The sequence below is a fragment of the Scylla paramamosain genome, chromosome 26 (assembly GCF_035594125.1).
Source record: "Scylla paramamosain isolate STU-SP2022 chromosome 26, ASM3559412v1, whole genome shotgun sequence".
NCBI lineage: Eukaryota > Metazoa > Arthropoda > Malacostraca > Decapoda > Portunidae > Scylla > Scylla paramamosain.
The window spans coordinates 15,284,091-15,346,590 of NC_087176.1; the positions used below are offsets into that span (position 1 = coordinate 15,284,091).

The 62,500-nt window shown below is 43.3% G+C and overlaps 3 protein-coding genes and 1 long non-coding RNA gene across 5 annotated transcripts in view; 3 read left to right on the forward strand and 1 right to left on the reverse strand.

Moving 5' to 3' along the window:
- The first annotated feature begins 25,880 nt into the window (after positions 1 to 25,880).
- On the forward strand, positions 25,881 to 44,336 carry LOC135113915 (uncharacterized). 2 transcript variants are annotated; one of them, XM_064029533.1, is made up of 6 exons: positions 25,881 to 26,043; positions 27,499 to 27,850; positions 41,918 to 42,031; positions 42,294 to 42,471; positions 43,630 to 43,697; positions 43,845 to 44,336. In XM_064029533.1, the coding sequence occupies exons 2-6, from the start codon at positions 27,521 to 27,523 to the stop codon at positions 43,935 to 43,937; spliced, it is 783 nt and encodes a 260-aa protein (XP_063885603.1). In that variant the 5' UTR covers positions 25,881 to 26,043; positions 27,499 to 27,520; the 3' UTR covers positions 43,938 to 44,336. The 2 variants fall into 2 exon arrangements, 1 of the variants encoding a protein (XP_063885603.1); XR_010275114.1 differs by lacking the exon at positions 41,918 to 42,031 and having other exon boundaries at positions 25,886 to 26,043.
- LOC135113770 (uncharacterized) lies at positions 40,470 to 41,239 on the reverse strand. The gene is made up of 2 exons (XR_010274984.1): positions 40,675 to 41,239; positions 40,470 to 40,506 (listed from the first exon to the last, which is right to left on the reverse strand). It is a non-coding gene; the product is annotated as an uncharacterized LOC135113770 (long non-coding RNA).
- A 6,517-nt stretch (positions 44,337 to 50,853) lies between the features above and the next one.
- LOC135113842 (protein NYNRIN-like) lies at positions 50,854 to 51,975 on the forward strand. Its single transcript, XM_064029461.1, has one exon. It carries the CDS (start codon positions 50,854 to 50,856, stop codon positions 51,973 to 51,975), a length of 1,122 nt encoding a protein of 373 aa, XP_063885531.1.
- A 6,714-nt stretch (positions 51,976 to 58,689) lies between these two features.
- LOC135113843 (uncharacterized) overlaps positions 58,690 to 62,500 on the forward strand; it is a 4,815-nt gene continuing 1,004 nt past the window's right edge. The window contains exon 1 of the mRNA XM_064029462.1: positions 58,690 to 62,500. This exon is cut by the window's right edge and continues 383 nt beyond it. Within this exon, the coding sequence (XP_063885532.1) occupies positions 58,690 to 62,500 (3,811 nt within the window).

Below are 62,500 nucleotides of genomic sequence, written 5' to 3' on the forward strand. Positions count from 1 at the left end.
GTCCAGTTTAGATTATAAGAAAAGGACAGACCATGGATGTTCATTGAAGAAGAATGGGGACAGATGAGTGTGACACTTTCCCGACAGTTACACCCGCAGGACTTCCACCTCTCTATTTTACTTTGCGCTTTGTACAAATAAAGCTTGACCGGTCATTGAAAAGAGGGTATAGTTATTTCGAAGGTTGTGTCGAGTTGATGAGTGGAGGAATTGAGTTTTGAGAAAAATTGTGCAACACTAGTTTTAGAGATCTGTAGTCAGGCGTTCTATGGCTTCCTTGTGTGAGCCATATAATTCCTGAAGGGTTGGGCGTCTTTGAAAAGACGTGAAAAATGTGCATGGTGGAATCATGAACGTAGGAGTGGATAGGACAAAAAAAAAATCAGCTTAGAAGATCATTGATGAATAACAGGAAGAGAGTCGTCTTGAGAGAGCTCTCTCCTTCTGGTGTGTAGTTGGTAATAAGGGCGATGGAATCACAACTTGTAGCTTTGCCGTTTCTTTGACGAATAAATGAGACAGATAATACTGAGTATGCTCGCTTCAGTGTCTAGTCTTGCAATCCTTCCAGCTGGCTCTATGATCCTTAATCTATTTTGCCCGGCTGACAGGTGCCTACCAATGACGCACAAATACATTTGTTATGTGGTCTATGAAAAAAGAGCGTGTAATAATTGGTGAAAAATATGAGTCCTGTTGTTTCCTCAGGGGAGTAACACCTCTAGGTAGCAGGTAGGTGCAGTCAGGTATGTTTGGTAGGAAATTTTAATTTTAGGAATATCGATTGGAAACTGATGATGGGTAACAGTGAAGCAGAGGAATTTCTTATGGTAATTCAGGATTTTTTTTTAAACAGATAATCTTAGAGCCCACAAAGGGGAATGATATTCTAGACTTAATTCTAACTAACAAGGATGAACTAATTTCACAGGTGGAGGTTGGAGGACAGCTAGGTAACAGTGACCATTATGAAATTAGGTAGAAATTAAAATGGGAGGAAACTTTTAGAAGCAAAAACACTAGTAAAACACTTTAAAAGAGCAGATTTTGAGGAAATAGAAAGGTACCTCCAAGTAGTTGACTGGCAACGGAGGCAAGGGGAGGTAAGGTCCAGAACGGAGTTGAGAGAGATAAGTCAGGGTGAGGAAGGTGAGGTGAGGTGTGAGGATGAAGGGCAAGAGGAAGGGAGAAGTGTCCGGAAGGATCGGAGGAGTGAGAGAAGAGGGGATTTGTTTGAGTATGTTGGAGGTTCAGGTAATGCTGAGATGGGTGAGGTAAGGTCGAACCGAGTGGATTTTTTTTTTTTTTTTCGTAAATCCAGCAGATAATCAATGTATCTGCATCAGATATCTTTAGCGTTAATATTTTGTTTATTTTGAACAGTTAAACACTGGTTTTTACTTAGAAATATGGCGAAATAGAACAAAAAAATATTCCCCCCTATCCCCCTATTCCCCCCCTATCGAAATTTTTGTTTGGAGATGATTTAAATTTTTGACAAATATTTGAAAGTCAATATATTTTTTTTTTGACATTTCATCGAACAAAGAAAAAATATTATTGTACAAGAAAAAAAAAAAAACGATAGCAGACAATGTTCTCCTATCCTTCCTGATTACTATTTTTTTTTTTTTATTAAAGAAATTGGTTAATAAATAAAGGAGGAGATACGAGTTGAACATAGTCAATTTAACATGGGCTTAGGGATTTTACAAACCTCCCCTTGAGTCAGGTGAGTTACCGATAATATGGAGGCAGGCAAATGCAGTACCTGTTTCTCATAAAGGATATAAATTTTTTACGTTTAATTCCTGTCAGCTTAACTTCTGTTGTAGGTAAAATACTGGAGTCAGTAATAGCGAAAAAAAAAAAAAAAATTAGGGAGCATTTTAGACAAACACAACTCGATAAATCAGTCACAGCATGGCTTCACAAAAGGGACGTCTTGCCTGACGAACTTGTTAAGTTTTTACAGTAAGGTTTATGAGGCGGCAGATAATGATGATAGTTATGGCATCCTATATCTGGAATTTAGTAAAGCGTTTGACAAGGTACTTCATCAGTGGCTCCTGATAAAAGTTAGGGCGCATGGAATAGATGAGAATACCTTAGATTGGATAGGGTCGTGGCTAAGCGACAGGCGGCAGAGAGTTGTAATAAACGGCTCTAAATCCGAGTGGGGTCAAGTAATTAGTGGGGTGCCACAGGGATCAGTATTAGGGCCATTGTTGTTTGCAATATACATCAATGACTTGGATAGTGGAATTAGTAGTGATGCTAGTAAATTTGCGGATGACAAGAAGACAGGTAGATTAATTAGGTCAGAATTGGATGTCATCGCCTTGCAAGCAGATTTGGATAGGATGAACAAATAGAAAAAAAAAAAAAAACAGATGGCAAATCCAGTTTAATATCAACAAATGCAAAGTACTTAGCGTAGGTAGAGGAAACCCACACAGTAGGAACACAGTAAACAACGAAGCTCTGGTAGGTTCAAGGTACGAAAAAGATTTAGGAGATAGTTAGCTCTGAACTCCGTCTAAGAAAGCAAAGCATAGAGGCCAGAAACAAGGTAAATAAGGTATTATGATTCATTTTTAGAAGTGTTAAAAGCAGAAGTCCCGAAGTAATATTAAAGTTCTATTTGACGCTGGTCAGACCTCATCTAGACTACGCTGCGCAGTTCTGGTCCCATATTACCGAAAGTATATAGACCTATTAGAATCAATTCAAAGGAAAATGACTAAAAGGATACAGGGGATGAGGAGTACTCCTTACGGAGCGAGATTGAAGCTGTTAAATTTACATTCTTTTAAGAAACGTAGGTTAAGGGGGGACTTGATAGAAGTCTTCAATTGGTATAAGGATTATAACAAGGGGGACGTAAGTAAAATTCTTAGGATCAGTAACCAGGATAGAACAAGAAATAACGGGTTCAGGCTTGAAAAAAAAATAGATAAAAAAATAAAAAGAGATAGGAAGGAATTGGTTCTCAAAAAGAGTAGTAGATGAATGGACCAGATTCAGTAATCATATTGTTTGTGATCAATCATTAAGGAGCTTTAATGGGACTTGCAGGTGTGCTCTGCGTGTAGCTATGAGATGACAGACATACAGTTGCAGTGTCGCAACTTCGGGGATGCCACTTGGTAAAATTACGAATGGTTTATTATATATATATATATATATATATATATATATATATATATATATATATATATATATATATATATATATATATATATATATATATATATATATATATATATATATATATATATATATATATATATATATATATATATATATATATATATATATATATATATATATATATATATATATATATATATATATATAACATATTTTTATGACCCAGGTCTAGCCCTTCTCATATTTAGCACTAACTCTAACTTTCATAAGCTACTCCTAAGTAGCTCAGTGCAGGGCACAAATACTTGTATACAGGGTCTTTCTGGTTTTCTGTAATGATTAAACAAATTAAGTCAACACTGTTTCACCCACCAACAGGGAAGAGAGTATTACAACTGCCAAATAACTTCAAGTTGATGAGAAAGAGTCGCAAACCACGCTCTAAGGGGAACAACTACAACGAAGAACACACACATATTAAGTTTATAATAATCTGTGAGCTGCCTTCCTCAAAATACGGGGTCTCCCACGCCCACAGACTATTATATCCTCCTGTCGGCAGGCAGTATATTTACAGTCTCCCAGAGGATAGACAAATACCACCAATACACGGTAAAGCCCGGGGAGAAAGGTATCAGCAACTGTTCAACAGATAATCTCTATATCCTCTGGCTCCAAAGCTTTCAGTAGAGCTCTGAACCTCGGTAACATTTAACGTCACAATGACTCAAATAGAATGACTCAAATAGAAGATAACAGACGCAACCCAAGAAGGTCAGGAAATCACACTTGGCTCCCCAACACCACACAATTATAATAGACGCATGGGCGGGCAAGGGGAGCACTCGTCACCCACGAGTCTAACCGGCACAAAATATTCAGTCAATCCAGTAACTGTCGCTTATCCTAGTTAATCGGCAGACCCTTACTGCCGCTAGCTCATATGCGATACTGCCTAATAGGAGCCTCTAATATATATATATATATATATATATATATATATATATATATATATATATATATATATATATATATATATATATATATATATATATATATATATATATATATATCCCCAAACCACGTGCCAACACTCCGTCCCTCGCAACAACCTAAGGACGTCAGTCCCATACGACAGCAGAGGCCTAACTGCTGAAGAAAGAGATACCCCACGAGGCTTAAGGGGGAACACGCGAGCAGGCGAGATCATTTGATGGGGGAGTAGGAAGAAAGTGGGAGTGGGGGAAACGGGGTTGTGAGAGGCCCGCCTTCCGCTCCACTGGACACTGCACTCACTGTTTTCCCTCCCTGCAAAACATTTAAGTTTCAAAATTTCTTTCGGCTTTATTTAGGAAGCTGCGTCTAAGCAAATCACACAGTGTGACAAAGACTTTCTTCCTCTACATACCTCTGCAGTCTCAACTCTCATAAAAAAAATAAAAAAAAATAAAATATAATAAAATAAAAAAAAGGGGAGGATGTAAATTGAATGATGAAGGTTAACTTTAGATTTACACAAATATTACCGTAACTTACACCACGCTCGTATACACGTGTCAAGGTCCTGCGCTCCCCCTCCCCCCCTTCTCTCTCTCTCTCTCTCTCTCTCTCTCTCTCTCTCTCTCTCTCTCTCTCTCTCTCTCTCTCTGTTCTTTACTATATATATATATATATATATATATATATATATATATATATATATATATATATATATATATATATATATATATATATATGAAAACTGAAGGACAGTTACAGAGGCGGAGCATAATGACGATGGACACAAGAGCGCGTGAAGTATGGAATGTGACGGGAAGAAGAAGGGTGACGAAGAGGAGAGGGAGGCTGCAAAGGAGATGGGGTTGGAAGATGAGGTGAAGGGAGAAACAGGAGGGTGCGCCGAATGTGGCTGGCGTGAACGCATCTCTCCTCGTTTGTTTCGTGCACTCCTTTAGGGAACTCAGACGAGGTGTGAATGGTTGAAAAGTAGGGTGAGACAGGTGAGATGTGAAGGGGCGCGATCCACATGTCGGTGTGCGCCCATATGGTTCTGAGCATAAAGACGTGCAAAAAAATAATATATGGTACAGTAGTAATAATATAATCATAATAATAATTATATTATTAATATTATTAATTATAATTTATTATTACTATGATGATAATAAAAAATAATAATAATGATAAGAATAATATTAATAATAATAATAATAATAATAATAATAATAACAATAATAATAATAATAATAATAATGATAATAATAATAATAATAATAATAATAATAATAATAATATTAATAATAATAATGATAATTATTTTCATTATTATTATTATTATTATTATTATTATTATTATTAACGACAACAACAATGATAATTAAAAGAAAATGGAACATAGACATGCTTATATCGAATTATGTATTTATGCATATATAATATACGCAAAATACATGGAAGGAAGTTATTTATATTTTTCAAGGTGCATATATTTTACTTTTGTCTTCAAACTGGTTCGTGAAGTAATACTGGCTTCATAAATAATGTTGCGCTCTAAATGATATACCCCGTTGTGTAAAAGATATTTTGTAAAACGGTATTCTTAGGATGTTATGTTTGCTGATATCACTGCGTGTCATTATCTGGATGTTGCTGTCTCTGGGGAAGGAATGAAACGTTCAAAATACATTTTTTATTTATTTATTTATTTATTTATTTATTTTTATATATATATTTTTTTTTCTTTTTTTTGTGTAGAAGGGACACCGGCATTGAGATGTCGGTCCACGAATAGGGTCCAAAGCAATAGATAAAATTTTTCTTGAAACCTCCCTCTTGAAGAAGCTGAAGTCATAGGAAAGTGGAAATACAGAAGCAGGCAGGGAGCTCCACAGCTTACCAGAGAAAGGGATGAATGATTGAGATTTTTTTTTTTTTTTTATGTAGAAAGGACACTGGCCAAGGTCAACAAAAATCTAATAAAAAAAAATGCCCACTGAAATGCCAGTCCCATAAAAGGGTCAAAGCAGTAGTCAAAAATTGGTGGATAAGTGTCTTGAAACCTCCCTCTTGAAGGAATTCAAGTCATAGGAAGGTGGAAATACAGAGGCAGGCAGGGAGTTCCAGAGTTTACCAGAGAAAGGGATGAATGAATGAGAATACTGGTTAACTCTTGCGTTAGAGAGGTGGACAGAATAGGGGTGAGAGAAAGAAGAAAGTCTTGTGCAGCGAGGCCGCGGAAGGAGGGGAGGCATGCAGTTAGCAAGATCAGAAGAGCAGTTAGCATGAAAATAACGGTAGAAAACAGCTAGATATGCAACATTGAGGCGGTGAGAGAGAGGCTGAAGACAGTCAGTTAGAGGAGAGGAGTTGATGAGACGAAAAGCTTTTGATTCCACCCTGTCTAGAAGAGCAGTATGAGTGGAACCCCCCAGACATGTGAAGCATACTCCATACATGAACGGATAAGGCCCTTGTACAGAGTTAGCAGCTGGGGGGGGTGAGAAAAACTGGCGGAGACGTCTCAGAACACCTAACTTCATAGAAGCTGTTTTAGCTAGAGATGAGATGTAAAGTTTCCAGTTCAGATTACAAGTAAAGGACAGACCGACGATATTCAGTGTAGAAGAGGGGGACAGTTGAGTGTCATTGAAGAAGAGGGGATAGTTGTCTGGAAGGTTGTGTCGAGTTGATAGATGGAGGAATTGAGTTTTTGAGGCATTGAACAATACTAAGTTTCCTATGCCCCAATCAGAAATTTTAGAAAGATCAGAAGTCAGGCGTTCTGTGGCTTCCCTGCGTGATATGTTTACCTCCTGAAGGGTTGGACGTCTATGAAAAGACGTGGAAAAGTACAGGGTGGTATCATCAGTGTAGGAGTGGATAGGACAAGAAGTTTTGTTTAGAAGATCATTAATGAATAATAAGAAGAGAGTGGGTGACAGGACAGAACCCTTTGGAACACCACTGTTAATAGATTTAGGAGAAGAACAGTGACCGTCCACCACAGCAGCAATATAACGGTCAAAAAGGAAACTTGAGATGAAGTTACAGAGAAAAGGATAGAAACCGTAGGAGTTTAGTTTGGAAATCAAAGCTTTGTGCCAGACTCTATGAAAAGCTTTTGATATGTCCAAGGCAACAGCAAAAGTTTCACCAAAATCTCTAAAAGAGGATGACCAAGACTCAGTAAGGAAAGCAAGAAGATCATCAGTAGAGCGGCCTTGACGGAACCCATACTGGCGATTAGATAGAAGGTTGTGAAGTGATAGATGTTTAAGAATCTTCCTGTTGAGGATAGATTCAAAAACTTTAGATAGGCATGATATTAAAGCAATAGGACGGTAGTTTGAGGGATTAGAACGGTCACCCTTTTTAGGAACAGGTTGAATGTAGGCAAACTTCCAGCAAGAAGGAAAGGTAGATGTTGACAGACAGAGCTGAAAGAGTTTAACTAGGCAAGGTGCAAGCACGGAGGCACAGTTTCGGAGAACAATAGGAGGGACCCCATCAGGTCCATAAGCCTTCCGAGGGTTTAGGCCAGGGAGGGCATGGAAAACATCATTACGAAGAATTTTAATAGGTGGCATGAAGTAGTCAGAGGGTGGAGGAGAGGGAGGAACAAGCCCAGAATCGTCCAAGGTAGAGTTTCTAGCAAAGGTTTGAGCAAAGAGTTCAGCTTTAGAAATAGACTGGTTAACTCTTGCATTAGAGATGTGGATAGAATAGGGATGAGAGAAAGAAAAAATTCTTGTGCAGTGGGGTTGTGAGAGGGGGAAAAACATGCAGTTAGCAAGATCAAAAGAGTAGTTAGCATTAAAATAGCGGTAAATGAGATCAGGTGATGCAACAGTACGGCGATGAGAAAGAGGAAGAGGCTGAGGACAGTCAGCTAAAAGAGAAGAGTTGATGAGACAAAAAGCATTTGATTCCACCCTGTCTAAAACAGCGGTGTGAGTGAAATCCCCCCAGACATGTTACACACACTCCATACATGGATGGATGACGCCTCGGTACAAAATTAGCAGCTGAAAGGCTGTGAATAACTGGCGGTGATGTCTTAGAACGCCTAACTTCATAGAACCTGTTTCACCTAGAAATTAAATGTGAAGTTTCCAGTTTAGATTATAAGTAAAGGACACGCCGATGATGTTCAGTGTAGAAGAGGGGGACAGCTGAGTGTCATTGAAGAAGAGGGGATAGTTGTCTAGAAGGATGTGTCGAGCTGATATATGGAGGAAGTGAGTTTTTGAGGCATTGAAGAATACTAGGTTTGCTCTGCAACAATCATAAATTTTAAAGAGAATAGAAGTCAGCCGTTCTGTGGCTTCTCTGCGTGAAATGTTTACTTCCGGAAGGGTTGGACGTCTACGAAAAGACGTGCAAATGTGCAGGGTGGTATCATCAGCGTAGGAGTGGATAGGACAAAGAGTTTGGTTTAAAAGATCATTGATGAATAATGCAAAGAGAGTGGGTGACAGGACAGAACCCTAAGGAACACCACTGCTAATAGATTTAGGAGAAGAACAGTGACCGTCCACCACAGCAGCAATAGAACGGTCAGAAACGAAACTTACGATGAAGTTACAGAGAAAAGGATAGAAGCCGTACGAGGGTAATTTGCAAATAATAAGAAAATTGTGCCATATTCTATCTGAAGCTTTTGATATCTCTAAGGTAACAGCAAAAGTTTCACCAAAATCTCTAAAAGAGGATGAGCAAGACTCAATAAAGAAAGCCAGATCACCAGTAGAGCGGCCTTAACGGAACCCATACTGTCGATCAGATAGAAGGTTGTGAAGTGATAGATGTTTAAGAATATTCCTGTTAAGGAAAAATTCAAAACTTTAGATAGGCATGAAATTAAATGAATAAGATGGGAGTCTGATGGCTTAAAACGGTCACCCTTTTTAGGAACAGGTTGAATGTAGGCAAACTTCCAGCAAGAAGGAAAGGTAGATGTTGACAGACAGAGGTGAAAGAGTTTAACTAGGCAAGGTGCAAGCACGGAGGCACAGTTTCGGAGAACAATAGGAGGGACCCCATCAGGTCCATAAGCCTTCCGAGGGTTTAGGCCAGCGAGGGCATGGAAAACATCATTACGAAGAATTTTAATAGGTGGCATGAAGTAGTCAGAGGGTGGAGGAGAGGGAGGAACAAGCCCAGAATCGTCCAAGGTAGAGTTTTTAGCAAAGATTTGAGCAAAGACTTCAGCTTTAGAAATAGACTGGTTAACTCTTGCATTAGAGATGTGGATAGAATAGGGATGAGAGAAAGAAAAAATTCTTGTGCAGTGGGGTTGTGAGAGGGGGAAAAACATGCAGTTAGCAAGATCAAAAGAGTAGTTAGCATTAAAATAGCGGTAAATGAGATCAGGTGATGCAACAGTACGGCCTATCTAAAGTTCAAAACTTTAGATAGGCATGAAATTAAATGAATAAGATGGGAGTCTGATGGCTTAAAACGGTCACCCTTTTTAGGAACAGGCTGAATATATCCAAATTACTAGCAAGAAGGAAAGGTAGATTTTGACAGACAGAGTTGAAAGAATTTGACAAGGCCAGATGCAAGCAAGGATGCGCAGTTTCGAAGAACAATAGGATCTGATTGACTGATTGATTTAATTTATGGCGTTGCAACATCGCGGTCACATGGCGGCGATAGAAACCTTTTAAACGCGACAAAGATTGCAGTTCTTAAAATATCGGTATTAAAAACAAAATTATAGGTATGGTAAACATGTATAAAAACACTTTATAAGAAAACATAAAAAGGAGATGGGAATAGTCATAAAAGAAAATGAGAGGGTTTGTGTTACTTAATTTAATTTGATTTAATTAAAGTGAGTGGGTACTGAACCCAATGACCTAGACCATTTTTTCTGGGGTTGTTCATTCCATACTCAAGACACTGACCTCACTGACCAAGGTATATGGCGTTGTTCGTTATGCGCCCAAAACACTGACCTCACTGATCCAGATATCTGGCGTTGTTTGTTACGTGTCCAAGACACTGACCCCACTGACCCAGGCTCCAAGACCCAGCGTTTTTCGTTATGTGTTTTCCTCACTTGCCCTAATGTTCTCCCAGTGCAAAAATAAGGTTCTGCCCAACATTATATTACTTATAAAATAAATAGATAAACAGTTAAAAAGGTAATCTATAATTTGTTTAAAAGATCAGACTTCTCCACGAATATAAGAACCTCATGTCCGTGGAGAGAGCCCTGTCTCCAAGTATCAGTGACATCTAGAAGATCCCAAATTCATCGCGATAGCGGAAAAGATATCGTTCCCGCAGCTCCACCAGGCTGGGACACTCCACTAGAAAGTGTCGCACTGTAAGGGGAACTAAGCAGTCATCACAGAATGGTTGAGTTTCCCTGGATATGAGATAACCATGAGTGAGATGTATGTGACCTGTCCAGAGACGGGCCAGTGCAGTCTCTGAGCAGCGCTCCTGCACATGGACTTGGACATCCTTGGGCAGAAAGTTACAGAAGTTATCTCAACCATCTTAGTGGTGGCAACCACATCTTCCCATCTGCTCTGCCAACTGGCGAGATATGCCACCCTTATACTGGATTATAAATCATGAAAGGGAATGGGGGTGGAAGGAGCAACCCGAGTTGCCGCCTCTTTAGCCAACCTATCAGCCTTCTCATTCCCATGAACTCCCACATGTGCAGGTACTCAGCAAAATGTTATGTGATATCCTATGCGCTAAAGCAGGTAAATCCACTCTAAAACAAATAAAATTAGGTGAGGGAGAGAGGAAGTAAAATGCTCCAGGGCAGATAACGCACTACGGGAGTCACTTAAAATAGTGAAACTTGAAACCGGTAAAGAAAAAATAATTTTAGGGCAAGAATAATGGCAGATAACTATGCCATAAAAACAGAAGCAACTCTAGGAAGGCTACCGCCTCGACAGAAGGGAGAGAATATAACGCTATATCCCACTCCTGCATCAGATTTTGAACCATCTGTGTAGACAGGGACGGAGCCAGTGTGTCGAAGAGTGTTCCAAAAATAAAGCACGAGATTCGTACTGTGGTAATGATTTTTTATTATTAACAATAGGAGGCCAGATCGATACCCGCGAAAATTGCCAGTACCCGACCCTTTGAAGGCGATGGGGACAAATGGAGAAGGAGGGTATATCAAAATCTTTCATGGCAGACCCGACCCGATATCAAAAAGACTTGGGAAAACTACGGCGAACATCATATAAGGGAGAACGTGCATCATAAGAAACTATTGTACAAGTGACAGACTCAAAAAGACGGTGGACTCGATACTATCACCTAATAACTAGAAACTGACGGCGTAGGTCCAATGACAGGACACCAATGTCCACCAGTAAGTTAAAAATTGGGGATGAACGAAACGTACTAATTGCAAGGCGAATACCAGCATGATGCACCGACTTTAACACACGGAGCCGAGCCTTAGTAGCAGACGAATGGATTTTACAACCGTACTGTAATTTAGAATGAATAACAGTTCGGTGCAAGGCTACGTGGGTCTGTTTGTCAGCACCCCAAGAAGTATGAGCCAAAACTCTTAGAAGTGACAGCGCCTTCATGCATGCTGCCTTATTATAACGAAGGTCGGGTATCCCAGTCAGGCGATTGTCTAATATAAGTTTCTTTCATACAAGATATTCTACTATAATATAGATACAAGTCTGGATCAGGGTAAACACCACGAAGGCGGCAAAAAAGCTTGGCCACAGTCTTTGAAAACGAGAAACGAAATCGCCGAGTTGCGACTCACTGAGAAATCCTATTGAATTCCACCTGCAGCTTCCTCTTAATCAATGGCATCCGAGCTGCAGAAAAGGAGATAGACAAGTGATCAGCATATAAGCTACCAAGAACTCCTTCTGGAAGTTCACCAATGACACTATTTATAGCTACAGCAAAAAGTGTGAAAATAAGTATACATCCTTGCGGCACGCAATCTTCATGCGAGCGTACTCGTCAGATCGCCACCAGCTCGTACTCGTAAAAAAAATAAAAATAAAATAAAAAACGACGAGATAAAAACTGTTGTATGAAAATAGGAGTCGGCCACAAAAACCAAACTCAAACAAAGTAAAATACCATGACGCCAGGTTGTGTCGTAAGCTTTCTCTAAATCAAGAAAAGGCAGTGACACGGTGTTGCAAATGCCTTATAAATGGAAGATTCCAGAGACAATAAAACATCAATCGTAGATCTCATTTTCTGGAAAGCATACTGAAAAGTAGACAAGTAATTGCCCTCTCTCTCCAAGTACCACATAAGCCTGATATTCACCATATTTTCTAGCAACTTACAAATGTATAAAGTTAAAGAAACTTGATGATAATTGGTCGCTAGCTGATGATATTTGCCAGGCTTTGGAATGGGAATAATTACAGCCACACCCCAAGAAGATGGAAAATCATCGGTATTCCAGATAGTTATAGCTATTTTTCCAAAGTTACACAGATCGAATAGAAAGGTAAATGCTACATCGGGCATGTGGCGCCAAAAGAAATATGGAAAGTCATCGGGACCAGGGGATGAATCATGGCACTGGGACAAATCCATGCGTAGCTCAGACCGAGAAAATTGGACATTATAAGACTCTCCACCAGGGGAGGCAAAATTTATGCCAACAGGTTCCAAATGTCGACGATGAAGTGCCATAGGTGTTGTTGGATCCTTTCTAGAGATACTTGCAAAGTCCTCTGCAAACAGATCGGCAAATGTCTTTGGGTCTGCCACCGTGCCCCCATCGTGGGATAAAACAGGTCGAGGAGGAGCAAAGTACATCCTAAATATTTTGTGAACTCTGTTGAAGACCTCGGTGAGTGGTGTGCGAACTGTGATGGAAGAGACATAACTCTTCAAAGACTCTTGCCGAACCCTCTTTAAGGTGCGGCGAGCACGGGCACGCGCTCGCCGAATAGCTTCAAAATAATGGACGTTCCCAGGATGCCGCCGAAGACGATAAAAGGCAGCACGTTTTTCTTGAACAGTGGTTGTACAGTCTGCATCCCACCATGGAACATGACGTTTAGGAAACTGACCAGAGATATTAGGGATGAACTGAATAGCGCCAGAGTGCAAGACATCAATGAAATATGTTGCAGTCTCATCACACTTTCCTGTTTCATCCACTGAGCGGGCAGGGGTGCTGAGATTTTTTAATAGGTTCCAATCCGCCTTATCTACCCACTATTGAGGAAAACGTGACGGTGGTGCAGAATGAGTTGACCCCAATAAAACTTCTTTTTTTTTTATGTAGAAGGGACACTAGCCAAGAGCAACATAAATCCAATAAAAAAAATGCCGACTGAAAAGCTAGTCCCATAAAAGGGTCAAAGCAGTAGTCACAAATTGATAGATAAATGTCTTGAAACCTCTCTCTTAAAGGAATTAAAGTCATAGGAAGAAGGAAATACAGAAGCAGGCAGGGAGTTCCAGAGTTTACCAGAGAAAGGGATGAATGATTGAGAATACTGGTTTACTCTTGCGTTAGTGAGGTGGACAGAATAGGGGTGAGAGAAAGAAGAAAGTCTTGTGCAGCGAGGCCGCGGGAGGAGGGGAGGCATACAATTAGCAAGATCAGAAGTGCAGTTAGCATAAAAATAGCGGTAGAAGACAGCTAGAGATACAACATTGCGGCGGTGTGAGAGAGGTTGAAGACAGTCAGTTAGAGGATAGGAGTTGATGAGACGAAAAGCTTTTGATTCCACCCTGTCTAGAAGAGCTGTATGAGTGGAACCCCCCAGACATGTGAAGCTTACATGGACGGATAAGGCCCTTGTACAGAGTTAGGAGCTGGGGGGAGTGAGAAAAAACTGGCAGAGACGTCTCAGAACACCTAACGCCATAGAAGCTGTTTTATCTGAGATATGAAGTTTTCAATTCAGATTATAAGTAAAGGAAAGACCGAGGATGTTCATTGTAGAAGAGGGGGACAGTTGAGTATCATTGAAGAAGAGGGGATAGTTGTCTGGAAGGCTGTGTCGAGTTAATAGATGGAGGAATTGAATTTTTGAGGCATTAAACAATACCAAGTTTCCTCTGCCCCAATCAGAAATTTTAGAAAGATCAGAAGTCAAACGTTCTGTGGCTTCCCTGCGTGAAATGTTTACCTCCTGAAGGGTTGGACATCTATGAAAAGACGTGGAAAAGTGCAGGGTGGTATCATCAGCGTATGAGTGGATAGGACAAGAAGTTTGATTTAGAAGATCATCAGTGAATAATAAGAAGAAAGTGGGTGACAGGACATAACCCTGAGGAACACCACTGTTAGTAGATTTAAGAGAAGAACAGTGACCGTCTACAACAGCAGCAATAGGACGGTCAGAAAGGAAACTTGAGATGAAGTTACAGAGAGAAGGATAGAAGCCGCAGGAGAGTAGTTTGGAAATCAAAGCTTTGTGCCAGAGTCTATCAAAAGCTTTCGATATGTTCAAGGCAACAGCAAAAGTTCACCAAAATCTCTAAAAGAGGAGGACCAAGACTCAGTAAGGAAAGCCAAAAGATCACCAGTACACTGGCCTTGATGGAACCCATACTGGCGATCAGATAGAAGGTTGTGAAGTGATAGATGTGTAAGAATCTTCCTGTTGAGGATTTATTCAAAAACTTCAGATAGGCAGGAAATTAAAGCAATAGGACGGTAGATTGAGGGATTAGAACGGTCATCCTTTTTAGGAACAGGCTGAATGTAGGCAAACTTCCAGCAAGAAGAAAAGGTAGATGCTGACAGACAGAGCTGAAAGACTTTGACTAGGCAAGGTGCAAACACGGAGGCACAGTTTCGGAGAACAATAGGAGGGAGCCCATCAGGTCCATAAGCCTTCCGACGTTTAGGCCAGCAAGGGCATGGAAAACATCATCGCGAAGAATTTTAATAGGTAGCGTGAAGTAGTCAGAGGGTGGAGGAGAGGGAGGAACAAGCCCAGAATCGTCCAAGGTAGGGTTTTTAACAAAGGTTTGAGAGAAAAGTTCAGCTTTGCAAATAGATGTGATAGCAGTGGTGCCAACTGGTTGAAATAAAGGAGGGAAAGAAGAAGCAAAGTTATTGGAGATATTTTTGGCTAGATGCCAGAAATCACGAGGGGAGTTAGATATCGATTTAGATCTTTCTGTTAATGAAGGAGTTTTTGGCTAGTTGGACAACAGACTTGGCATGCTTCAAGGCAGGAATATAAAGTGTATGAGATTCTGGTGATGGAAGGCTTAAGTACCTTTTGTGGGCCACCTCTCTATCATGTATAGCACGAGAACAAGCTGTGTTAAACCAAGGTTTGGAAGGTTTCATTCGAGAAAAAGAGTGAGGAATGTACGCCTCCATGCCAGACACTATAACCTCTGTTATGCGCTCAGCACACAAAGACAGGTCTCTGACATGGAAGCAGTAGTCATTTCAAGGAAAATCAGCAAAATACCTCCTCAGGTCCCCCCTAACTAGCAGAGGCAAAACGCCAGAGGCACCTTCGCTTAGGGGGATCCTGAGGAGTGATTGGAGCGATAGGACAAGATACAGATATGAGATTGTGATCGGAGGAGCCCAACAGAGAAGAAAGGGTGACAGCATAAGCAAAAGGATTAGAGGTCAGGAAAAGGTCAAGAATGTTAGGCGTATCTCGAAGATGGTCAGGAATACGTGTAGGGTGTTGCACCAATTGCTCTAGGTCGTGAAGGATAGGAAAGTTGAAGGCTAGTTCACCAGGATGGTCAGTGAAGGGAGAAGAAAGCCAAAGCTGGTGGAGGACATTGAAGTCTCCAAGAATGGAGATCTCTGCAAAAGGGAATATGGTCAGAATGTGCTCCACTTTGGAAGTTAAGCAGTCAAAAAATTTCTTATAGTCAGAGGAGTTAGGTGAGAGGTATAAATCACAGATAAATTTAGTTTGAGAGTGACTCTGTAGACGTAGACAGATGGTGGAAAACTCGGAAGATTCAAGAGCGTGAGCATGAGAGCAGATTAAGTCATTGCGCACATAAATGCAACATCCAGCTTTGGATAAAAAATGAGGATAAAGAAAGTAGGAGGAAACAGAAAAGGGGCTACTGTCAGTTGCCTCAGACACCTGAGTTTCAGTGAGGAAAAGAAGATGAGGTTTAGAAGAGGAGAGGTGGTGTTCTACAGATTGAAAATTAGATCTTAGACCGCGAATGTTGCAGAAGTTAATGAAGAAAAAGTTGAGGGGGGTGTCAAGACAGAGTAAAAAGGTTGTGTGTGTTATTAGGTGCTTGTAGTTTTGTGTAGAGGAAGAGAGTTGTCTTTAGAGGGCAGGCTGTGACTGCCCCCTTGTATTGTGAGACACAAAGGGAAACGTTCAGTGATCGCTCCTATACAGGTCTGGTAAAACTTTCCAGTTGAAATCAAGAAAAGATTTAGAAGTATGGAGAGAGAGAGATCTATTATTGTAAAAGTACTGGTTTGACTGTGGAAATGGGTTATGTCTCCAGAGTTTAAAATTTCCAATCCTGAATCCTCGATAAAAGAAACAATTAAAAGACCACCATGGTTGACAGCGTCATCATCCCACAAAGGATGGAAGCCTTTGAAGTCTCCCAATAAAATAAAAGGATAAGAGATAGCATTTAAAATATTATCAAGTCCATTTCTTTGGATAGGAACACTAAGCAGATACATACAGCACAATTAATAAAAGCGATTTATAAAAACCTTAAGAGTAACAACCGGCGAGTGAATCTGCAAGTGGATAAAGGGAATACCATTGCGAATAAAGATGGAAGTGCCACCGTGGTAGCCCAGAGCAGGAAATAGAGTGGAGAAGAAAGCACGATACCTAGAAGGACAAAAGTGAGTTGATTCTCTGAGCATTATCTCTTGTAAACAAATGCAATCAGGAAAAAATTTAAAGATCAACACCCGGAGTTCTTCCCAGGAGACACGCAAACCACGACAATTCCACTGCTGGATCATCAATTTTACTATTTTGTTGGGGTTTTCAGGGAAGCCGCAGTTAAAAGCTTCCCTTTGCCAACCTGAATAGTTACCGTACTCAGCCGGCGAGTCTTATCTGATCCTTCGTTACTTGTAGGCGCAGAAACCTGAAATTTTGTAACTGGTGTGGGAATAGCTACCCGCATACAAGTCTCCGAAAGTCCTGAAGAAACCAGAGGAGGAGAATTCTTCGACAATGACGTATCGGTATCGCTCTTAGAGAAGGACTTATTTGGAAGATGGGCAGAGAAAGCCTCTATATTTATATCAGAATTGGATGAATCACTTTGATTACGTCCGGCTCAGGGACATCTGACGTTCCCACAGGAATTTTCCTAGGGGGGACGCCTGTTGAGTTTAAGTACTCAACAGACCCCCGGGAACATCTCTGTTAGAACTGAGGAGGAAGTGTGGAAGAATTGTTAGTATGTTGCTGTGGCGGTTTACAAGTTTGGAAGTCGTTCGTGGTTGGGAATCCATAGGGGCGTGGACTTTGACAATATGTACGTTTGTACATATTGTACTTTTGTACGAGGAGTCTGTGATGTAGCTGGTGAATATGCAATGGAGGGCTTCGTTGACGATGTAGAGGAGGTGACACTTTCCAAAACAAAAAATCTGTTGTAGACAGTAATTGAAAGAACGAGATTCTCACAGGAACGGGAATAAACATTTGATGGTTGAGAAAGGAGGGGAAGTGTTGCAGTCTTATTACGTGTGGTAGAGGAAGAGAAACTAGAGTGAAGAAGGAGGCGTATGTATTTGCTCCACCATCTTTCAATTTAAAAAGAAGTTCCCGCCTGGCACTACCAAAATTAATGAATTGAGAATTAGCCAGTTGCAGGATGTCTTGCTCAAGGCGGTACCTTTTACATTGTCGAGAGCGTAGTGGATGAGCTTCCCTGCACAAGAAGCAATAAGAATCTGATTCACATTCAGGAGTAGGATGGGAGTCGAGGGCAAAACAGTGACCACACAAGGAAAGACATGCACAATTGTTCCTCCCATGACCGAAGTCGCAACAGCAGTATTATTGGAATAGACGATCGATGAAAGGATTTAATGGGAGAGAGAGAGAGAGAGAGAGAGAGAGAGAGAGAGAGAGAGAGAGAGAGAGAGAGAGAGAGAGAGAGAGAGAGAGAGAGAGAGAGAGAGAGAGAGAGAGAGAGAGAGAGAGAGAGAGAGAGAGAGAGAGAAAGAGGACATATCTTAACACAGTCAGGGAGAACAGAGCCATAGAATGTGGCCATTATCATATTACCATTACCATTATCTTGGCCATTCGTTGAACATTATCTTTACATATCTGAAGCATGTCATTTTTTCTGAGTTTGTACAGGTCCTGGTTTTAAATACGTCCTTTACAGTAATTGAAAATTCGGTGTGGCTTGATAGATTCAAAGACTCCATCATAAGTAGATGATAGCTGGAGGAGCATCATCCCCTGTGGTAAATTATTAGCATGGATCAAGACACCTTTGCCATATTTCTTGATGTTATTTCTAGGGAGTACTCCAGTCTTCCTTTCTAGATACTTGGCAGCATGAAAAAAAGCTTCCTCGACCTTCCCTACAATATGCTGCAAACCATAAAGGTGTAGGTGGATGGCAAAATTTGGGAGCTCGTTCTTCAGTATCATCAAGGCCATAAGGACAATAATCATTCTCGCTGTCAGCTAAATTGCTTGATCGAATGACCTCAGAAATTAAGTTGTTCTCTTCAAGACGCAGATAATTCATTGCCTCAAAAGCAGCTTTGCCAGCAACGACTGATGTAAATGTCACGTTTTTTTTGTTTTTTTATGTAGGAAGGATACTGGCCAACGGCAACAAAAATCTAATAAAAAAAAATGCCCACTGAGATGCCAGTCCCATAAAAGGGCCAAAGCAGTAGTCAAAAATTGGTGGATAAGTGTCTTGAAACCTCCCTCTTGAAGGAATTCATGTCGTAGGAAGGTGGAAATACAGAAGCAGGCAGGGAGTTCCAGAGTTTACCAGAGAAAGGGATGAATGATTGAGAATACTGGTTAACTCTTGCGTTAGAGAGGTGGACAGAATAGGGGTGAGAGAAAGAAGAAAGTCTTGTGCAGCGAGGCCGCAGAAGGAGGGGAGGCATGCAGTTAGCAAGATCAAAAGAGCAGTTAGCATGAAAATAGCGGTAGAAGACAGCTAGATATGCAACATTGCGGCGGTGAGAGAGAGGCTGAAGACAGTCAGTTAGAGAAGAGGAGTTGATGAGACGAAAAGCTTTTGATTCCACCCTGTCTAGAAGAGCAGTTTGACTGGAACCCCCCCCAGACATGTGAAGCATACTCCATACATGGACGGATAAGGCCCTTGTACAGAGTTAGCAGCTGGGGGGGGGGGTGAGAAAACTGGCGGAGACGTCTCAGAACACCTAACTTCATAGAAGCTGTTTTAGCTAGAGATGAGATTTGAAGTTTCCAGTTCAGATTATAAGTAAAGGACAGACCGAGGATGTTCAGTGTAGAAGAGGGGGACAGTTGAGTGTCACTGAAGAAGAGGGGATAGTCGTCTGGAAGGCTGTGTCGAGTTGATAGATGGAGGAATTGAGTTTTTGAGGCATTGAACAATACCAAGTTTGCTTTGCCCCAATCAGAAATTTTAGAAAGATCAGAAGTCAGGCGTTGTGTGGCTTCCCTGCGTGCTATGTTTACCTCCTGAAGGGTTGGACGTCTATGAAAAGACGTGGAAAAGTGCAGGGTGGTATCATCAGCGTAGGAGTGGATAGGACAAGAAGTTTGGCTTAGAAGATCATTAATGAATAATAAGAAGAGAGTGGGTGACAGGACAGAACCCTGAGGAACACCACTGTTAATAGATTTAGAAGAACAGTGACCGTCTACCACAGCAGCAATAGAACGGTCAGAAAAGAAACTTGAGATGAAGTTAGAGAGAGAAGGATAGAAACCGTAAGAGGGTAGTTTGGAAATCAAAGCTTTGTGCCAGACTCTATCAAAGGCTTTTGATATGTCCAAGGCAACAGCAAAAGTTTCACCAAAATCTCTAAAAGAGGAGTTACACCAATTGGAGAGACAATCGCCATCATATTTAAGACAGATACGGAGAACTGTTCCGAAAAGCTTAAGAGTGAGTGTGGGGCATATACATTAATGATCATGAGAGTGTCTAGACAGGACTCAACAACTTGACCCAAGGCTTCTTTCACCTTGAGAAACAACAGCCGGGGGAGACAGTAGGAGGAGGCAGTAGGCACCTGCCGAAACGATAATTACTCCCAGTGAGGTTTAAAGCACTTGATTAGGGGGTGTTGTGAACTTATCATTAAAACCAGCTGTGACCTCACTGAACGTTTCCCTTTGTGTTTCACAGCACAAACGGGCAATCACAGCCTGCCCTCTAAAGACAACTCTCTTCCTCCACACAAAACTACAAGCACCTAATAACACACACGCCCTTCACTCACAATTTCAAAATTCATCGCAGTTCCTACACCAGCCTCGGAGTTCCCATCTGGGGAGGAGACCACAAATGTCCCCAGGTCAGAATGCCTTTCTGACGACGACCCTAAGTGCCTTGACACCCGCCTCAAGTTTTTTTTTCATTAACTTCTGCAACATTCGTGGTCTAAGATCTAATTTTCAATCTGTAGAACACCACCTCTCCTCTTCCAAACCTCATTTTCTTTTCCTCACTGAAACTCAGGTGTCTGAGGCAACTGACAGTAGCCCCATTTCTATTCCCTCCTAGTTTATCTATCCTCATTTTCGATCCAAAGCTGGATGTTGCGTTTATGTGCGCAACGAGTTAACCTGCTCTCATGCCAATGCTCTTGAATCTTCCGAGTTTTCCACCATCTAGCTACGACTACACAGTCACTCTCAAACTAAATTTATTTGTGCTGTATATCTCTCACCTAACTCCTCTGAATATAAGAAATTCTTTGACTACTTAACTTATAAAGTGGAGCACATTCTGACTCTCTTCCCTTTTGCAGAGATCTCCATTCTTGGAAACTTCAATGTTCACCACTAGCTTTGGCTTTCCTCTCCCTTCACTGACCATGCTGGTGAACTAGCCTTCAACTTTGCTATCCTCCATGACCAAGAGCAATTGGAGCAGCACCCTACTCGTATTCCTGAGCATCTTAGAGATAAGCCCAACATTCTTGACCTTTTCCTGACCTCTAATCCTTTTGCTTATGCTGTCACCCTCTCTTCTCCGCTGGGCTCCTCTGATCACAATTTTATATCTGTATCTTGTCCTATCGCTCCAGTCCCTCCTCAGGATCCCCCTAAGGAAAGGTGCCTCTGGCGTTTTGTCTCTGCTAGTTGGGGGGAACTGAGGTATTTCGTTGATTTTTCATGGAATGACTACTGCTTCCACGTCAGAGACCCGTCTTTGTGTGCTGAGCACATAACAGACGTGATAGTGTCTGGAATGGAGGCGTACATTCCTCACTCTTTTTCTTGTCCTAAACCATCCAAAGCTTTGGTTTAACACAGGTTGTTCTCGTGTTATTCATGATAGAGAGGTGGCCCAAGGGAGGTACTTAAGCCTTCCATCACCAGAATCTCATGCACTTTATATTTCTGCCCGGAACTAAGCCAAGTCTGTTCTCCAACTAGCCAAAAACTCTGCCAAAAACTAGCCAAAACTTCTGGGCTAGTTCCTCCCTCTCCTCCACTCTCTGACTACTTCATGCTACCTATTAAAATACCTTCGTAATGATGTTTTCAATGCCCTCGCCTAAACCCTCAGAAGGCTTATAGACCTGATGGGGTCCCTCTTATTGTCCTCCAAATCTTTTCATCCGTGCTTGCACTTTGCCTAGTCAAACTCTTTTAGCTCTGTCTGTCAACATCTACCTTTCCTTCTAACTGGATGTTTGCCTACATTCAGCCTTTTCATAAAAAGGGTGACCGTTCTAATCCTTCAAACTACCGTCCCATTGCTTTAGTTTCCTGCCTATGTAACGTTTTTTAATCTATCCTCAAAAGGAAGATTCTTAAACATCTATCACTTCACAACCTTCTATCTGATCGCCAGTATTTGTTCCGTCAAGGCCGCTCTACTGGTGATCTGGCTTTCCTTACTGAGTCATGGTTATCCTTCTTTAGAGATTTTGGTGAAACTTTTGCTGTTGTTTTGGACATATCGAAAGCTTTTGATAGAGTCTGGCACAAAGCTTTGATTTCGAAACTACCTTCCTACGGCTTCCATCCTTCTCTCTGTAACTTCATCTCAAGTTTCCTTTCTGATCTGCTGCTGTGGTAGACGTTCACTATTCTTCTCCTAAATCTATTAACAGGGTTCTGTCCTGTCACCCATTCTCTTCTTATTATTCACCAATGACCTTCTAAACCAAACTTCTTGTCCTATCCACTCCTACGCTGATGATACCACCCTGCACTTTTCCATGTCTTTTCATGACGTCCAATCCTTCAGGAAGTAAACATTTCGCGCAGGGAAGCCACAGAAAGCCTGACTTCTTATCTTTCTAAAATTTTTGATTAGGGTAGAGAAAAGTTGGTATTGCTGAATGACTCAAAAACTCAATTCCTCCATCTATCAACTCGACACAACCTTCCAGACAACTATCCCCTCTTCTTCAGTGAAACTCAAGTGTCATACTTTTCTACACTGAACATCCTCGGCCCGTCCTTTACTTATAACCTGAACTGAAAACTTCACATCTCATCTGTAGCTAAAACAGCTTCTATGAAATTATGCGTTCTGAGACGTCTCTGCCAGTTTTTATCACCCCCACCGCATACTCCATGTATGGAGTATGCTTCACATGTCTGGAGGGGTTCCACTCATACCGCTCTTCTAGACGTGGTGGATTCAAAAGCTTTTCGTCTCATCAACTCCTCTTCTCTAACTGACTCTATTCAGCCTGTCTCTCATTGCCGCAATGTTGCAACTCTAGCTGTCTTCTACCGCTATTTTTATGCTAACTGCTCTTCTGAACATGCTAACTGCATGCCTCCCCTCTTCCTGCGGCTTCGCTGCATAAAACTTTCTTCTTTCTCTCACTCCTATTCTGTCCATCTCTTTAATGCAAGAGTTAACCAGTATTCTCAATCATTCGTACCTTTCTCTGGTAAACTCTGGAACTCTCTGCCTGCTTCTGTATTTCCACCTTCGTACGACTTGAATTCCTTCAAGAGGGAGGTTCCAAGACACTTATCCTTCAATTTTTGACTTCTGCTTTGGACCTTTTTTCTGGGACTGGCATCTCAATGGGCTTTTTTCTTTATTGGATTTTTGTTGCCCTTGGCTAGTGTCTCTTCTACATTAAAAAAAAAAAAAAAAAAACAGCTCCTGTCTGCATATCACTACGATCAGAAAGTGACGTCTCAAGGGCCTGGCCGACCGTCTCTCGATCCCCAGAGGAGTTTTTTATATTTACCCATATGGATACTATAAAAATAAATTGCATCCAGGGACCAAGGGAGACCGTCTACTGGGACAACGAAGGGAACGAGCGCTGGCCGCTGTGAACGGAGTACCTCGTCCCCAATGGAGGTCACTCATTTTTAAAAAGTTGCCCCTCATGATTCGAAAGTTTGTCCACGATGGAGTTAAGACCTCCCCCCACAACACAACCCACACCATCCAACACAGGACGACCTCAAAAGTTGGCCCCTCTGATGACCTGGTTGACCTGTACTGGCAGCCTGACTCTGGGAACCATTTAGTTTCGTCTCTCACTGGCGATCTTGCTAGCATAGGTAGCCCTCTCCACTCTAAGAGCAAGGGCCGAAGCCCCATCTAGCCTCGCTCCTCAGGCCATAGGGACACACAAGCCCCCACACCACGACAAGGCGGTCCCCACTAAGAGAGAACAATAGAAGGGACCCTATCAGGTCCACAAGCCTTCCGAGGGTTTAGGCCTGCGAGGGCAAGGAAAACATTATTGCAAAGAATTTTAATAGGTAGCATGAAGTAGTCAGAGGGTGGAGAAGAGGGAGGAACAAACTCTGGATCATCCAAGGTAGATTTTCAAACAAAGGTTTGAGCGAAGATTTCAGATTTAGACATAGATGTGATAACACTGGTGCCACCTAGTTGAAATAAAAAAGGGAAAGAAGAAGCAAAGTTATTGTTGATGTTTTTGGCTAGGTGCAGAGATCACGAGGGGAGTTTGATCTTGAAAGGTTTTTGACAGTTTCTATTAATGAATAACTTTTTGGTTAGTTGAAAAACAGACTTGGCATGGTTCCGGGCAGTAATATAAAGCACATGAAATTCTGGTGATGGAAGGCTTTTGTGGGCCACCTCTCATGTATAGCATGAGAACAGGCTGTGTTAAATCAAGATTTGGAAAATTTAGTTCGAAAAAAAGAGTGAGGAGTGTATGCCTCCATACCAGGTACTATTACCTCTGTTATGCGCTCGGCACACACAGACGGGTCTCTGACACAGAAGCAATAGTCATTCCATGAAAAATCAGCAAAATGCCTCCTCAGGTCCCCATAGCTAGCAGAGGAAAAACACCAGAGGCACCTCCGCTTACGGGAATTCTGAGGAGTGATTGGAGCGATAGGACAACATACAAGGTCTGCAGGGGCCTCTGGTTTCGGTGCTGCTATGGGAGAGTTGTCCTCATTACCGACGCTGGATAAAGATCTGACTTTCCAAATCAGCCATTATACAGATGACGTCTGCCAATGGTGAATAACTATGCTGTTTCTTTCAGGCATGAAATTTGGTTCATTATATATTTATGTACGCTGTACATGTATGTATCATATGTACTGTATTTTCAACAGTATTTTTATTGCAATATAAATATGCTAATTAAATATGTTAATGGAAGTCATGTTTTCATCTTAAATTTATTGCAGGTTGTCGATCAGAACTTGAGCTGATCCCACATTTTTTAGTGAATCTGCAGGGGCTGGTGAAGGCAGCTGCATCAGCAGGTGAAGCCACAACGGAAGTTGTTGGAGGTTTCAGTAGCAATATAGCTAAATACAAAGATAATTTTTAGATCTATTCAGGCAATTCATGGCTCATACCAGTGGCCTTTAAGGCCAACACAAAACATTAACACATTGTTGAAAAAAAAAAAAAAAAGTAGTGCTCTTTCTTTATCTATTTTGTGTAGAGAAAAGAATATCTATGCCTTAGCATAACTTAAAGTATTACTTAAAGTACAACACCCACCAGATGAGTGTAGACACCTGTGACAAGTGACATTTTATACTAATAGTGAGGATTTCTCCATTATGAATGTGTATTTATGTATTAATTACACTATTATGACAAGAATTATATGTTTATTATTGTTTAATGGTTCGAATGACAGGTTTTACTCTACATATTACTGCTTTGGAGAGTGAAGTCACTGGAGTACTTGACGGCAGTTTTAGTAAGGTTAGGTTTGGTTAGACTGGGAACTGTAACTAACCACACCTAACCTATCGTCAAGTACGCCGGGGGGTGCCTCTCCCTTATTCCCACCATTAATCAAGAACTCATATATTTTGACACTAGGATTTAATCTTGACATTTTCACTATCACTGTTGGTAAATTTTCACTCTTGACCAGTTTCTGCATTCTGAATGAAACTATTTATTTCTGCACACAAAACCAAAGTTAGTCAAATCCTTCGTCAAAACAACTGTGACTAATGTATTAATCATTTCATGCGATCGCTGCTTCCTTGTAATTATTGGTTAAACACGTTTACACACTTCCTTTGCGATGAAAATCACTCTGTTTGAAATGTTTGTAATATTTTATGAAATAATCTGATGTTATATATGACAATATAGTACATCAAGCGTAGTTTGGGACAATTTCCGCAATTTGAATTTACCGCCTTTGACGTGGCATCCCGCCAGTAGAGGGGAGTAGTAGCGTCGCCACTCGCCAGTCCAGCAGCCATCATTCAAAGCTCAAGACAAGGACCCACGTGGGCTGTGCCTCGTTCATTTCTGGTAAGTTAATCATTGATGTTGTTTCTGTATTGATTAATGTTGGATAGTTATGGCTGAAGTTTGTGTGTAGAATCAGTACATGCAGTTGTGGGGCTGTATGATGCCGGTATGTTCTTGCTTGGGTAGGTGCATATTATGCAATGTTACAGGAGGATGCAATGGTCATTTGTAATCACTTTGGTTCTTGAAGCTTGTGAAGGGCCAGAATGCATATTCTTGAAGTCTGGAAAGAGTCGTCCGCCAGCCTGTATGGACACTAGGCTGTAGCTCCAAAACTAACTGTAGGATTCTCTCTAAAATAGTCTCATTGAGATTCTCGCACAAAATTACCTATATGTAACTTAATCTAACCTAACCTAACCGCTACAAGAGTAAATGGGCCGAAACATTACCAGACTTCGGAAATATGCCTCCAGAGGGATACGGGTTAAGGTTTCTTCACACACATCAGTGCCGTATTCGTTCCGTGCTGTTTAGTGCTTCAGTGTCAGTAAAAAAAAAATTCGTCATTTTGGAATTCAGCGGAAGCATTTACACACGTCCGGCGAAGTACCGTGTTTTGACTGAAGTGATTGTTACGTCTCCGTTCCATGAAATGGAATATCATCGTCACTGATATTTTAAAAAAGTTTCACGGATGCTGGACGAGTGTTTGAAATAAAATAGAAGAAATTGAAATGGTGATAAATACTCTTTTTAATTGATGTAATTAATCACATTGTACATCATACCTTACCACAACACACCACATCACACCACACCACATCATAACACACCACACCATACCACACCACACCACACCACACATCACTGAGCAATGTCATCAAACAGTTTTTGGACATTCTTAAGTACCGGAAAATTTTTGTTTCATCATTAATTAATTCCTCGTACAGAGTAGCAAAGTCTCCTTCAGTTTCTCTTTTTCTTCCACGTTTCATGTACCCACTTTTCTTTTCTTTATTTTTTGTTAAGCAAGCATCTTGCTCTTCATCAAGAATTATGACAATCATAGCCAACTCCACGTCTGAAAGGATATGTGTGCATAGACGTCACGAAAGCGACATGGATATCACTGACACTAAACCCATACGATACTAATACGGCACTGATAGGTGTGAGACCACCTTTGAGTGTACTTATTATTCAGGTAGTGTACCCACTATCTGCCAATTTCATTGGGACAAAAGCACAATTAGGTGATTGTTTAACAGCAGCAATAATAATAATAATAATAATAATAATAATAATAATAATAATAATATAATAAAAGGAGTTAAGCCATCTATATAGTTAGCTAGATTGATATTATCATTATTATTGTTATCATCATTATTACATATCAAGGTATCATGACATTATTATTAATAAAATATTATTATTATTATTATTATTATTATTATTATTATTATTATTATTATTATTATTATTATTATCATCATCATTATCATATTTCAGCTATCCAACATCAGAACAGTATATGAATATGGCAAATGCTGTTTTGACATCATTTCCTGCCATCCTGAGAAACAGTGATCTCGAGGAGCATGAATTGCAGCTGCAATGGAAATTGCGCACCCAGCGCAAGTTTCAGAATTCAAGGAAGAGGCAGGATTCCTCAGTGACTGAGGTGACATCAAGGAAAAGGAAGATCCCTTGCATAGAACCAAAAGAGACTGCGTGTCCACTGATGTATGGAGTAAAGGCTTACTTTCCACCAAGGCCCCATTCAGAAGATGATGAGTCATTAGAGAGACATAGACAGTGGCTTGCTCTACATTGGATGAAGAAAGATCCCGAGTTAGATAAGGTATGTGATATTTGTATGCTTGATTTATTTTTTTTTTATATTTCAGACACTTCTTTACTGGTGTTGTTTAAAAATACCTGCTCTTATGTGTAGTGTAGGATAATGACTATGATTGGGCTGACTTGCTGTATCTTGATTTATTGATTGATTCAGCCTGCAAATTTAATGTCAACATAAACACAGCATACCTCAATATCATGTAACTCCCTTCAATATCTTGTAACTTCACCCAGTAAACAGAAGAATAACATAAGATGAACACATATCCCATTCTATTATTCACTATTGCAATGACACACGATACATATAAAATAGTACTCACAAAATGACCGCCCATCATCAGCCAAGGCAGACTTCACCATATGTCTGATTACAGCATTACCCCAACTATGCTGCAAAGTTACACTTAATCAAATCCTCCTATCAGCACCGCATTCAATATAACACCAACCAATATGCACAATCAGCGGCATAACATAAGTCAAACAAATCAGAGAAATAATGTTATCACAAAACTCACCTCAGTCAAACAACCGCCACTCACCCCTGACAGGCACCAACTGTACCTCTGCCTACCTTCCCCCTACACCCTGAGTGCGGTATAATATTGTTACGAAAGCACAAACCTCAGCACTCCCGTAGACGCCCACAATTCCCCGACAGTCAGGACAGCACTCGGGAACACCAGCAGGCTAGACAAGAGATGCTAAGGGTACCACGTCCCACGTGATTCACGCACAGCCAGACAGAACGGGTAGACAAACAGTGGGCAACACTCTCTTCCTTTACTAGTTCCGTTAGTTACAGGCAGTTACAGACACAGGCAGTGACAGTCAAACTCTTCAGGCTCACGCAACAGGCACTCGGCACGGAGGACACGCAAAGACAAGTTATCCAGAGCGGGGCCAACAACACGCTGCCCAGTCACTGCAGTCACGCGACTTCTCTCCCTCCATCCATGCACCACTGCCAGACACCAGGCACAGCTGACACACACACACGCACGTCACACACTCAATCCCACAGAAAGAAATAAAGGCAACTTAGACTAAACAACAATAATACCCGGGCGTTACATCACCCCCTCCTTTACAAAAAGGTCGACCCGACCTTGCCTCTCCTTATATCTCTCCCTCAGAGTCAATCAACACAAAATCATCATAACGCTGTGGGCGGCGTCTGTCCCTGCGCGGCCGAGTGGGCTGAGGTTCCTCTGCTGGCTCTGAGTCGCGGCCGTCGCCCACCCCTGACTCCTCAGCCTCGGCCTCCTCTGGCTCGCTGGGGGTGGTGACAGCTGTCTCCGGGGACTCGTCGATTTCCTCGGCAGCAGAATCGGCATCATCGCCGCCACCTCCCCCGAAGCCCCAAGTGTAGTGCCCAGGACCGTGATAGCGCCACAGACGGTCCACATGCACAATGGAAGGGCGACGGCGTCCACGCTGGATTTTGTACGTCACCCCCGAGATCACGGCGATGACAGTGTAAGGCCCCTCCCAGGGGCTCTGGAGTTTCGGAGAGAGGCCACGCCGGCGGCGAGGATTATGCAGCCACACTTTCTCGCCTACCGCGTAACTCGCCTCCCTCACTCGCCGGTCGTAAAGACCTTTCATGGCCTGACTCGCTGCCCTCAACTTGCCTCTCACCCGGTGGTGTACCTCCGCGAACCGCTCCTGCAGGGCGGCTGCGAACCCAGAGGTGACTGTGGGGAGGTCAACATCAGGAGGGCGCCCCGTGGCCAGGTCAATAGGAAGGCGGAGCTCCCGGCCAAACATCAGCTGGGAGGGCGAGTGATCGGTGGCTTCATGGACGGCGGAACGGTATGCCATCAGCATCGCCGGCAGCTTGACGTCCCAGTCCTCCTGCCCCGCCCCACAATACTTGGCCAACTGTTGAACTAGCGTCCTATTGAAACGTTCAACCATGCCGTCAGACTGTGGGTGGAGCGGGGTGGTACGCGTCTTATAAATCCCCATCAAGTCACAGCACTCGCTGAATACACGAGACTCAAATTCACGGCCCTGATCGGAGTGCAGCTCGACGGGCACGCCAAACCTAGAGAAGAACTGGTCGACTAGTACACTCGCCACAGTCTCTGCCTCATGATTGGGGATAGCATACGCCTCTGGCCACTTAGTGAAATAATCCATGGCTACACAAATGTACCGGTTCCCGCGGGGAGTGAGGGGAAACGGGCCGGCAATGTCCACTGCCACCCGCTCCATCGGTGCCCCTACATTGTACAACTGCAGTGGGGCCCGGTTACGGTGCGCTGGGCCCTTTTTAGCGCTGCACACGTCACAGGCCCGGCACCATTCCGTCACGTCACTGCGCATTCCTCCCCAATAGAACCGCTGGCGGAGGCGTTGAAGGGTACGCTTTTCGCCTACGTGGCCACTCGTCACACCCGCGTGCACTTCCTTCAATAGTTCCGGCCGCATAGTACGAGGCACTACCACAAGCCAGGCGTCTCTGCCCATCCCGCCTACCGCCTCCCACCTTTTCACTAACACCCCGCTCTCGTCAATTGATAGCGTCTCCCACTGGCTTACCAAACACTTAGCGGCGGGGCTTTCAGCCGCCACTACCTGCCAGCTGGGGCGCTCGTCGCTGGCTTCTAGCCAACGCACGACGGGGGCTAGATCGGGGTCACTGCGCTGCACCACACGCCACCGCTCATTGCACTCGGCGGTGTTTGCAGGCACACGTAAACGGCGGCACACTGTGTCCAACACCCCAGGAGCGCCAGGTGAGGAGGCCTCACACGGGCTGGGCTCCCTGGCGGTGCAGTGTGAGCAACTAGCCTCACACGGGCGTCGGCTCAGGGCGTCAGCATTGTTGTGCACGCGTCCTGGGCGGTGAACGATCCGGTAGTTATACTGCTCCATGCGCCCCAACCACCTCGCCAACTGTCCCTCCGGCCCCTTAAGCGTCTTTAACCACTTCAGGGCGGCATGGTCAGTACGGACGGTAAACTCGGCGCCGTACAGGTAGGGGTGGAAGTGTTCGAACGCTTTCACTACGGCCAACAATTCTTTCCTGGTTACACAGTAGTTGCGCTCTGGTTTACTAAACTTGCAGCTGTAGTAAGCCACTACGTGTTCCTTGCCGTCCTTTACCTGCGACAGCACAGCCCCGACGCCCTCGGCACTGGCGTCGGTGTCAAGCAGGTAGGGCAGCTTTGGGTCAGGGTAAGGCAAGACGGGCGCCTCCACAAGCGCCGCCTTCAAGCTGTCAAAGGCCGCCTGACATGCCTCATCCCAGCGGAAGCTCGCCCCCTTCTTGGTGAGACGGTTAAGAGGAGCAGCTAAGGTGGCAAAGTTGGGCACGAAACGGCGGTAATACGTGCAGAGGCCCAAGTAGCTCCTCACTTCAGCTACGTTGGAGGGAGTGGGCCAGTCAGCCACCGCTGCCACCTTGCCAGGGTCGGTGCGCACGCCACCATTGCTGACGACATGTCCCAGGAACGGCACCTCATGCTGGAAGAGGAGGCACTTCTTGGGGCTAAGCTTGAGATTGGCCTTCCTCAGGCGCTGCAGAACCTCCTCCAGCCTCCCCAGCTCCTGTTCGAAGGTGCTCCCGAAGACTATCACGTCGTCCAGATATACGAGTGCCGTTTTCCACTGCAGGCCGTCTAGCACTCGCTCCATCAGCCGCTCAAAACAGCCCGGGGCGTTGCAGAGGCCAAATGGCATGACGTTAAACTGCCACAGGCCCTGCCCGAAAGAGAAGGCCGTCTTAGGCTTGTCCTCCTCCGCCATCTCCACCTGGTGGTACCCTGACTTCAGGTCAAGTGTACTGAACCAGCAGGCCCCGACCAGAGCGTCCAGCGTGTCGTCTATCCTCGGCAGGGGGTAAGAGTCCTTCACCGTCACGTCGTTCAGGGCCCGGTAGTCCACACAGAAGCGCTGCGTTCCATCTTTATTCTTTACCAGGACTACCGCCGACGACCAAGGACTGTCTGATCGCTCGATTACCCCTTGCGTGGCCAGGTCGTTCACTGCACGCTGCATTTCTTCGCGCCTTGCTGGTGCGATGCGTCGGGGTGGGCTCTTGACCGGTGCGTGGGTGCCAGTGTTGATCGTGTGTTTCACCAGTGACGTGCGACCCAAGTCCGAGGCGCTCTGGCTGAACACATCGGCGTACCGGCCCAGGGTGTCACACACGAGCTCCGTCTGCGCCTCCGTCAGATTGACAGCGCTCCGGGTCGCTAGATCCTCCAGGAAGCTCGGCAGCGGGGCTCCCTCGGCCGCCCGCTCACCCTGCGGCGGTGCCTCGGCACGCTGCACCTCCACGCACTCGCCCACCGCTGTTCCGGCGGGTATGTTGCGAGCCTCGTCGGAGAAGTTAGCCAGTAAGACAGTGACTACCTTCTCCCCCGCTTGCACGAGGCTCCTTCCGACTGCCACTCCGTCAGCCAGTCGACAGTCGCTGGCTGGTTCCACTAGGCCCTCCGTGCTCTGCATCGGCCGTGCGAGTCGACACTGTACTCGACACTCAGAGCGCGGGGCCAACTGCATCCGCCGTGTCGTCACTACCTCCGACCGGCCGACCTCCGGAAGGAAAGGCACATCGTATCCACATACCTTTATCACCTTCCGTCCAAAGTCTACGCACGCCCTGGTCTCCTTCAGGTAGTCGTAACCCAGCAGACACTCTTCCTCCAGCTCGGCAACATACACGGGCAGGTTCACCTCCGCGCTGCCGACACTTATTCGAACGTCTACTGGGCCTTGCAACGGCATGCAGTCCCCCGTTACTCCACACAGCCTGTCCACGGTGCACGGGAGCCACTCAGCACTTACCAGCCTCCGCTGCACGATGGTGCGCTCAGCCCCGCTGTCAATGGTCATGCAGCAAGGCCTTCCATCAACCGCACCTCGTACCTGCACTGCGCTGACGGTGAGGTGGCACTTTACACAGCACGGGGCATTGGCACCTTGGCAGGCTGTGAGGTCGCCCCCTCCTCCAGCCCGCTGCTGTTTCCCGCCTCAGCAACCTCCTTGGGCTTGGGGGAGGCGCTGGAGCGGTGGCCCGATTTGCCGCATGCGGCGCAGCACGTCTGGAAGGCTTTGGAGTTAGGCCGATCGAGGGAGCGCGTCCTTCGTCCCCTCGGACACTGGCTGCGTCTATGGCCTCTCTCACTGCAGCCCCAACAGCGGCCGGCGAACTCGGACGGGCTCGCCTCCTGTGACGCCGCCTTGTGCTCCACCTTCGCCTTCCGGCCCCGTACCTCACCGCGAGGCTGGGCAAGAGAAGAGAGGCTGGTCGTCGTCTGTAGGAAGGCCTCAAACTCCATAGCCCGTGCCAACGCCACCTGCACGTCAGCTGGGTGTGCCTGCTTCACATAGATTTGGAGCTGGTGGTCCTGGAGGGCGTCTACGAACGCGTCGCGCGCCAGAACAACGACCATGTCCTCGGCCGCGCTTGGATACGCCCTCCTCACCAGCCCTTCTACGTCCTGCGCCAGCTGGGAAAGGGTTTCGTCCTTCTCTCGCGTCCTCTTCTTAAGCTGGGCGCGGTATACCTCCGCCTGATGACGGTGTCCGAAACGTCGCCGCAAAGTTTCGGACACTGCTGCGTATGAGGTGCGCTGGCTGGCAGGGAGATGACCCAGCACTTCCAACGCCGGGCCTCGCAGCGCTGTCGCTAGTTGCAGGGCCTTCTCTGCCTCCCCCCAGCCCTGGGCCAAGGCCAGCATATCGAACTGGGCGACGTAAGACTCCCAGCTGACCTTACCATCGTACTCCGCTGGCTTGCGTCTCACGTGACGAGGTGACGAGCGGGCTGCCTTAGGGCTCGGGGGCGGGGAGGCGGCACGGGGAGGTGAGCCCGGCGGTGTAGGGGGCAGGCTAAGCCCTCCCCTCCTGTCCCGGGTGGGCGGCCAGCCCCCAACGGCCATCTCGGGTGCTTCCCAAGGACCTGCTTCCCCCACAGGGCCCCATCCAAGGCCCCCAACAGCAGGTGGGGCTGAGGCCACACTCCCTTCAGGTCCTGGGCTAGTCACGGGAGGCCAGGCGGGGGTTGCGGGCAGCTGTACACCTCCCGCCAAGACGCCACGTGGCGGCCACGCGCCCTGCCGCCAAACACTCGCGCCCTCACGCAGGTCTGCCACCTCTTCCCGCAAGGCTTGGAGTTCACTTTTTACCTCCTGTTTCACTGCCTCACACGAGCGATCAGTATACGCCTGCGTTTCAGCCCTCAGAGAACCTAGGCTGCTTTGCAGGGCTTCCATCAGTCGTTCAGTTTGGGCAGCTTGTGTTGCCACGGTTTGCTCGTGCCTTTCCTCCTGCTTCTGAGCCATACTCGCCAGTTGGGACATGAGGAGGTCCATCTGGGTGGGCTTCTCGTCACCAGCATCACTAGAGTCGTGACTAGACCCACTCAGTCCCTCACACTGGTCAGCAGCACCACTCTCGCCCGCCATTTTGTCTACCACCTTGTCTGCCATGGTTTCTCCACTCGAGTCACGTAGGTCTGTACGAGCACACACTTAGCATCCCACTCCTGACACCATTGTTACGAAAGCACAAACCTCAGCACTCCCGTAGACGCCCACAATTCCCCGACAGTCAGGACAGCACTCGGGAACACCAGCAGGCTAGACAAGAGATGCTAAGGGTACCACGTCCCACGTGATTCACGCACAGCCAGACAGAGCGGGTAGACAAACAGTGGGCAACACTCTCTTCCTTTACTAGTTCCGTTAGTTACAGGCAGTTACAGACACAGGCAGTGACAGTCAAACTCTTCAGGCTCACGCAACAGGCACTCGGCACGGAGGACACGCAAAGACAAGTTATCCAGAGCGGGGCCAACAACACGCTGCCCAGTCACTGCAGTCACGCGACTTCTCTCCCTCCATCCATGCACCACTGCCAGACACCAGGCACAGCTGACACACACACACGCACGTCACACACTCAATCCCACAGAAAGAAATAAAGGCAACTTAGACTAAACAACAATAATACCCGGGCGTTACAATATATATCCGTGTTACATACACAGACCCTAAAAGAAAACTTCCTCTTGACAAACAAATACACATTACTAACCAATACCAAACTTGTTAATAAGTAAGAAAACAATATATGTATCTCAATAATAATTACAATTCTTGTCATATATGCCAATAACAATTATACAGTAACTGGAATACAACCCGTGTCTACACCTCTTTCCAACCAATGACAGCGACACACACTGCCCGCTCCACATTCAAAGGTGCCAACATTGACATTATAATTCTAATATGATGAGAATCATATTACACTCCCCCCACCACAAATCAAAGGCTTCTATACTTCTATTGTTGATCGACTGGGAGCAACACCACCAGTCTATGTACTGATCTTACCATTTGCTTGTCATGTTGGCCCCTGTACTGTTTTCCTGGTTCATTAATTTTATACCTCAACAACACATCTCTGATCTTTCCATCCCTTCCTGGTATACCTTCTATAACTTCCGCTAACTTCCATTCTCCTCTTAATACATTATGATCATTAACAAGTACAATGTCACCCTTCCGAACATTTCTTACACTCACATGCCACTTTTGGCGTACAATTAGAGTAGGAAAGTAGTTCTTCATCCAATTTTTCCAAAATAAATCAATGACCTTAATCTTAAATGCATATGATCTACTTACTTCTCCCCGTTCATTCCAAAATCCACAAGGAGCATCAATGGTAGATCGACCCAGTAGTAAGTCATTAGGTCTCAATACAGTCCCTTCATCAAAATCTTCACCTGGTTTGAACCCGATAGGCCGTTCATTCAATACATTGGCCACCTCATACATAACAGACTGTAGTTCTCCAAAGGATATGACTGATTCACCTATGATTCTAGTGAGAGATCTCTTGACTAATCTAATTAACGCTTCACTGCAAGAATTTTCCCAAGGGGCATCTGCTGATCTATTGAATACCCAGATTAAACCATTAAATTTTCCAAAATTGAACACTTCATGCGTATTCCACCGAGTAACCATATCTCTCAATTCCTTGTTTGCATACACTAACTGTGTACCATTATCTGAATATAATTTTTTGGGAAATCCTCTAAGACAAGTGAATCTCTTCAATACAGTAAGAAAGTTTTGAGTATCATAACCTTCGGAAAGGTCTAAATGTACAGCCCTTGTTGTCATGCAATTGAAAATTACTCCAAACGTTTTTCTTTTCACTCTTCTTTTCACCGTATCACAAACCCAAAGAGGACCGAACAGGTCAACATTTACATTGTAAAATGGTGGACATGGCTCTAGTCTTTCCTTAGGTAGTTCACCCATACACTGGGATGTGCAGATCTTATCTATTCTATGGCAAGTTACACATTGTTTTCTAATAGATTTCATTGTCTTCCTCGCACCTAATACCCAGTATTTCACTTGAGCTCTAGCAAGGCCCGCTTCTATTCCACTATGATCTTCCTTGTGTATGTGGGACAGATACAGTTCAGAAAATGGATGCTTTGATGGGAGTAACATGAACTGATCACAATTCCAATTGTCTTTTACCCATTTTGACATTCGACTTCCCACAGTGATAATGCCATCTTCTCTCATCCTTGGTCCTAGACGTTTATATTTCTTTTCCCAGTCTTGTGGCAGGCTTGTTTGAGCGTTCTTAACAAGAAATAATTCTGCTCTCTGTATATCCTCTGCATTAGGATCACATATTATAGCTTTAAATGATCTCTTTCTTACTACATTTATGACTCGAGCCATTACCGACAAAAGCCGTTTCAAATTGCTGAAATTTTGGATGTTGATTAACTCATTAGGTGTAGTAATCTCTCCTGTGTTCATGGTTACCTTTGCAAACACAGTATCAGGGAGATCAGACACTGTATTCTGTTTAACTGGCCATTCTGAGAAGTCACGATAGAGAAATTGTGGACCACTTTGCCATACAGATCCTGTCCCTAACTCTAAGGGACTGCATTCCCTGGTGGTTAAATCAGCATTGTTTTCCTTAGAAGATACCCAATACCATTCTATGGGCTCTGTCTTTGATTGAATCTCTGCAACTCTACTTCCAACAAAAGTGTTAAATCTATGTGATTCCTTTTGGATTTGTGCCCTTACAATCTCACTATCTGTGATGTGGATTATCCTAGAATAGTTGTATCTCATTTCTCCTTCAATGGATACTCTCAATCTGCTTGCCAAAACTGCAGCACACAATTCCAGTCTAGGTATATTGATTTGCCTCATAGGAGCAATTCTATTCTTTGAACATAAGAGTTTTACACAATATGTGCCATTCTGCTTCTTCCACCTAATGTAAGCTACAGCTCCATATGCTTTCATGCTACTATCACAAAAGATAATTAACTCTGGATCTGTAGTCACATCTGTAGTCCTTAAGCATCTTCCAAAAGTAAGTTTTTCAATTTCAAGCATTTCCCGAAATAAATCCACTGCTTCTAAATACAAAGTTCCACTGATAGGCTCATCCCATCCCTTAGATTTGTTTTCATTAGCTTCTAGTATAATGGAGCGAATCATTAACTTGGTTTTCAGTGTGAATGGTGTTAACAGTCCCAGAGGATCATAGAGTGTAGCAAACTGCGACAGTACAGTTCTTTTAGTCAACATACACGGGATACGGCTTTCAAAGTCACCATAGCTCACATTTGGTTCTGTCCTGCCCTCTCTTGTTCTTTTCGAGAAGTTGAGTTTAACTTTAAATGAAAATACATCTTGTTTGGGTTTCCATTCTAACCCTAAAACCTTTTCTTGATCAGTGTTCGAGATTATGGCATCATTTCTGTTATCCTCTCCAGAGAGAATCCAATATTTAATCTGAAAACCTCCTGGTCTTAAAACTTCCTCCACTTCTTTGATTCTTTCCATTGCATGATTCGTTGAACCAACACTACTTATGATATCGTCAACATAGGAATCCTCTACAATCATTTTAGAGGCTAATGGGAAGTCACAATTCATTTCTGCTGTTTTACGAAGAGCCAACATTGCTATCGGCCCAGAAGGTTTGTCTCCAAATGTTACCGTCTTCAATTTATAGTGTGAGGGTTCTCTCTCTAGTTGAAAGTTCCTCCATAAAAATCTGTGAGTGTGCATATCTTCATCTGAAAGCTTTACAGTATGATACATTTTTCTAATATCTCCAACCATACCAATCTCCTCCTCTCTGAATCTCAGCAAGATTCCAATTAAGTTGTTTATCACATCTGGCCCCTTTGCAAGCATGTCATTGAGAGAGATCCCTTTGTAGGATGCTGCTGCATTAAACACTATCCTTACTGGGGTTGAAATGGAGTCTACCTTGTAAACTTCGTGATGGGGTAGATAAAACTTTGGACCCTTGTAAGTCATTACTTCCTCCTTTGATAATTTCTCCGCTACTCCTCTATCCAACATGTCTTTTATTTGTTCTTGATACTTTACACACTGGGTCGACCCCATCTTCATTAATCTCTGTTCAGTGGCCTTTAATCTAGCAAATGCCATAGGATAATTATCAGGTAGTTTAGCCGGATCATAAATCCAAGGATACTTAGCTATCCAGCACTGATGTTTCGCATCATAAGTTAATCCATCTTCAATAAGTTTCTTCTCTCTTTCTTCCTTAATGGTTAAATTTCCCTTGGTTGAGCATTTTCCACATTTGCAGCCTCCACACTTAGGATTGCATTCTGTTCCTAAGCTTTCATTCAAAAAATAATTTTCTATCAACTTGCCCACATTAGGTTTAGTCCTGAAATGCCAATCTGTGGTGTCATTACAACTCACGTGATTAATTTGCACGCAATAGCTATGTCCCTTTCCTTTGTCATCCAATCTACCTCTGATACAGAAACCAAACTCATTTGACATTAACTGAACATTATCTATGGTTTTTTTAACTTGTGGCATTAAAGTACAGTGATCAGATCCTATTAGTAGTTCTATACGCCCTTCAGGCCTTTGGATATCCTTTTCTTGCACTTCAAATTTCTTAGCAATTTCCGATAAATTCACCTGTTGATGAGCACCAGTTATTTTGGAAATTCCACAAACTTCAACAAATTTTTCCTTCCCTGTTTGATCCCTCAAGGACATCTTATAAACAAAACTATCCAATTCTTCTGTGTGGTCACCGACCTTTGTCACTGAAAGCTGTATAGGAGTACCTTTGAGTCCTAGTTGCTTTGCCATTCTAAAAGTGATCAGACTGATGTTACTTCCTGCATCATATAATGTGGGAACAGAAACACCTCCACTATCCACAAACCCAGTCATCAAAAATGCACCTTTCTTTGTCAAATGGTTACTCATAACATCCATTGTAGAAGTATAAGGACTGCTAAATATAGGGTGCAAAATTGAATGGTGGTGCTTACCACAAATGTCTCCCTTTACCTTTACTCTACAAGGCATTTGCTTATCACAATCCCTAGATAGGTGCCCTCTTTCGAGACATGCAAAACAAATTCTATTTTGCTTTAAAAAATCCATTTGATTTTCAGCTGTCCATTGCTTAAATGTCATACAATCCTGTAAGTGATGAGATTCACTATCATGAACAAGACAATACTTCTCCTTCTGATCACCATTAACTTTTGATGTGTAATTCCTACTGCAATATCTTCCATCTGCTACTTGAGCTATATTAGTTAAACACTCTGACATCTGGTTTTGTAGTTTCTCTTGTCCCACAGCTAACAGTTTTATGACTTCTAATAAGTCATTTTCTTTTGTGTTTGATACATCAGTGGTATGCACCGTTACCTTTGACGCACCAAGTCTTGACTCATCTTGTAAGTATTCTAAAGCTTTTCGATGCTCTGTTAAGAATGCAACCAACTCTTTAAACTTGTCAGTCTTCACTTGTTGTACTTTACTAGCCCATTCCTTTTTCAACATAGAGGGTAACAATTTTTCTACTTGAGTCAGGACAGTAACATTCTCCAACTCCTTTGTTAGGTTCAAGTTGCTTACATCTAACCATACCTTTTCTACAGTATTGATTAGCTTGATTAACCGTTTATCATCACCTTCACTTATTGGCTTATATGACCTAATGTCTCCCAAGATTGAATCAATTAACTTTCCTTCATGACCATATGTTTCATTCAATCTCTCCCACATTCTTTTGTAATCATTTAAATCTTCTACAAGTCTCCTGGGTTCCCCCTCTAGTGACATTCTGAGTACATAGGGATCCTCACCATGTTGTGATTCAACCAGTCTTGTATAATCCCTAATAAATGAGGGAAATGACCTTACAGATCCACCAAATTTAGGAGGCTCAATTTTTTTCATGGCAAGTACAGCCTTAGGTTTTTCTTTTAATGTCTCAAGAAGAGTGCACTTTATAGTTTCCAATTCCATGATATAGTCTTCATACTCTTGGCAAGATGAACTACCATCTAAAAGGTCAATAATTTTCTCATTCACCACATCCACTACTTTGAAAGAATCACAAACTTCACTATACAATACTTGTAGGGTTGCTGTGGAGTCTCCTCTCTTGTGTGCATCCTTGAAGAGTCCCACCTTCCTGGTGAATCTCCTCTTGGCATTAGCACGTTCCCTTTTCAAGTCATCCATGGCTGCTCTGCGAATTTTGCTGAATTGTAGTGTAGGATAATGACTATGATTGGGCTGACTTGCTGTATCTTGATTTATTGATTGATTCAGCCTGCAAATTTAATGTCAACATAAACACAGCATACCTCAATATCATGTAACTCCCTTCAATATCTTGTAACTTCACCCAGTAAACAGAAGAATAACATAAGATGAACACATATCCCATTCTATTATTCACTATTGCAATGACACACGATACATATAAAATAGTACTCACAAAATGACCGCCCATCATCAGCCAAGGCAGACTTCACCATATGTCTGATTACAGCATTACCCCAACTATGCTGCAAAGTTACACTTAATCAAATCCTCCTATCAGCACCGCATTCAATATAACACCAACCAATATGCACAATCAGCGGCATAACATAAGTCAAACAAATCAGAGAAATAATGTTATCACAAAACTCACCTCAGTCAAACAACCGCCACTCACCCCTGACAGGCACCAACTGTACCTCTGCCTACCTTCCCCCTACACCCTGAGTGCGGTATAATATATATCCGTGTTACATACACAGACCCTAAAAGAAAACTTCCTCTTGACAAACAAATACACATTACTAACCAATACCAAACTTGTTAATAAGTAAGAAAACAATATATGTATCTCAATAATAATTACAATTCTTGTCATATATGCCAATAACAATTATACAGTAACTGGAATACAACCCGTGTCTACACCTCTTTCCAACCAATGACAGCGACACACACTGCCCGCTCCACATTCAAAGGTGCCAACATTGACATTATAATTCTAATATGATGAGAATCATATTACATTATGTAAGCAATTTCTATGGTACTGGTGGATGGCCACTAAAAAATGATGCTCGTATGTATATATATATATATATATATATATATATATATATATATATATATATATATATATATATATATATATATATATATATATATATATATATATATATATATATATATATATATATATATATATATATATATATATATATATATATATATATATATATATATATATATATATATATATATATATATATATATATATATATATATATATATATATATATATATATATATATATATATATATATATATATATATATATATATATATATATATATATATATATATATATATATATATATATATATATATATATATATATATATATATATATATATATATATATATATATATATATATATATATATATATATATATATATATATATATATATATATATATATATATATATATATATATATATATATATATATATATATATATATATATATATATATATATATATATATATATATATATATATATATATATATATATATATATATATATATATATATATATATATATATATATATATATATATATATATATATATATATATATATATATATATATATATATGAGGGAGAGAAAACTAATTTTACTTTAATGATTTTCCTCAGGCTGAACGCCTCATGCAGTTGACACTCTCTGAGAGACGCAAAAAAATAATCAATGGGAACATTCTTGTAGCAGAAATCCTGAACTTGTACCCGTGGATTCAGACTTTTGATGGTGTAAGTGTGTATATATGTACACTTTATGGATTTTGCTACATATTGTTACTAATTGTCAACTTTATTTGTAGGGCTATAATGTATATAGCTATTTATATTTTATAGTAGGTAATTGATATTTAACTACCGGTACTTCCATTCTCCCTCTCAGGCTCAAAGGCCTCAGTGACGGGAGATGAGCACTCATAACTAAGTACAGTTATTGCAGATGCTCATCTCTGTAACCTTCACTTATAATTATTTGATGCTTATATCTTTATAGATAATCAAGGAGTTCCTGAGATTAGAACCACAAGCGGATGAACCAGACCCAAGAGTAGCAGTTTTGAAAGGGCTGGAGAAATATAGGCTCCCAATAATTGCCATTCTCAAAAAAAGAAAAGCAGTTCCTCTGTATATGGAAACCTTACTTGAACTCTATGACCACGATGAAAGTCAATGTGAGTAATGTCTAGTTCAACTTGTTCATTTCAGTAGCTGGTAGCAATTTAATATATGCATCTTTTCATCATTAGCAATGCCTCTTTCACTTTTATAAGCATAGTATTCATGAAACTATGCTGCATGCAAAAACCAAACATTGTATTAAGCATTGTATTGCTATCTACCTGTAATGCTTGCACCAATTTCTATAAAGGTAATCATTTAATTGTTAAATTCCTGCTCTTCTATCAAATTTTTGGCTGAATGCTATGGCTAAATAATTGTTTGCAGCATAAGTGATGTTAAAGATTTTAATAGGTGTAAAGCATCTCTCTCTCTCTCTCTCTCTCTCTCTCTCTCTCTCTCTCTCTCTCTCTCTCTCTCTCTCTCTCTCTCTCTCGTAAGGAAAGACATTATTTCTAGTGTAAATAAACACAATAGCCTGTCCAATTTGAAATTTAAAATGTAAATATTATCAATCTTTTTAGAATTGTTAGCCTCTTAGAATTGTTAGAATCCTCTTCCCTTGCAGTCCAATAAGACAAGTCACTAATTCGCGTGGAGATAGAATTCTTGGAGTCACCTTTGCCGGCGCTGGCGCAAGTGCAAACAGTCTGATAAAGGTTTATTCCATGGTTGTGATGAAGTTCAGGACTTCTCACACTGTTTTGGTGGATATGATGAGAAGAATCGGGAGTTCGGAACATCAATGCGTTATGTCGGGGCATGTAGGTTCTGCTGGGGTTTTCTTTCTTTTTCTTTTTTTTTTTTTTTTTATCAGTACTCATCATATTCTTACGAGGACTTGCTACACGAAGCATTACTGCATTATGATATTACCAAAATAGTGTCTCAAGTAAAAAACATAACCGCATACTCATACAAAAAGATTTGCTGCTGTGACACAAAGGACAAAAATCATTAGTATACTGGTCGTTCTGAGCATTCAGTCAAAATGCTTGTCATTCATATAATTAGGAGGAGCTTTACTTTTGTTAATTCTTATGTGATAAAGCAATAATTACAGGAGGCTTTTAAAAGACTGGTACTCAAATTAGTGGACTGTCCTATTGGATGTGACCATATCTTCACTTTTTCCTTACACAGTTAATTTTCTTTTGTTTATTTGATTTACTTATTATCAAATTTATCATATATTTATTTATTTGCACCAGATGCTTGCTTAGTTATATTGGGGTTACTTCACCTGCTTGGAGAAAGGAAAGATTCCATTTTTACTAAGGTTAAATTTCAGTACCTTTGATTTTAGAGTGGTGTGTATATATTGAAATTTCTGAATATATTATCACCTTAAGATATACATCTACATATAAATTTTATTTTAATGTCAAAATGTTATTAATGTTTACACTATTATTTCTTCCTTAAGGTACCAGAAGAAGAACTAAGAACAGGGCAGTCTAGTTTGTCCATTCAACATGTTGGAGACATACATGTCAGGCAGATTTTGTGTATTATTTGATGGTGCACCTGTAGCTGAACCAACATGTATTTCTATGGCTGTAGTCTCATTGGTAGCAGGGCTTTATGTGTTTAATATTGAACACCCAAAAAATTGTGAACATTTCCTCCATTTCACAACATCCCATCTCTTAGGTATCAAGTATGACAAAGGTAACACTTCAAAAACAAGATCTCTGCTTGTAAAACTCAATGAAGTAAAGACAGAATTGAGCTACAAAAATGCATAAATCTGCTTCCAAATATATTAAACTCCACACATAATGCCTCTCTCTCTCTCTCTCTCTCTCTCTCTCTCTCTCTCTCTCTCTCTCTCTCTCTCTCTCTCTCTCTCTCTCTCACACACACACACACACACACACACACACACACACACACACACACACACACACACACACACTAGTCAATTACTAGTTAAAGATTAATCAGTGAAATACATAACATTATGTTAATAAGTGTTCTAAAAGGAAAAGGAAATACTTGTACTTCCCCTTCCCCCCACCCAGTATTCATGAAATCTTACTGAATTGTTATCTTGGAGAGTAGACTCTCTCTCTCTCTCTCTCTCTCTCTCTCTCTCTCTCTCTCTCTCTCTCTCTCTCCAAATTGGGTAGTATTCTTCATGTACCATATGGCGCATATATTTTTATTTTTTATGCATTTTTTACCTTTTTTTTGTTTTATTTCTATGTTATTGGAACTGATACGTGATGCTTCTTTATTACTGTTCTGAGCACTTGTGTAGATTTGTTTAGTTAGTATATCCCATAGAAATACTCATTTTCTTTTTTGTGTGGCTTTAAAGGATTAATAGTGACATATGGATATGATCTGGGTTAAAAGCTTCTACAAATAAGGTTAAATGTCTATTTTTGCACTGGTTGTTTCCCTAAGTTTCTTAAAAGTAGTGTGATATAATGATTAGCAGTGGACTAATTAATTATTCTTTACAGGGTCTGTAACTCCTTACATTTCCTTTATGTTAACTTTACTTACTTATTTTTTCCTTTAGTTTATGAATGGGAGGAAGGTTTAATATTCATATCTTAAGAGATGCTTACTTTCTTTTTCACATTGAAGTTTTAGTGATTAATACTCACAAATGTGTATTATTTACTTAATGGCTTGTCAAAACAGGTGCTGTTTGTGTTGCTTTTTTTTCTCATACTAGGATGAAGTATTACTAATGGAGTTTATTTTTTACATCTGTTTTATATATCATTACAGTTTTGAGGGGAGCTTTCTGTTAAATGTTCAAGTGAAAAGCATATTATACTATAGATGATAAAAATTAGTTTTTTTTTTTTTTTTTTTTTTTTTTTTTTTAGTGCAATGAAATGGAGGGAACATTTAATTGTATATGAATATATTGAATTTATTACCTATTTCTTTCCCTAACCTTCAGACAGCAGTAGCTAGCTGCTAGTATTAAAGGTACTAATGATTCATCATCTGCCTAAGAAAGACTAACTAATTAGTCATTTAATTGACTAACACCTATGATCCACTTTACTAATGTGGTTGGTAGAAGCAGTGAACAGTACGAAGGCATTAGATATATTTTAGTAAGACCATACTCAGGTTGAGTGCTCAGTCAGTCACAAATTGACTAACATTACGTTAGTCATTGTGACTAATGCTGCCACTCGTTCAAGACCCCATGGGTTTTACTAGGAAAAGTTAGTCAGCACGACTAACTTTGGTTTTGTGTGTGGTATTTTTTGGGCCTATGTTGTTTTCCTATAAACTATTGTTTTATTTACCCCCTGAACCACCATCCTCTCAGAAACTAATGATTCGCAATAAAAAAACAGAGCAGATTGATATAAAACAGACCGTTATGTACAAGAGATAGACTGGCCTACACAAATAAGCAGCCCCTTACCGTGGCTGCCAGCCAGCTGTCACGCACCACCACCTAAGCCAACCTAACCAAACTAACTTAACCTAATTAACCTAATTAATCTAATCAAACTAATCTAACCAAACGAAACTAACTTAACCAAATTAACCTAACCAAAATATCCTAACCTAACCTAACCAAATTAACCTAACCAAATTAATCTAACAGAACCAAAATAATATAACCTAACAAACCACCCTAAATTAAACTAACCTTGCTTCCCCCAAAAATACAGACAGATATTTAAAAATTACTGTCAGCATTATAAATATATAATTTGCAGTGGGTATATATATATATATATATATATATATATATATATATATATATATATATATATATATATATATATATATATATATATATATATATATATATATATATATATATATATATTGTCACGAGAGGGCAAGATCATGAAGATACCCAGACTGAGTCCCAGCTGAAGTGGAGGATGACGTCACACTACGTCACCTCGCCGGCCGCCTACCCTGGGGCTCGGGAGTATCACGTGACGTGTAGCAGCCCTGGGATTGGTGGCGGAACAGTTTGGGAGACAGAGTGGCGGGAGAACACTGGTGAGGGAAGAAAGCCCGCGCGTCGCCGACACTGCCTTCGGTACTTGTATGTTCCTTTGTGAGCTGGAGCGAGGCGTCAAGAAGCCTTCCGAGGGTCGACAAGAGGCCCGGGGTGCCGAGCTACAGCATAGGACTACTGTGTAGTGTGAGCAACGGAGAATAGAGGGCCAGAAGCCACAAGTGTGTTTTACTACTCGCCTTCTGAGGGGAGCCAGGGGAGAACACGGAGCGCTGCAGGGTAAGTTCACCGTCACGTATGCAGGAAGCACCGGACCCTAAAAGTGTAAGTGTGACGGCCCACGGGGTGGTGAAGTTACAGTGGTGTCAGGATCGTGGGATGAGTTAAGTGCTAACTGTGTGCGTCGCGGTGTGTTACCGAGTGTGCGTGTGTATTGGACAGGGGAGGCGAGCAGCGGTGGTACGGGTAACGTACTTGTGGATCGCAGCGGGCGGGCGGACGGTGCAGTGTGTTTTGCCATGGTAAGCTGCGTGTTGTGTTAAGTTACGGTGCCTTACAGTAATTAAGTCAGCATGGCGGCGAAAGAAATCACACTAGCGGATGTTATGAGTGCCCTGAAGGCGCAGGGAGAGGTACAGCATGCTGAGTTGCAAGCGGTGACGAGCAGTGTAGACCGTGTATTTAAGGAGGTTATGGGGCTCGTGAAGGAGGAGTGTTCACGGGTTAAAGACGAGGTGTTAAGTGAAGTGTTCACCAAGGATCAGGTGAAGGGAGAGGTGGAAAAAGCGGCCAGTGAACTGAGGAGATATGTGGATGAGGTTGTGGCGGCACAGGCGCCTCCTGTACTCTCTCAGCATAAAGGCACGCTGTTCCGGTCAAGTGGGCGTGCTAGTGAGACTGAGGGGGGGAGTGACGAAGGGGAGGAGGATAATAGTTGTCACGGAAGCCTAAACAGCCTTTCTCCATTGGCCAAGGTGATACCGTCTCCCCTACGCTCTCCTGTAAACGTCTTATCACCTCCACCATCCCCGCTAGCCTCAGTAAAGTCGTACCCTTCTGCTGCCAGCTCCACATCACGGAGGCTGAAGGACGGGATGAGGCGCCGGCCACAGGAGTTCGATGGAACAGTGTCTTGGGAAGCGTATAAGACACAGTTCGAGCTCTTGGCCAGTGCCCGCCAGTGGAGTCGCCCTGAGATGGCCATGCAGCTGGTGTGGGCACTCAAAGGACCGGCATTAGAAGTCTTGAACCAGCTGCCAGCTGCCCAGCGGTGCTCGTATAGTAAAGTGACGGCGACACTGGAGAGGAGGTACGGGTACCAGCACCAAACCGAGGTGTTCAGGACAAGGTTCCGGGCCAGGTTACGAGGCCCGGGGGAGACCCTGACACGCCTGGCGCAGGATTTGGAGGTGCTGGTGCGGCGTGCGTACCCGGAGGCCAGTGAGGAGATGATCACCATTCTCCTGCGGGATCAGTTCGTTGATGCCATCGATAACCAACAACTGAGGATATACGTCCAGCAGGCACACCCCAAGGACCTTCAGGAGGCCCTGGCGAGGGGCCTGGAGATGGAGTCATTTCTCCGGACGACGCGGGAGCGACCCAGCGGGAATTATGTCCCGCAGAGAGTGAAGGCAAGGAAAGGGGCCGTGCAGAAGGCCTACTCTAGCCCTTCACCGCCCCTAGGTGAGTTCAGGGGTAAGTGCTACTCTTGCGGGCAGCAGGGGCACACCAAGAGGTACTGCCCGCAGGGATCGAGTAGCAGAAAGGCTGTCAACGGCAGAGCAGGGCAGTACCAGTACAAACCCTGTTGTTGGAACTGCGGTCAGGGGCACAAGACGGCAGAGTGTGCCCTCGTCTCTCCCAGGGATAGCAAGGAGGCTGGGGGAAACGGAAAGAGGCTGGTGGAAGGGGTCGAGCGCCAGCCAGAGAGCCAGAGACCCCAGTCCGCCTAAGTTGCCGCGCCGAGGGTGCCCGGACAGTGCAGGTGGGCGGGCAAGTGGATGGCAAATCTTGCTGCCTCACTGTGGACTCGGGCGCGGAACGTACCTTCGTGCAGGACGGGGTGGTGGCAACTGGACAGCCCCCGGTGGCCCAGCAACAACTGTGTGGTATTACAGGGCACTGCACACAGCTGAGGGGACCAGTGCATGCCAGGATTGCGGTTGGCAGCACGGAGGAGCATCTTCCCGTCTTTGTAGCGGACGTCGGGGAGAACTTGCTCGGCCTAGACTACCTGAAGCAGAGCAGGGCGGTGCTGGACTTCGGGGAAATGACTATGTCGGTCAGAGGTAGTGTGGTGCCGCTACAGGAGGGCGGTGTTGACGCAGAGGAGTGTGAAGCTTCAATTGAAACTCACCGAGCCCATACTGCGTCCCTACCCGAAGCTAGCCACCGCTGCCGTCTCAGTAAGGAACAGAAGGAGGAAAGTCAAGGGTCGGAAGAGTGTGAAGGTGTACAGACGACTATGGACCCGGAAGGTCATTGCGAGGACATGCAAGGGAGTAGCACTGGGGTTCCACCTCATCTGCAGGATCTATTGCAGAGGAGTTCGGCATGCCTGTCTGGGGAACAGGTGGACGAGGTGAAGGAAGTGCTGACTCTGTATGCAGATGTCTTCTCGCAGGGAGATAATGACCTGGGCCGGACCAGTCTGGTTAAACACCACATTCACACAGGGGATAGTCGGCCGGTTAAGTTGCTGCCCCGCCGGATTGCGCCTGCTCGTCGGCTGGAAGTGGAAAAAGCCGTGGAGGAGTTGCGCGCGCAAGGGATAATCGAAAAGTCGGCTAGTCCCTGGAGTGCTGCTGTTGTCCTCGTTAAGAAGAAGGATGGGTCTACCAGGTGTTGTGTGGACTATCGGGGCCTTAACGCGGTGACGACAAAGGACTCTTACCCTCTACCGAGGGTGGATGACACGCTTGACGCGCTCACGGGGGCCCAGTGGTTCTCCACCTTAGACTTGAAATCAGGTTACCATCAAGTTGAGGTTGCGGAGGAGGACAGAGAGAAAACGGCCTTCTCGTATGGGCAGGGACTGTATCAGTTTAAAGTGATGAGTTTTGGTCTGGTGAATGCCCCGGCCACCTTTGAGCGTCTAATGGAGCGTGTGTTGGATGGGTTGCTGTGGAAAAGCGCCCTGGTGTACTTGGACGATGTGCTAGTGTACGGGAATTCGTTCAAGGGGGCTCTGGAGAGGCTTAAGACAGTGTTGGACAGGTTCAGGGGGGCAAATGTGAAACTCAGTCCAAAGAAGTGTAGCCTGTTCCAGAGGGAAGTGCCGTTTCTGGGTCACATAGTGAGTAGTGAGGGAGTGAAAACAGACCCTGGTAAGGTAGAGTCAGTTAAGGAGTGGCCAGTGCCGCGCAGTGTGACGGAAGTGCGCGGGTTCCTTGGGTTGTGTACGTACTACCGGAGGTTTGTGAAGGGTTTTGCGCAAATTGCGGTGCCACTCCATCACTTGACTCGTAAAGGGGCATGCTTTCACTTGAGCGAGGACTGTCAACGTGCCTTTGAAACTCTGAAAGAGGCTCTCGCTAACGCCCCTGTGTTACCGTACCCGGATCCAATGAAACCATACGTGTTGGATTGTGATGCGAGTGCTGAGGGAGTAGGAGCCGTCTTGTCCCAGGAGAAAGACGGACAAGAGTGGGTCGTCTCCTACTTCAGCAGGAAGTTCTCAGCCCCTGAAAGGAACTATTGCGTCACTCGTAAGGAGTTGTTGGCAGTGATCCTGGCCATTGATCACTTCCATCCTTACTTGTACGGGGCCAGATTCAAGATTAGGACAGACCATGCTGCTCTGAGGTGGCTGAAAACCCTCAGAAACCCGGAGGGGCAGCTGGCCAGGTGGATTGGCAAGCTGGAGCAGCATGACTACAACATCGAATACCGGCCTGGAAAAATGCATAGCAATGCTGACAGTTTGAGTCGCCGTCCTTGCGACAGTGACTGCAGGCATTGTAGACGCCATGAGACTGAGCCTGTGTGCGTGAAGGCTGCCGGTCTTGTCAGTGACACTGAGTGGGGAGAGGACCTCAAACAGGCCCAGCGACAGGACGCTGATATCGGGCCCATAGTGACACTGCGGGAAGAAGGCGAAGAAAAACCGCCATGGGAAAGCGTGGCTCCGCTAAGCCCTGCCGCCAAGGCGTTGTGGCAGCAATGGGCAGTGTTGCGAGTGAGTGACGGTGTGCTGCAACGGCGGTGGGAGTCATGTGACGGCGGTGTGGCCTTCTGGCAAACAATTGTCCCTGTGAATATGAGGGAGGCCTTAGTGCGCGAGGCTCACGGTGGAAATGCAAGTGGTCACTTCGGTGTGAGGAAAACGCTAGGGTGGTTAAAGCAGCGGGTTTATTGGGTAGGCATGCGGAAGGACGTTAGTGAATGGTGCAAAGTGTGTGACGTGTGCTGTGGGAAGATGGGCCCCGGGAGAAAGACAGTTGCTCCCTTACAGGTGTATTAGGTTGGGGCACCTATGGAGAGGGTGGCAGTGGACATCCTGGGTCCGTTCCCTCAGACACTGAGAGGTAACCGCTTTGTGTGTGTGACCATGGACTACTTCACTAAATGGCCGGAAGCGTATCCGCTGCCAAACCATGAGGCTGCCACCGTGGCAGGTGTGTTAGTGGACGAGTTCTTCGCCCGGTTTGGCGTGCCGCACGAGCTGCACTCTGACCAGGGCAGGGAGTTTGAGTCAGCAGTATTCCGGGAGTGCTGCCAGTTGCTGGGCGTCAAGAAAACTCGTACTACACCCCTGCGGCCGCAGTCGGATGGCATGGTGGAACGCTACAACCGCACGTTGGGGCAGGAGTTGGCCAAATATTGCCAGGAAGGGCAGGAGGACTGGGACTTAAAAATCCCCCTGCTTCTCTTGGCCTACCGGTCCGCCGTGCATGAGGTGACCGGTTACACGCCAGCCCGGCTGATGTGTGGGCGGGAGCTCCGGCTACCAGTGGACCTCGTGACTGGCAGGCCGCCGGATGAAGACCTGCCCACTACCATCACCCAGTACGCTACAGCCCTACAGGACCGTCTCCAGGAGGTGCACCATCAGGTGAGGGGTAACCTGAAGGTGTCCGGTGAGGCGATGAAGGACCGGTACGACCGCCGGGCAACGGCACCACCCTTTAGCGAGTGGGATCAGGTGTGGCTGCACAACCCTCGGCGTAAGAAAGGATTGTCCCCTAAGCTCCAGAGCCCCTGGGAGGGGCCATACGTGGTGGAGAAGGTCATCTCGGACGTCACCTTCAGGATACGCCAAGGGCCAAGGAAGCGGACACTGGTGGTGCACGCTGACAGGCTCTGGGGTTACCATGGCCCTGGAAGCTTCTCCTGGGGAGAGCGAGCTGCTCTCCTGACCAGTGACGAAGAGGAGGACAAGGACAAGGGCCTTGGGGACGACGAGCCCCTGGTGATGGAGGATGACGGAGACCTGGACCTGAGAGAGCCTGAGCCGCTGGTGATGGAGGAAGGTGGAGCGGATGAGTTGTGTCCCTTGGAGGGGGCACTGGCGGATGTCGACGCTGGACCTGTAGTAGGGAGACCCAGACGGGAGCGGCATCCACCCAAATGGAGTGAGGATTATGTTCTTTGTTGATTTTTGATATACCTAAAGTTGAAGTATTATTTTCTTGTTTTTGGGGGTGTATCTGTAACCTAAAGGGAATAGAGAGAGTTGGGGAGCGAGGGCGCTCAGTCTCTTTACAGGAGGGGGTAGTGTCACGAGAGGGCAAGATCATGAAGATACCCAGACTGAGTCCCAGCTGAAGTGGAGGATGACGTCACACTACGTCACCTCGCCGGCCGCCTACCCTGGGGCTCGGGAGTATCACGTGACGTGTAGCAGCCCTGGGATTGGTGGCGGAACAGTTTGGGAGACAGAGTGGCGGGAGAACACTGGTGAGGGAAGAAAGCCCGCGCGTCGCCGACACTGCCTTCGGTACTTGTATGTTCCTTTGTGAGCTGGAGCGAGGCGTCAAGAAGCCTTCCGAGGGTCGACAAGAGGCCCGGGGTGCCGAGCTACAGCATAGGACTACTGTGTAGTGTGAGCAACGGAGAATAGAGGGCCAGAAGCCACAAGTGTGTTTTACTACTCGCCTTCTGAGGGGAGCCAGGGGAGAACACGGAGCGCCGCAGGGTAAGTTCACCGTCACGTATGCAGGAAGCACCGGACCCTAAAAGTGTAAGTGTGACGGCCCACGGGGTGGTGAAGTTACAATATATATATATATATATATATATATATATATCCTGGGTTCAAATTACTCTGAATGATAAGCTCTGTCTGATGGGAAGGGTAATATAAACCAAGTTGAGACTGATGAAAGTAAAAGAATACCGCACTGGATTATAACTAACCGAAGCACTCATTAACTTTACTATATATTGCCTTTTATCCTTTACAGCTAGCTACATTTAAATGTTATTATTGACATTAAACCTCATTTTACTCTTCCAGTAACGTTATTTTTACTATTTGCTACAATTATATATATATATATATATATATATATATATATATATATATATATATATATATATATATATATATATATATATTTTTTTTTTTTTTTTTTTTTTTTTTTCAAAGAAAACACAGCCAGAATGCTGTGCTCACATCACCTAATCTTACTGGGGCAGGCCCTAGACTCCCAATTAAGGAGCATTTGTTTCCGACCTTATATTTATGTTTTATTTGTATCTAAAGGTATATGCAAAAGAGTGAAAGAGAATAGACCAATAATAAGGCAGGGAAAAGTCTCGTAATACCAAGTATGCAATAATAACAAACGTAAGTACCTTACCAGCCACCCAGCAGTGTCTCCAATGACATTTTGAAAGGAGCCACAGTATGGGTGGGAATTGCATGGTCACACTGTGTCCTCCTCTCTGTAGGTGAAGTTGCATCTTCTCAAACAAGACAGTAGGTCATGGCGAGGGAAGAGGTATTTGAATAGCAGTTCACTATCATTCAGTACCAAGAGGTCAAGGTGATCCTCATGGCACAGTCTTACATCTGTGCATCCGTTACATCCATTATACGGATGTGCAATCCGTACATCCGTTACATTTCCATTATAGGAGTCACTAGAATAGCGGTAATAATACAAAAATTGTGACGACTGCGGCTGTGTCTCGCCGATCGGTGGCAAATTTGCCTCATCTTCAGCCTTATTTTCGATGTTCCATGCAAAATTTCACTTTGTGCATCACGTTTTTTTTTTTTTTTTTTTTTTTTTAGTGATAAACTTGGAAACGGTAAAAAAAAAAGTCATTTTGTGCACATAAATATTTATATAACAGATAACAATGCCTTTATTACACCTTGGGAGGTATACTTACTAGCAACACGAAAAGATCATAGATAGCGACACCTTAACGACACTCGATGCGTTTGTGGATACCATTGAGCGACAAATGGCGTTATTAGCGACACTCACTTGTCGTTAGCCTGTCGTTAAGTTTTTTTGGATCCCGTCCTACGTGCACAGGAAGTGGAAATCATGGTGCCAATTCTTTTTTTTTTTTTTTCTATTACCGGATCCACGTGAAGGATCGCAAAGACACGGTGGGGGTATGTCTTGCCTACCTCAAGGCCTTTGTGGTGGACTTCGCACAGGTGGAAGATGCTCGCCACTCATTGAGTCATTCAAGGAAGGTTTCACGTAAGGGAGGATCACTTAAGGATGGCCTTACTTTAAGGTGTGATCCAAGAAAAGAAACAGGTTCATTTTATGACCAAAGGAGGATTGGAGTTTAGTTTATGACCCAAGGAGGATCTTGTTCAGTTTACGTCCCAAGGAGAATCTGAATTCAGTTGATGACTCAAGAAAGATTTGAATTCAGTTTATTACCCAATAACGATTTGAGTTCAGTTTATGGCCCAAGAACGATATGAGTTCACTATAACCCAACAAGGATTTGTGTTGAGTTTATAATCCAAGAAGGATTAGTATAGTATTCATATATATATATATATATATATATATATATATATATATATATATATATATATATATATATATATATATATATATATATATATATATATATATATATATATATATATATATATATATATATATATATATATATATATATATATATATATATATATATATATGTATATACTTTTTTATGTAGGAGGGACACTGGTCAAGGGCAACAAAAATCCAATAAAAAAAAAATAGAAAAAGCCCACTGAGACACCAGTCCCAGAAAAGTAAAAAAAAAATAAGGATAATTGTCTTGAAACCTCCCTCTTGAAAGAATTCAAGTCATAGGAAGGTGGAAATACAGAAGCAGGCAGGGAGTTCCAGAGTTTACCAGAGAAAGGGGTGAATGATTGAGAATACTGGTTAACTCTTGCATTAGAAAGGTGGACAGAATAGGGGTGATTGAAAGAAGAAAGTCTTGTGCAGCGAGGCCGCGGGAGGAGGGGAGGCATGCAGTTAGCAAGATCAGAAGAGCAGTTAGCATGAAAATAGCGGTAGAACACAGCTAGAGATGCTACATTGCGGCGGTGAGAGAGAGGCTGAAGGCAATCGGTTAGAGGAGAAGAGTTGATGAGATAAAAAGCTTTTCATTCAACCCTGTTTAGAAGAGCGGTATGAGTGGAACCTCACCAGACATGTGAAGCATACTCCATACATGGAGCTAGCAGCTGGGATGGGTGAGAAAAAAAAAAAAAATATATATATATATATATATATATATATATATATATATATATATATATATATATATATATATATATATATATATATATATATATATATATATATATGCTAATTTTCTTTTTGTTATTATTAATGCTGTCATTATTATTGTTAATGTTATTATTATTATTATTATTATTATTATTATTATTATTATTATTATTACCATCATTATTTCTATTATTTATCATTTATGTATTTAATTTACTCAAGACGCTTGTTGCTTGCCGGGACCTCTGTTGGCGTAACCCGCGCGCCGCTTGTTTTTCAGTCATAGCCAGCCTCCCGTGGCGTTCAGCAACACTTCATACCACGAACTCTCTGATTATAATGGAGCCCCTTAAGCAGTGTTTTGCTTTCCCTTGCTATGGACAATACCTTATAGGCATTGTGTGCCTCCTAGCACAAGGATCAGAGTTCATATTATGATCCAAGGAGGATCTGAGTTCCGTTAATGGCCCATGAAGAATTTCAATTCAGCTTGTTTTCTTATCTTATGTAATCAAGCATCTTTCATTTATTTATTGCATGTATTCTTGCAAGAATTATATAATCTTTCACAAATTGCCGTATCCAGATTAAATCTAACAATATTATTATTTTCACATTCACCCTCACATATCTGGAAGGGTTCCACTGATACCGCTCTTTTAGACAGGGTAGGATAAAAAGCTTTTTGTTTCATCAACTTTTCTCCTCTAACTGATTGTCTTCACCCTCTTTTTCATCACCGCAGTGTTACATCTCTTGCTACCTTCTACCGCTATTTTTATGCTAACTGGTCTTCTGATCTTGCTAACTGCATGCCTCCTGCGGTCTCGATGTACAAGACTTTCTTTTTTTCCTCACCCCTATTATGTTCACCTCTCTAATGCAAGGGTTAAAAAGTATTCTCAATTATTCACCCCTTTCTCTAGTAAACTCTGGAACTCCCTGCCTGCTTCTGTATTTCCACCTTCCTATGACTTGAATTGCTTCATAAGAGAGACGTCAAGATGGATTAAGATCCTTATTTTTTTTTACTACTGCTTCGGGCGATTTTCGGGGAAAGGCATCTCGGTGGGCTTTTTTATTTTTTTTATTGGACTTTTGTTGCCCTTAGCCGGTGTTCCTCCTACATAAAAAACATATATATATATATATATATATATATATATATATATATATATATATATATATATATATATATATATATATATATATATATATATATATATATATATATATATATATATATATATATATATATATATATATATATATATATATATATATATATATATATATATATATATATATATATATATATATATATATATATATATATATATTTTTTTTTAGTAAGAAGGACACTGGCGAAGGGCAACAAAAATCCAATAAAAAAAAAAATATGCAAACTGAAATGCTAGTCCCATAAAAGTGTCAAAGCAGTGGTCAAAAATTGATGAATAAGTGTCTTGAAACCTCCCTCTTGAAGGAATTCAAGTCATAGAAAGGTGGAAATACAGAAGCAGGCAGGAGGTTCCAGAGTTTACCAGAGAAAGGGATGAATGATTGAGAATCATTAACTCTTGCGTTAGAGAGGTGGACAGAATAGGGGTGAGAGAAAGAAGAAAGACTTGTGCAGCGAGGCCGCGGGAGGAGGGGAGGCATGCAGTTAGCAAGATCAGAAGAGCAGTTAGCATGAAAATAGCGGTAAAAGACAGCTAGATATGCAACATTGCGGCCGTGAGAGAGAGGCTGAAGACAGTCAGTTAGAGGAGAGGAGTCGATGAGACGAACAGGTTTTGATTCCATCCTGTCTAGTAGAGCAGTATGAGTGGAACCCCCCCAAACATGTGAAGCATACTCCATACATGGACGGATAAGGCCCTTGTACAGAGTTAGCAGCTGGGGGGCTGAGAAAAACTGGCGGAGACGTCTCAGAACACCTAACTTCATAGTAGCTGTTTTAGCTAGAGATGAGATGTGAAGTTTCCAGTTCAGATTATAAGTAAAGGACAGACCGAGGATGTTCAGTGTAAAAGAGGGGGGCAGTTGAGTGTCATTGAAGAAGAGGGGATAGTTGTATGGAAGGTTGTGTCGAGCTGATAGATGGAGGAATTGAGTTTTTGAGGCATTGAACAATACCAGGTTTGCTCTGCCCCAATCAGAAATTTTAGAAAGATCAGAAGTCAAGCGTTCTGTGGCTTCCCTGCGTGATATGTTAATCTCCTAAAGGGTATATATATATATATATATATATATATATATATATATATATATATATATATATATATATATATATATATATATATATATATATATATATATATATATATATTTATTGTCATGTTATTGGCCGAGTTTACCTTGAATGGGATCACGTTTTCTTAGTGTCCCCGTGTTCCGGTTACCTGCCATTCGGACATTATCCTTATTATTGTTATAAGTAGTGTAAGGCTTATTTACCCATTTTATATCATGTAGTATTATCCTCTTCATAATTTAAGTTCTCTATGTCTTTGTATGTATAAGGAAGGAAGTACAATTGAGGTGAAATACGTTGAAAACGAGGGGAGCTTGAGTGGGCAACAACACATTCCAAGGAGGGGAAAAATCAGAGCGCCTTAGGTCGTGAGGAAAGGTGGAGGGAAGGCGTCTCTCAGGGAGGGATCTTGGTGTGGATTGGTGATGGAGTGAGTTTGTGGAGGTATTAGTGGTGTAGCGGTGTGACCTTGATATCCAGGATCAGGTTAGTGAGTCTTTTGTGGTACCAGGAGCTCTTGTTCGCTGAAGTTTGGTTGTTGAGTTGTGCCGGTGACGCTGTTGGGAGGGGTCATGGGTCAAACTGGCAGCCATTTTGTGAGTGGAGGTTGTGGTGTTGACCTTGGAAGTTGGTGTTGTGGTGTATTGGTGATTTTGGGGACGAGATTGTGGTGTTATGGGTGATCTTTGGTGATAATGGTAATCTTTTGTGGGGCTTGAGGAGGTGAAATACGGGAATTGTTGTCTGGGGACGCGGTAATGGCGTCCGGGTAAATTCCTGCGGTTAAGGGGAAATGTTTCTGTGACTGGTGGAGGTGTAGACGGGTTCTGGTGACGTGGGAAGTGACGAGAGCGTCATGTGGTAGCGTGTGCTGCCTCATGTTGTTTGTGAATTGTTATTAGTGTTAATATATGTGCTTGTAACATAGAATAATCGTGTTTTCTACTCCCCCAACAACAATCTGGTATTGGAGGTGATTCTAGGTGTGCTGAGTCAAGGTAAAGGTGGAGTAAGAGATAATTCTGACGATTTCGGATAGGTCGGGTAGGCACTCGAAGCCTTTAAAAAATCCAGACCTTTAAAACTTTCCGGGATCAGTGTAACGTCCACTTTCTTGGAGAGATAACCGGGATCGTACGATCGCAGGTAAGTAGGCGATCGTGACAGAATATGGGGGCCCGTCCGGGATTTTTGAACATTTGTGTGGTGTAACGAGTGTTACATGGTGATTGTTGTTGGGAGGAATTTACCTGTGTGAAATATTTCTTTAAAACTGTGCATTTATTGTGGTGAATATTTGGAGGAATATTTTGTGAATATTTTGTGGAGTGTAGTGATTGTAATCATGGCCGCTAGACGTGTTGAGATGTTCCTTCTGTCGAGAAGTGTGCATGATCTGTACACACTAACCAAGGAGGAATTGTGTTCAGTGGCTGAGAGGTTTCAAGTGGAGTTGAAATCCAAGAAAAAGGAGGAAATGCAGGCGGAGTTGAAAAATGCTCTTGTGGAGAGGAGCTGGTTTGAAAATGATGGTGGTGAAAGTGAGGATAATGATGGGGAGAGTGTAAAGGAAGGTGCTGAGGTCAGTGAGATAAACCTGGGTGCTTTTGGTGGAACAGATGGCCTTTCTAGTAGTGAAAAATTTGAGTTAATGAAACTTCAAATACAGATGCAGAGGGAACAGAAACAGCAAGAGATGGAGTTAAAGAAGGAGCAGATACAGATGCAAAAGGAGATTGAGATAGAAAAAATTAGAGCAGAAAGTAAAAATAAAGTGAACGGGACCAGGGCAGGAAATGGTGCTCAAGGCAACGGGGATTTAGAGAAAAGGGCCATCAGTATGCCTAACTTTGTGGAAGGGGAGGAAGAAAACTTTTTTTTTCAATTTGAAAAAGCTGCAAAGATGATGGGAAGGGATGAAAATGATTGGGCAATAATAGTCCAGTCTAAATTTGAGGGAAGGGCCCGAGCGGTATATGTGAATTTGAGTGAGCAAGAGGCGCGTGATTATGAAGTGGTAAAGGAAGCGGTGTTGGGATCAACCCTTCTATGTCCGGATGTGTACCGGGAAAGGTTCCGCAGGACAACAAAACGCCCAGGTGATACTTATCTCGGGATGGCTCGAGAGGTTATCCTTAAACTGGACCGGTGGCTGAAGGCCGAGGAAGCCACTACACTTGAAGAGGTAAAAGGAGTTATACAGATGGAACAATTTATGAGGCAAATGCCCCTCAGTGTAAGATGTGAGCTCGCATCACACGACGTGAAAGACGTGATGGAAGCCGGACGCAGAGCTGACAAGTACTGTGCGGTCCGTGGGCTGAACGGAGATGAACACCATGAAGGGAGAAAGCCATTCTCCAGCAGAAATGATGGTCATCAGAGATATAAGAATGACAGTCAGATGAGCTCAACATCAGACCACAGATCAAACCAACCCCGCCCTAACAACTATAGTTTTCCTCACACTTACACCATGCCCCCGCCAGCCGACCACAACATGAGGTCTGCGCCCTATGGGAGTAGGCCCAGGAGCACTACCTATTACCAGAAGGGTAGTGGGGATGAAGGTGCAGTTAAGTGCCTTGGATGTGGAAGTAGTGGGCATAGGAAGTACCAGTGTCCGAAGGGACGGCCGAAGCCAGTGGGAGCAGTTGCCGCCCAAAGAGACCTGATAAAGTATGTGGAGAATATGAATGCAGAGATACAAGAGGAGCCGCCGAAAGATGAGGGCTTTGAGCACTTCACCAGTAAGGGCACAGTGAAAGTGGAGGGAAGTCCAGAGAAGGTGATCAGAATCCTTCGGGATACGGGAGCTAACCAGAGTCTCATCTTAAGTAGTGTACTCCCATGGAATGAGGAGACCAGCACTGGCAGAGAGGTCTCATGCAAGGGTGCAGGAGGCAAGTTCAGTATTCCCCTGCACAAAGTTTGGCTGGACTGTGGATACGTCACTGGAGAGGTGACGGTGGGAGTGAAGGAGGCACTGCCCGTAGATGGAGTGGATATGCTGGTTGGGAACGACCTGGCTGGAGGTCGAGTTATCCCTAAACTTCAGATGGTAGACAACCCTCTGATAGGGATGACGGAAACCACCACTCCAGCAGCAGTCCCTCACTCAACAGATGGGGAAGCAGAGGTGCCCGAATTGTTCCCAGTCTGTGCAGTGACCCGAGCGATGGCCCGGAAGGAACGCATGGACACCGAGGGAGCAACGCAAGAGGACGAAGGCCTGGGCGTTCTGTTTGAGGAACCTGATGAAAAAGGAACTAACCCGGAGTGCGCAAGTGGTGAATCGGTTGTAGGTCAGGTGGAGCCCAACCTTGATTTTCTGGTAGAAAAGAACGAGTTGATAAAAGCTCAGGAGAGTGATGAAAGCTTGAAGTCTGCTTGGAATGAGGCTAACAGGCTGGGTGAGCTTGACAATGAGTACGTGGGCTACTACGTGAATAACGGGGTATTAATGAGAAGTTGGAGGCCCCTGACAGCCCCAACCTCCGATCACTGGATGGTGAAAAGGCAGATTGTGGTGCCATGGGTGTATAGGAAGAAAATTTTGGAGATGGCACACGAAGGTAATCTGGCAGGATACCTGGGGGTCAGAAAAACCCTAGGAAAGATCCTGTGTCATTTTTACTGGCCTAGAGTGAGGGGTGATGTGAAAGAGTTTTGTAAAACTTGTGGTTTGTGTCAGAAGGTGGGCAAGCCGAACCAGGTGATTCGCCCTGCCCCCCTTCATCCTATACCTGTGATCGAGGAACCATTCAGTAAGGTGGTGATAGACTGTGTAGGTCCTTTACCAAGGACCCGGAGGGGGAACCAGTACTTGCTGACTATTATGTGTATGTCATCCAGGTTTCCTGAGGCCATTCCCCTCAGGAGTATAAACTCTAAAAACATTGTGAGGGAACTGGTGAAATTTTTCTCCTGGGTGGGAATTCCTAAGGTGTTGCAGTCAGACCAGGGAAGTAATTTCACTTCTCGTGCATTCAAGGAAATCCTAAGGGGTCTGAAGATTGAACAGAGACTGTCGAGTGCTTATCACCCTCAGTCTCAGGGTTGTGTAGAAAGATTTCACCAAACTCTCAAAAACACTCTCAGGATGTATTGTGAGGAGATGAGTGTTCAGTGGGATGAGGCATTGCCACTAGCCTTATTCGCGTTAAGGGACAGTGTGCAGGAGTCAACTGGTTTCAGCCCATTTGAGTTAGTGTATGGCCATGAGGTGAACGGTCCTTTAAGGATGGTGAAAGAAAAATGGTTAGGAGTAGAGGAGCCTCATACTGTGGTGAAATATGTATCTGATTTCAAGGACAGATTGATGAGAGCTAGGGAAATTGCTCGGGAAAATCTGAAAAATAGTCAGAGTGAAATGAAAGGCTGGTATGACAAGAAGGCGAGGGCCAGATCTTTCCAGCCTGGGGACAAAGTCTTGGTTCTTTTCCCATTGCAGGGTGATCCTTTCAAAGCCAGGTTCAGCGGGCCTTGGGAGATTGAGAGAAAAATGAGTGATGTAAATTACATTGTAAAAACTCCAGGGAGGAAGAAAAAGAACCAGTTGTGTCATGTAAACATGCTGAAGCCATTTCACGAAAGGGACAGAGAAAATGGAGATGATGTAGCAGAAGGAGTAAGAGCTGTGAGTGTTGTAAATGTAACCACTGAGGCGGAGGAGAAGTGGTCTGAAGTGAAATTGAGCAGGTGTGAAGGGATGGTGCTAGAGAACTCAGCTGTGTTAGGGAATTTAAATGATAAACTGTGGCACATGGAGCTGGAGAAGAGGGAGAGGATTAGGGAGATAATTGAAAGGTTCAGTTCTTTGTTCCCTGATGCACCTAGAAAAACTAATGTGGTGGTGCACGATGTGGATGTTGGGGAGGCTGAACCCATCAAACAGCATCCCTACAGAGTTAACCCGCAGAAAAGAGAGATCATGAGAAAAGAAGTAGAGTATATGCTGGAACACGACTTGATTGAGCCCAGTGAGAGCCCATGGAGCTCGCCATGTGTACTGGTGCCCAAGCCCGGTCAAGAGAGTTTCCGTTTCTGTACGGACTATAGGAAGGTTAACATGGTGACAAAACCTGATGCTTACCCTATCCCTAGAGTTGATGACTGTATAGATCATGTGGGAAGTGCCAACTTCATAACAAAAA

Bases quoted from the DNA above. Each gene is read 5' to 3' on its own strand.
- LOC135113915 (XM_064029533.1), top strand. From the start codon at position 27,521: ATGAATATGGCAAATGCTGTTTTGACATCATTTCCTGCCATCCTGAGA. The intron at 42,032-42,293 runs GTAAGTGTGTAT...ATATCTTTATAG, and splicing joins GGATTCAGACTTTTGATGGT to ATAATCAAGGAGTTCCTGAG. The intron at 43,698-43,844 runs GTTAAATTTCAG...TTCTTCCTTAAG, and splicing joins AAGATTCCATTTTTACTAAG to GTACCAGAAGAAGAACTAAG.
- LOC135113842 (XM_064029461.1), top strand. From the start codon at position 50,854: ATGGAGAGGGTGGCAGTGGACATCCTGGGTCCGTTCCCTCAGACACTG.